Source organism: Adiantum capillus-veneris, chromosome 14, assembly GCF_014529385.1.
Source record: "Adiantum capillus-veneris isolate H3 chromosome 14, ASM1452938v2, whole genome shotgun sequence".
In the NCBI taxonomy this organism is placed as follows: domain Eukaryota; kingdom Viridiplantae; phylum Streptophyta; class Polypodiopsida; order Polypodiales; family Pteridaceae; genus Adiantum; species Adiantum capillus-veneris.
This window is the reverse complement of record NC_140944.1, coordinates 137,131,023-137,203,111: the sequence shown is the minus strand read 5'-3', so window position 1 is coordinate 137,203,111 and position 72,089 is coordinate 137,131,023. Positions and strand designations below refer to the sequence as shown.

The window sequence follows — 72,089 nt, the reverse complement described above, 5'->3', positions numbered from 1 at the left end:
GCCACCACGTGGCATTAGATTTTTAGTTTATTTTCTACATTGCTGCCATGAAACACTCTAAAATAAACTCCACCGTGCAAAGCTACCAAGTGAATAAAATAAAAAAAACACTCTGCACTGCAATTACTCTTCTGTTCGCAGATCATCATGCTGGAGAGTACTTTGGATGCTTGCCAACGTGATGAGCACTCAGATATTTCTCGTGCGATCAACCCATGGTAGAGGTTTGTTCTAGTGCTATTGACACAAAAGGTATCAGATTTCAATCAATGATCAGTTGGCCTAATCTAGAGTTGAATCACCAACACTCATTGCCTTCATAAGCCCGTTCAACACATTTTTCTATTGATGCTATCAAGCTGTTGGCAATGCAGACGTCAGAGGCCGAAGAAATGGAACGAGTAAACATCAAAGTGGACACGAGGGTAGAAAAGCTTAGCAGGATCGATCACACCAAAGATTATGATGGTTATCCTCAAGTGATCAGTTGACCTAATCTAGAGTTGAATCACCAACACTCATTGCCTCCACAAGCCCGTTCAACACTGATGGTGGGAAAAAGAGCAGTGCAATCGGGTGGCCTCTGTACTCGTGCACACCCCACAAACCACGTCTCATGCAAACAAGCAAAGAACAAAACAAAGGGGGCACCACCCTAAATTAAGAGGTTTAGGGACCTCACACATAGTGCACATAGGCAAGTGAGACTTCTGGCATTATGATGGCATCAAAACATATGTCAAAACACATAGGAACGAAGCTTAGGGACCTTATGTAGCATATATATACACAAGACATCAGCTTAACAATACAACGGCATCTGATCATACATAACAAGGATATAGAGAAGCAAGCCAAGGATGGCATAATCCCTTGTCAAAAACAATCAACCCAGCAAGTAGGTATGATCCTACTAGCAACACATCAATACCTTAGAGAATGATGGCGAGGATGGTGGCCATGGAGCATGAGAGAAGACTCCTTATTTAGGTTTTAGGGCTAGTAATGTAGCATACTAGAGGGAGAGAGAGAGAGGGAGAGAGAGTAGAGCTCCATCCATAGCTCCTCGTTGTGAGCAATGTCGTCATAGCTTCATTGCTTGGTGAAGTGGGTGAAGTGTTGTTGTTTTGAGTGAGAGAAGGCCTCCTTATATAGGTTTCTGAGAGGGTTTAGGATTAGGGATAAACATGCTTAAATCCGCCGATTGGGGTTACTTTTTGCTTAGGGTGGTCAACAGATTGAGGTCACCTGATATGTCACCATCAAGATGTTCTCTAGAGTGATGTGAGAGGGGAGGGTAAATGCTGATTTTTCTGATTGTGACACATGGGGATAAGGCCTTGACCAGCATTTAAGAGCAGGTAGGTGGCTGTTGAAACTGGAGGTTTTGCACATGTCAGGGGGGGACCTCGGGGGTCCTCCTGAATATCAAATTCTCAAAAAATCCTCAACCATGGCTTCTTTTGACATGTGTTCTTTGAAAAAATCAGCATGTCTCTTTTCAACTCAAAAGTCTTTATCCCTGTTGACTCACCTTTACCATAAGATTTTCCCCTTTTCTCCTCCTGTAACTGCATTGTTGATGCCCAATCACTGCTTCTAGTAACAGTGAACTGTTACCTACCAAATACTTATGGTGGAGTAAAAAATATTTACCATGGGTAAAAAAAGTTACTGTAGGTAAAAAGTGATTTGTATTTACCATGTAGGTGAAAAATATTTACTGTAGGTAAAAAAATATTTACTGTGGTAAAAAATATTTACTGTCGGTAAAAAAGTGAAAACGGAGTATGCTGTGCTGTGAGTCCACACGAACATCCTCGTGTAAATTTCACTAGAAATTCACACCTAGAATGGGCTATTCTGTAAGATATGGGTTGTAGGCATGCATAAGAGCTCGTTCCCACGTATCTTCTGTCCATGGCACTTTTTACTCTTTGGTGCTTGTGAAGTAGATTTTTCTTCTCTTTCGAGATCCCTTGGACTAGAGTATCCTCATCTCCCCAACAACTGACTGTGCCTTTATTGCATCTTCAGAAGGGGTCCTAAAACCCATGCATCAAACACATTTTTCTACTAATGCTATCAAGCTGTTGGCGATGCAGACGTCAGAGGCCGAAGAAATGGAACGAGTAAACATCAAAGTGGACACGAGGGTAGAAAAGCTTAGCAGGATCGATCACACCAAAGCTTATGATGGTTATCCTCAAGTGATTAAGCCGACGGCTTCAGTGCTAGCTGCTTGCGCTTTTAGTAGAGTGTGTGAGGAGATTAGTGGCAGACAACTCAATGTCAAAATGTCGAGGGAAAGGCATTGGGAAAAATATTGCCACTAGTGCAAGTCATAGTCTAATGAGTCGTTGGCTTCAATTGCATTCCTCGTCCAGCTCTGTTGATAGCCTATCTAAAAACCTGATGAGGCAAGCATTTCAAAACAATCTGCAGACAAATAGAAACATCTCTCATGACCAATTCAATGTAGAATATGGTGTCCGCGTGAGTTGGTTAATGTGTAGCTACAAGGAGATGAAATAGCATTGAAGCAAAAGTCAAGTAGTAAATCATTCATGTGCCTACGCTGCCTACCACGATCAAAAGAATATTCAAAGAGCAAAAGCGGAAGCTCATTCTTTTTTCCACACAAAGAGATTTGATGTTGGAGAAGCTGACGAACACGGATTGCGGAGTAATGGCATTTCTGGAAACGGGCATACCAATATGTCAGCACCTATTAGCCTCTAGGAGCAATTCACTACTGCCCATTCAACAAGTGGGTGGGATAGCAAAAACTCTATAGACAATATGGCCAATATTGCGGCCTATAAAGAGCTTCTCTTGCTAATAACCATGATTCGGTGGCAGATCCTATGAGCAAAGGTCCATGTAAACACGGATCAAGTTCAAATGGCTGCAGATGACATACATCAGTTTGGTATTGTAGCCAACACAAACCCTCATTTTCCCTTGGAGGAAAGCTACTCCAGGGCGGGCAATGAAAATCTATTCACATCTTCTCAAAGGTCTTTTGTGCAACAGGCGGTTGAGGTAGAAACTCCATATAGCAGCTATAGTATGTCGAACAGTTAGAGTGCAAGTATCGCCAATAACGACTTAACATTCCATAGTGCAAGGCATACTGTTGTTAATATATTTTTTGAGTGTGGAACCAATTTCAACATCAAGAGGATTGTACAAAGTTTGTATGTTGTCGAATACCGATCAAAGGACATAGAATATCAAGTTACATCTGCGTGTTTTGTGTATGGCAGGGAGGACATATATTCACAACACTACACATTCCGATTGCACAAGCACGACTCCAACTCGACAACACCACAAGGTTCGTTTTCTGCATCCATTTTCCCATGCGCATGCATTTGCTTGGCACAACACATAAACGCTACGGGGTAGGGCACGACTTCTGTATCTTATAATTTGTTGGAGAGACCACAATGCCAACTCTCCACCATACTTTTGTATGGCACCTCTGTATGACGTACATTGTATACTTTGCACTTTCAATCTGTGATGTTTTATCGCAAGACGATATGTTTAACTCTTTACATTTCTTTTTTGTACTCGACTCAAATATCGGCATGTAGATTGGACAATTGAAAAGCAGCAATACAACATTGCAGGTCAGTAAAGCACCTCATTTATTGTTGCAGCTCATTCATGCTTTATCTATTTGCTTGTTTTAGAATTTTTTGCATTACTTCCTTTGCTTCAATTTATTTGGATCTCGTTTTCAAGACTATACACTTGATATTGATCAATGTCTGCACATTTTAGTTACACACACGCAACTCTTTACATGTGGTTGCTAGCCAATGCATGTGATGTATTACAGTAGTGAATGCATGTAGATTGGACAATTGAAAAGCAGCAATACAACATTGCAGGTCAGTAAAGCACCTCATTTATTGTTGCAGCTCATTCATGCTTTATCTATTTGCTTGTTTTAGAATTTTTTGCATTACTTCCTTTGCTTCAATTTATTTGGATCTCGTTTTCAAGACTATACACTTGATATTGATCAATGTCTGCACATTTTAGTTACACACACGCAACTCTTTACATGTGGTTGCTAGCCAATGCATGTGATGTATTACAGTAGTGAATGCATGTGGTGTATCACAGTAGTGAATTCACGCTCTAAATCATTGATACCATACTAGGTGTTGAAATAATTGATGGCATACTATATATGTCCTCGTTTCTCTAGTACTAGGTGTCAGTATGAAGTTCTCAAGACCTAGAAGATTACATTCCAAGCATCAATAAGCTAGGGAGAAAATTGTAGCCAACTTGGAACTATCTTATCGTCCGTATGCTAGGCCATGGTTTAAAATTATTGCATTGTATAATATTGGAGCATGCAATGTGACATCTTTGCTCACAATCTACAAATATGTCCCTCCTACATGACAGCATACCTCACATATATAGCGATAAACAAGGTTGATAGACAAATGAAATAGACACTCCTGTTGCCCTCACTTATGTATTATTGTTGGGTGCTTTGTCACCGGAGCGAGAACAACGAGACTTAGCAGCATTGCATCTAAAATCCATTACCAGTTCAGGATACCAACCACAAATCAACAGTAACCCCTCTCTATTCATGAGACCGATGAGTGATATTTGGACATAAAAGAGGCAGATATTATAATTATAGAGGAGCTATCCATGTTAACCCAAACGCCTTTTTACCTTATCATAAGAAAAAATGTCAAGTTGTCAATGCAACATGCAATACATTGGTAGATCCCTTGAACAACAAATTTTTTCTCCTGCTCGATGATCTTGCCCAACTACCCCTAGTTTTGTTACCATATACATGTGGTAGTGATGTGTGTGAACACACTAGGACCGCCAGGGCATTTTTTCCCTCTTTAGGAGGTTTTTTCCCCCGAGCATTGTATATACGCCCATCACTCTAGGGCTATCCATCTTTCCATTGCATACTAAGTAACACACTCTCTATTGTGTGCCTTGAGCTTCCTTCGTCTTCTCCAAGCTGTGTGCGTTTCTCTGCAACCCTAATTCCAACAATTGGAATCATAGCAGGTTGCGTTGTCGTGCCGCTCTGCTCCCATGACAAGAAAATGAGCAAAGGAATGCCAATCAAGAGTATTTGAATCCTACATGATTAATCAGCAGTTATAAGGGCTTGCTAACAAGCCAATTTATAAGCTGAAAGTGTCAGATGGAGCTCTAAGGACCAAAAGATGTCTTGGTAATGCTAAACAGTGAGTATGCTTGAAGTGGTCATAGCTAGGATTTTATTAATCCAAGTTGAAGTACTCAAAAATCTCTACATGCCTGTCTTTACGGCTCGTCAATCAGAGCTATGGGTAAGAAGTTATGACAGTTTTAAGTTGAGTTAGTAGCAGATCCATACCGGATTTGGCAACTGCAGCTGAAGGGACAAAACCGGAATGAATGCATCAGGCTGAAGTGCTCACTTTTAGGAGCATGTCGGTCTTTTCAGTTTGTCAATCGGGGTTTCAATTGGCAAGATATGGCCAATTTAAGTATCACCGGGGGCCGGGTTCGAGCAGCCCTGGTCACCCTGATCGATGGAAATTGGAGGAAGATGTTGTGTTCGACAATGCTTGCCTGGCATTTGTGATAAAATTTATGCCTTACATTACTTATGGCTATCAATGAAGAAAAGGATTGGCATTGCCTTAGCCAATCTGTGTACCAACACTGCATGACCGGTAAGTGTGTCCGAATGCTGCCAATGAAGGAAGCTTTGGCCAGGGAGAAATGTCGTGCTTGACAATGCCTTTGCCGATATGTATGCCTAAAGTGGTGCCCGAAGGCCGCCTAGAGGATAAAATGAGAAGCTTGGCATTGCTACGGCCGATATCCGATATGTATGCCTAATGTGGTGCGAGAGTTTGTTGAGACCATGATCTACAATCCCAATGAGGCTGTATGCATGACAGGGGCTATGCCTCCGAGGAAGAAGCCAAGAAGAAAGGCAACAAAACTAATGAATGGTGCCCTTATAAAATAAACCGGCCGCCCAAAGCATGGCCGCCTGTTCAAATAATGGCACCCTAATTATATAGGGTGTGAAGAAAACAAAAGCAAGGCGCACAGCAGAGCCGCAGGCAGTGAGGAGGAAAGAACCACTCGCACAGGCTACAGGGATGCTCGGGAGATGGCGAGCAAGGGACGTGAGTTGCTCAGGCCGGCCTTGAGCTCAATTTCGGGGCTAATTTCACCACAACGGCGCTGCTCGACTTTGCCTTGCCACGTCACAAGGGGGAGGACCCATTAGCGACATCGCTAATGGGTGCCTCGCTTTTTTTAGCAAGGGGAAGCCATGCAACGAAAATAGAGGCTCTATAAAAAAACGTGGGGGGCACTTTGTTTGGGGGATTTTTTTTCTTCCACCTCATCATATGGTGAATATTCCTTAAGAGCTCAATGCTAATCTTCCTTATAGAGTGGAGACCCTTAATCTAATCCTCCTGATAAGCTCGGATTCCTTCACCTTATTATGGTGAGTTCTCCTCTTAAGCTTTCATTAACCTAATCGAAACCTCTTAAGCCATCTTTAATCCGCTCTTAACCTCGTATACCATCCAAACCTTATTCGAATCCTCAGCGCTACTCTCTAATAACCTACTCTCTAAGCGCTCTTAAGCCGAATTAAGCCTATTAACTCGAAGCCATAATCTAAGATCTGATATCAAGCCTAATGTCAATTCATTAGCCAAGCCTAATCTCTCGAGCTAGTTTTTGGCAAGGCATGCAAGCAAGGAAGTTGGAGGTCGAAGCTTGAGCAAACTCTTGTCACGGATTAAAGCAAGCAAGGAATTGAAGCCTGCCGGATCACGGAACTGAGTCGATGTCTAATCTCAATTCATTAGCCAAGCCTAATCTCTGAGCCTAATCTTATACCATTAGACGAGCCTAAACCCATTCAATTCTGGAAGACAAATCAAATGGCTATTGGAAGAGGAAATTCCTAAGCCATAACGGGAAGAAGCAGAAGGCAGTATTAAGCAGGTCATTATCACTTTTCTTGATTAGCACATGGTTTAAGCCAGGTTTCATCTTGTAAGGAGCATTAAGCCTCCATTAACGATTGATTAATGATGACTACTGTGGATTAACTGGAATTAAGAGTATCGTTTGTTTTGAGCTCTGTCTTGTTAATTGTGCATGAGGCATCTCTTTTCCCCGCACCTCTCACAGCCAAGGGCCGGGTGACTTCCCGGCTCACCATTCGCACATTTATCCCCCGACAGCGTCCTCCCAAGCTTAGTCGCCAGCTGCTCCAGCACATGCCTGCTCACTTTCTCCAATTTCAATGAGCTTTGGCAAGCCTTCGCAGGTCGACCATCAAATTTCGAGAAGACTCGTAGAGCTTAGTCTGCTCAGATTTTTTATTCGGACTCATTTCGGCCTCCGTTTTCACTACAGGCAGTACTGCACAGGCAATTTCTCCATTTTGTGCAAAATTTCTGTCAGTGCCGTTTTCTGCATAACAGGTGCCTCATAGTCTTCTACGGTTTGTGCTATATAGCACGTGTTGTTTCCGCTCCGTTTCTCCTATTTTCGGGTAGTTTTCACATCAGTTGCAGCATTTACCATGGCTGACAACAACACAGATGTGTTCAAGATGTCTGCTGTTGAGGACAGGTTGGATGGGGACAACTACCCTATGTGGGCTTATATGATGCAACACGTTCTTGTGTCAAAGGGCGTCTGGAACATTGTGCAGGGCATTGATGTACGTCCTAGTTCTGAGGATGTAGGCGATGTTGAGGATGTTGCAGGTTTTGCTACAAGGATTGCTGCTATTAGAGTTGTTTTGCCTACGGCAGAACAAGCTCGTTGGGATGTAAAGGATGCACAGGCTCATGCATTGATTGCGTTTTCGTGAAGCGCACCATTGTTCCTCACATTCGTTCAGCAAAATCTGCAAAATAGGCTTGGGATATTCTAGCAGGACTTTATGCAAGCCGCAATGACGCTAAAATTGCTTTGCTGTGTAAAGAGCTGGAGTGGAAGATTATGCATGAGGAAGATGATATGGACACTTTTCTTGCTGGTGTCAAGGATATCAATGAGCAACTTATTTATGCAGATGAAGTCATTTCAGAAAGTTTCCTTGTGCAAATTGTTCTTGATGCCTTACTAGATTCTTACCAGACTTTTGCTAGTACTTGGAGACTTATGACCCAAGGAAATCCTGAGGTTGTCAAGTTTGATGCATTATGCACATTGTTGTTGCAAGAGTCACTTTCCAGAAAAAACAGGACTAGGCAGCGTGCAGTTGAACAGGCTTTTATTGCTTCTCAAAGAAAGGGTGATAACAGCAATGCAGCCACTTCTTATGGTTCTGTTGCGAGTGGCAAAAATTCTGTTCCTAATGCTTCTACTGGCAGCAATTCGTCTGGAAATTCTAGTGATAAGGGCAAAAAGAAGATGAGTTGCCATTATTGTAAAGCTAATGATCACTTGATCAAGTCGTGTCCTAAGTTGAAGGCCAAAGAGGCTAAGAAGAAAGAGGGTGGTTCCATTGCAAATGTTGGTTCCACTACAAATGCAGCCATTGTTGAGTCTTATATGAAAGGAGACAGTGATGCTGATGTTGATGCAGAATGGGCTTTTAGCGCAGAGTGCACTTACAATCCTATTGTCCATGATGCATGCTTGTCAGTTGCTGTAGATTCACATGTGTGGTATTTTGACAGTGGTGCTACAAAGCACATTACCTCACATCGTGAATTGTTTACCTCTCTCGAGTCTGCCCCTCATGGGAATTCAGTCACTTATGCCAACAATGCCTCTTATGTGGTTCAGGGAGTTGGAAAGATTGTGCTTACTGCTGCAAATGGCAATTCCTTCACACTTGTTGATGCACTTTATGTACTTGGGATCAAGAAGAATCTCTTGTCTGTATCCGCACTTGCTAGACTTGGACTTGTAGTCAAAATTGTGGATGACATATTACAGTTCATGATCTCAGTTTTGGTGATGAAATTGTTGCATCTGGCCTTTTGTGCCGTGGGCTGTAAAAGCTCACTTTGTATGACAAGTGTGGACAAAATTTTGCAAATGTTGTTGCAGATTCAAGGGCTATTTCAGATGCAAAACTTTGGCATGCACGTTTTGGTCATGTGAATTTTGTCAGTTTGCTGCGTTTGCTGCGTTTGCAGAAATCTGATATGGTTGCTTCTTTGTTGCCTCTTGAAGCACCTATCAAACATGTTTGTGAAGGCTGTATTTTAGGTAAGATGCAGCGTTCTAAGTTTCCAAAGGATGGTTCAGTTTGGGCTACATGCAAGTTGCACCTTGTGCATAGTGATGTTTGTGGGCCCATGCAAACTCCATCCTTGGGCAATTACCTGTACTTTGTGACTTTCATTGATGATTACTCCAGGCATGCATGGGTATTTCCGCTTAAAGCGAAGTCCGAAGTTTTTATGTGCTTCAAACAATTTTTGGCTATGGCTGAAAATGTCTCGAAATGTACTATGGGCACCCTTCGTTCCGATCGAGGAGGGGAGTATATGTCTCATGAATTTAATGCATTTCTGGCTAGTCGTGGGATAAAACACCAATGTACAGTGCCTTATACACCTCAGCAAAATGGTGTTGCTGAGAGGAAAAACAGGTCACTGATGGAAATGGCACGATGTATGGTCAAGCTTTGCCGCATTCTTTTTGGCTTGAGGCCATCATGTGTGACACTTATGTACTTAAAAGGTGTCCTACAAAAGCTTTGCAGTCTATTACTCCATATGAAACATGGCATGATAGAAAGCCTTCTATTGAGCACATGCGTGTTTTTGGCTGTTTGGCATATGCTTTGGTGCCACAAACACAACGCAGAAAATTGGATGATAAGGCTGTCAAATGTATTTTTGTTGGTTATAGTGCTGAAAGCAAAGGTTATAGGTTATATCATCCGCAAACAAAGTGTATTCTGGTTTCAGTGATGTAGTGTTTGTGGAAGATTCTGTTCAGCCCTTGCTGTCATGTACTAGAGATAGTAATGTAAGCTCACAGGACATTTATGACATGTTGCCTCTTTTTAGTGGTGGAAATACAAATGTAAGTTCCAATGAGGAAAATGTACAGCCTATGGGGATTTCTAAAATGTTACAGATCAGCCTATCACTGATGCGGATGTACATGATGTACTTGATGAGGAAAGGGCTAAAAATGAGCAGGCTAGAGGTATGCCAAAATGGCTGGTGCACACTTTGCGTGACAGTAAATTGGATGCACCTTTGTCTAGTCGTACTCTTTCAGGCTCTTGCCATGCATCTTATGCATCAGATTGCTATGCTTTGACTGTGTCTAGCTTACATGATGTTGAGGAACCTCTGCCTGAAGCACATAATTCAAAAAATTGGATGGCTACCATGCAATCAGAATATGATGCACTTATAGAAAATGACACATGGACTTTATGTGATTTGCCTCCTGGCAAGAATGCCATTGGTATGAAGTGGGTTTACAAGTTGAAACGCAAGCCGGATGGTGAGATCGATCACCATAAGGCTTGACTTGTTGTAAAGGGTTATGCACAACAAAAAGGCATAGATTATGAAGAGACCTTTGCTCCCACTTGTCGTATGACTACTGTGCGTTTTCTATGTGCATTGGCAGCTCATTTTGGTTGGGATGTACATCAATCAGACATTGTTACTGCTTTCTTGAATGGTGACATATTTGAGGAAGTTTATGTAACGCAGCCTCGCGGTTTTGTCATAAAAGGACAAGAGGACAAAGTGTGCAGATGTAACAAGGCTTTGTATGGGTTGAAGCAATCTCCTCGGGGCTTGGTATGAGAAAGCTGACACTCATTTGGTTAAACGAGGCTTTCGTAACAGTCCAACAGAAAGCACATTGTATGTAAAGCGTGAGGGTGATGTACTTCTCATTGTGGCTCTTTATGTCGATGATTTGTTGACCACTAGACCAAATGCGAGACATATTGCTGAATTTAAGGCTGATTTGAATGCTACTTTCAAGATGAAAGATTTGGGGCTGTTGCATCATTACTTGGGTATACAGTTTAAGCAGTGTGATGGTGGTATTGCCTTGTGTCAGAAAAGTTACATAGAGACATTGCTATATAAGTTTGGACTTGAGGATTGCAAACCTATTGCCACTCCCATGGAAATAGGTTTGAAGTTCAGTCTACATGATGCTGGCAATCTTGCTGATGTCACTCTTTACCAAACTGTTGTTGTTGCCTCATTTATGTATGCAACACGAGGCCAGATATTCAGTTTGCAGTCTCACAGGTCAACAGATTTATGCATAGCCCAGGGTCTAAGCATTGGTAGGCTGTCAAGAGGATTTTCCGCTACCTTAGTGGCACTTTACATCTTGTCTTGTTTTACCCCAAGGGGGGATCATTGCCGCCAGACTTACATGCTTTTTCGGACTCAGACTAGGTTGGTTGTTTTGACATGCGAGTGTCCACAAGTGGTTTTTGTTTCATGCTTGGCAGTTCATGTATATCATGGTTGAGCAAGAAGCAACCTACTGTGGCCACTTCGAGTTGTGAGGCTGAGTACACGGCAGTCTTCACAGCTACGGTTGAGGGTGTATGGCTCAGATGCCTTATGGCTGATTTGGGTGTTGGACAGGACACTGCCAACACTATCTACACTGACAGTCAGAGTGCATTGGCAATTGCGAGGAACCAAGTTTTTCATGCTTGCACAAAGCACATTGAGGTGCATTACCACTATGTCAGGGAGAGGCTCTCAGCAGGAGAGATCAGCTTGGCTTATGTGCCAACACAGGACAACCTTGCAGATCTTTTCACAAAGGCATTGTCTCGTGAGAAGCTTAAATCTTTCCGCAAAGCTTTGGGCTTACTCCCCTTTGTGGACTGATCATGTCCTCAAGGCATGGCACTTCCCTTTATTCATGTGCCAGCTGTCATTCACCGCATCACTTCAGGGGGGATTTTTTACCATATACATGTGGTAGTGATGTGTGTGAACACACTAGGACCGCCGGGGCATTTTTTCCCTCTTTAGGAGATTTCCCCCCCGAGCATTGTATATACGCCCATCACTCTAGCGCTATCTATCTTTCCATTGCATACTAAGTAACACACTCTCTATTGTGTGCCTTCAGCTTCCGTCGTCTTCTCCAAGCTGTGTGCGTTTCTCTGCAACCCTAGTTCAAACAAGTTTGTAGTCACACACGAGAGCTTTGTAACACATGTCATATCTCAAGCTCAGTTCACTGCCTACATGCAACTTTCTAGAGGATGTCATGCTCTGTAAGAGATGCAACGGACCCTGAATTACTTCAATCCTTGACCATTAATTGTGAAAGAAAACCAGCTGTAAATGAGATCAATTGTACCTTGGGTGCATGACTTATAGATGAAGCACATATGCATGACTACATCAACAACTCTACTCCAATAATTTGTACTCACAGACCAGACGTCCAATACTATAACAACCTGGCCTTGAATAAGTTGTACAATCGACATTACCAAAGTTGAAATGAAGACGAATGGAGGTAACATAAATGTCCTTCAATAGTGGCTTCTAGACCCTAAGTTCAACGAGCTAGATTTGATCGCAATTGGTGTGTGCTACATGATCACTAAAAACACCGACTTGACAATTGGTGTGGAAAACGGTGCAACATGCATCGTCGATGCCATAACACAAAACACAAAAGGTGAGGTTACATGTATCATTGTCCTCATTCATTGTACTAATAATAACTACAAAAGAAGAAAGAAAAAACACAAATAACTACAAAAGAAGAAAGAGAAAACACAAATAACTACAAAAGAAGAAAGGCAAAACACACTCGACATCCACCTTCAAAAATGCAAGCCCTTGCCAAATTAGTCATGCTCTTGTTCCCTTCAGTGCTAGATACTAAATGTCAATCTGCATATGTCATATGTATTCTACCGATGTTATATAGCAAGGCCCACCAAGCAAGCCTAGTTACTTGGTGAGCCTAGGGTCCTTTTTTCAAATAAGGCCACCGTATTGAGCCACTTCGCTTAATCCTCAGCATAGACTCGGAATCTTAATCCAGTGGCCTGCGACCTCGCTCAAAGGAAAAAAAAAGCGATGTGAACTTGCGCTGCGATCTCACTCGAAAAGCAGTAGGTAGATCAGAAGGCCAAGAAGCAGCATAGTATAGGAGGGTGCTAATTGTTGATGGTGTTGGCTTTCGGCAAGAAAAAGCACCAAAGCTAGGGGTTTCTCGAGGGAGCAGTGATGGCCAAAATCAGGGAGGGCTGACAGAGTCGAAGAGGAGCACTTCACAGATCGAGGACGAGAAGAGTTGATGGGAAAAAGTCTACGAGCGGCGTAGGCAGAGGAGTTAATCAGAGAGGACAAGGAGAAGTGCTAACAAGCCTAGAAACGGGTGAGGAGTTATAGGTTGAGGGCGTGAAGAAGATTTGAGAAGTTGGTGTCACCTGGTGTAAGGTCATAAACCAACGTAAAGAGGAGGAGAAGGCAAGCAACCAAGGGAAAATGAACAAGATTTTATAGAGGGTGCCCAAGTAGGTGGTTGGGATCTACAAACAAAACGGAAAATCATTTATTGTTCTAAGGGGAGCTGTAACGTTATAAAGAGGCAACAGGTAGTGCTAGTTGAAGAGCAAGTAAGAACGAGGCAAGAGAAGCTAAACAAAGCATGCAGCTACAAAGAATAGGGAGCCACTAACGAGTAGTGTAGAGAAATTAATGGGGGAGCGTTGGCGTTTGGAGGAAGCAATGCTTCAACAAAGGAGGTTGTTGAGCAGCAAGATTTGCAGCAGGAGCACTAGTGCCTAGAGAAAAGAGCACCAAATGTTTAAGGGGTAGCCATAATAAGAGCAAGAGCAAGCTATAGGGAAAAACAAACGAGCAGTTGGGAGAATTTTAACGAGCAGGACATAGAACATAAAGTTACATTTGCGAGTTTTGTGTATGGCAGGAAGGACATATATTCACAACATTGCGCGTTCCAATTACACAAGCGCGACTCCAACTTAACAACATTGCAAGGTCCGTTATCTGCATCCAATTTCCCATGCGCATGCGTTTGCTTGGCGCAACACATAAACGCTACGAGGCAAGGCACGGCTTCCGTTTCTTATAATGTTTTGGAGAGACCACAATGCTAGCTCTCCATCAAACTTTTGTATGGCACCTCTGTATGACGTGCACTGTATACTTTGCCCTTTCAATCTGTGATGTTTCATTGCAAGATGTTATGTTTAACTATTCACATTGCTTTTTTTAGCTTCACTCAAATATCGGCTTATAGATTGGACCATCAAAAAGCAGTAGTACAACATTGCAGGTTAGTAAAGTACCTCATTTATTGTTGCAGTTCATTCATGCTTTATCTATTTTCTTGTTTTAGAATTTTTTGCATCACTTCCCTTGCTTCGGTTTATTTGGATCTCGTTTTTAGAAGTATACACTCGATGTCGATCAACATCTGCACATGATAGTTACACACATAACTCTTTGCATATGGTTGCTAGACAATGCATCTAATGTATTACAATAGTGAATGCATGTGGTGTATCACATTAGTGAATTCACCTTGTGCATCTTTACTTTAGCTTTAAATAATTGATACCATACTAGGTGTCTAAATAAATGATCACATACTATATATGTCCTCGTTTCTCTCGTACTAGGTGTCAGTATGAAATTCTCAATAAGCTAGGGAGCAAGCTACATCCAACTTGAAACTAGTTTATCCTCCATATGCTAGGTCATGGTTTGAAATTATTGCATTGTATAAAGATTGAAGCATGCAATGTGACATCTTTGCCCACAATCTAGAAATATGTCCTTCCTGCACGACAGTATATGTCACATATATAGTGATAAACGAGATCGACAGACAAATGAAATAGACACTCCTGCTGCCCTTACTTCTGTATTATTGGTGGCGCTTTGCCATCGGAGCGGCAGCAACAAGACTTAGCACCATTGCATCTACAATCCATTACCACTTCAAGATACCAACCACAAATCAACAGTATGCCCTCTCTATTCATGAGACCGATGAGAGATATTTGGACATAAAAGAGGCAGATATTATAATTATAGATGAGCTATCCATGTTAACCCAAACGACTTTTGACCTTATCGTAAGAAAAAATGTCAACATAACAAGCAGTACATTGGCAGATCCCTTCAGCAACAGATGTGTTCTCTTGCTCGGTGATCTTATCCAGCTACCCCCAGTTTGTAGTCACACACGGGAGCTTTGTAACACATGCCATATCACAAGTTCGGTCCACTAGCTACATGCAACTTTGTACAAGATGTCATGCTCTGTAAGACATGCAATGAACCCTGAATTGCTTTAGTTCTTGACCATTATTCGTGAAAGAAAACCAACCTTATATGAGATGAATTGTACCTTGGGTGCATGTATTATAGATAAAGTGCATGTGCATGACTACATCAACAACTCTACTACGATAATTAATCTGTACTCACAAGATGAAACGTCCAACACTATAACAGCCTTGCCTTGAATAAGTTGTACAATCAAACTGGCATTACAAAAATTAAAATGAAGACGAACGCAGATAACATAAATGTCCTTCAGTAGTGGCTGCTAGAATCTAGACCCTAAGTTCAATAAGCTGGATTTGATCGCAATTGGCGTGCGCTGCATGATTATTCTATAGATGTTGTATAGCAAGGCCCACCAAGCAAGACTAGTTTTCTTTTTACATGTAAGAACAAGTTGGCTTGTAGCATGATTATTCTATAGATGTTAGAGGGCTCCCCCATACACCCTTTAAAAAAACAATTTAAAAAAGGGCCTTCTAAAGTTTGAAGGGCCCTGTCAAAATTTCATTATGTGCCCATATACCCTTTGAAAATAGGTTTTCAAGTGGACTGTGCAAGGAATTTCACTTTTGACTTGTTAACCTTCTATACCAAGTTGTAGAAGGACCCCCTAAAACTTTTGTGCTACATTTTAGGTGAAGTACCCTTTACTTTTCGGTAACCCTATGAGGCTCAAATTATTTTTTTGCAGGGCCCTCTAATAGCACCATTAGAGCACCGTTAGAGGGTCTATGGGGAGCCCTCTTATATAGCAAAGCCCACCAAGCAAGACTAGTTTTCTTTTTACATGTAAGAACAAGTTGGCGTCTGGCAGAAGAGGGTGATGCCATCTTCAGTCAAATAATAATTGGAATGCCAACAATTAGAAGCACACAGCTATGATTTCCCTGGCACGGGCCAATTTTCGTGCAGATCCTGTAGCGGGTCTTCGTGCTCTTTATGCACCATCTCGTAAAAATGGTGTTTCTGCCTATTTCTTTTGCGATGCTGCAGAGAAGCCACATAGTTATACCACTCTAGCGGAGCCATGTCGAAAGCAGCTGGAGGTCAAGAAAAGCAAATTCGTTGCTTTGGCGGCTCCTGTTCTCTCGGAACGGGCGGCTTTCTCTTTCCTGAGTGAGGTATTCCTCTCTTACTTACTTATATACACAGGCATGGCACCATTGCACGACTTTTTTGTTTTTGTTTTTGGTAAGCAATTCGACCAAGATGATTGGATTAGCTCACAAAGTCGTCCAGTGTACGCCAGTAGAAGCTAGTAAAATGTTATTAACAGGAACTTAAGCAGATATATAATTGCCAATTCATCATGTGATTTCATCATTTACGGAAGTCATGATGACATGAACCTACAAAAGCAACACATGAAACCCAAGACACACACGCTACTAATTGTAAGCTACATTCTTATGACATTGGATCAGTGCTAAATTTTAAATTTGAAGGTGGAAAAACCTACAAAATTCAGAAAAATTTAGTGTAAAAACCTTGAATTTTAGTCAATTTACCTCGACTATTTCTCAAATGTAGGTTTGCCTCGGTTTTGAAGAAAAGTTTTTTCGAGCATTGCATTCAATGCTCACTAACAACACATGATTATGCCTTGTACAATCATTTGTGCAATAATGGTTATGGAAGGGTACTGACTAATATTTAGAATCTGTCTGGCATGCATGCTGTACGAACAGGCTCACCAAGGTGCCAAACTAAGGTTGTCTATTCTAAGGATGGCTCTTACATGCCCTTATCATCAGCCAAAATGTCATCTTTTGCAACCTTACATTAGATCTTTTTAACTTATTTTAAGCTCCGGAATGCCGAGCCGTTCTGTAGCTTATTTATGTTATATCACATTTATAAAATATCTATGTGCAACCACCTGTCTTTTTCTTCTCCCCTTTAATAGTAAGACGAGGTTCATTTTTGTGGTCCAATGTCTCAAAGTGATGACATGGCGGATAGCAGAAACCCTAATTTCTGCCATAAACCCTAAAATTCCTGCAAACCCTAATTTCTACCAAAAACCCTAATTTCCGGAAATTGCGGAGGCTGAAAATTAATAAATTAGTTTTTTTTTGGAAAATGATGAGCGACGCGAATTTTGCTTTTTTTTATAAAAAAAGAGAAAAGACTCTCTAAGAGATAGAGAGAACTGATGCTTTTTATTTTAAAAGCTTTTGGGGCTTTGCTTTTGGGCATCCCTTGTATCTTTAAATAAGTGGTGAGGGCTTCACTTCTGAGAGCATCTGGACGCAGAGTCTGAGAGTGAAACCCTAACCGCTCTCTTGTACTTTGATGATTGATTAATATAAAAAGAAATACCGAAAGGGGCGCCAGTCTTTGGGGCCAATATCTCTAGGCACGGAACTCCGCCGGGCCAGTGCAAATCTATTGTGATCTGTGAATTGTTTTGAAGTGGTTATTTGGTGCTGTCTCGATTGATTCTTGACTTGGAGTGTCCAAGTCTGTTACAGTGGTATCAGAGCACGGCCGATTTCTCTTCTACGGGAAATCCGATCCCCGAAATTTTTTCTCCGCGGCACCTATGGCTTCAGGCAATGATCAGTCGACTCCCTCTGCATCTGGAGATGCAGGCAGGGATCACAACGAAGATTCCGGCAGAGAGTATGGCCCGCCTTAGCCTACTTAGGCGGAGCGGCGAGAGATGGAGCGTCGCCAGTTGATCGACGATGCAACAAAGATGATGCTCAATTTTGCCAAGGACCCAAAGATGGCAAAATATATGAACCAGACCTCTTTGGAAGAGGTACAGATGGAGTGGCAAAGAACCACAACACCACTCCCGAAACCCGCTCTCAGGAAACCTTCTGCCAAGCCGGATCACTTAGCGAGACTGTTTGTGGCCCAGATTTTTAGATTACTTGGCATGCCTAAGACAATTGTCTCCGACAGAGACCCCATATTTACGAGTTTGTTTTGGAAGGCAATTTGGGAGAACATTGGCACGTGGTTGCAGTTCTCGTCATCGTTCCACCCGTAGACTGACGGGCAATCCGAGATTGCCAATTCAGTGGTTCTAGATTTATTGAAGTCTTATATTTCAGATCAGAAGACTCAATGGGAAAGATATTTACCTTTGGTGGAATTTGCCTACAATAACACGATACACTCGTCGACGGGGAAGGCGCCATTTGAGATTGTTGAAGGTGTTGCGAAGGTTCCACCCTTCCTGAGCACGAAAGATAAGATCTTTGAAGCGGATGAATATACGCGAGATCTAGATACGGCTTTTGCCAAGGTTCGCGAGACTTTGCAGAAGTCTCAAGAACGACAGAAAAAGGCAGCGGATCGCCATCGTCGCGACATGAAATTGAAGGAGGATGATTGGGTGCTCTTACGTTTTGAGAAGGCACACCTACGAAAGAAAAAGGGAAAGGAGAGGCTTTTTCCAAAGCTTAGTATGCGATACTACGGCCCTTTCCAGATTACTGAAAAGATAAATGAAGTCTCCTTCCGATTGAAACTGCCAGATACTTGGAGGATTCATAATGCATTGCATGTGAGTCTCTTGAACCCTGTTAAGGGTGATGTGCCTGATGATGGGGAGCCTGATGAGCAACCCGAAGTGGAAGAAAACGAGGAGATCCTTGTTCCTGAACATATTTTGGCACATAACGATACGAAGAAAGGTAAAGTCCGAAGGCGGTTCTTGGTTTAGTTCAAGAACTTTCCTGCATTTGATGTGAAGTGGATGGAGGAGGAGGACCTAGCAGATACTCCTCAGATTGTGAAACTTTACCTCGATGTTTTGGTTTAGCATAGTCTACTCCAAACGGAACCCAGAAACTCAGCTTGGCCGAAGATCTGGTGCAGTGGGATGCACAAAAGGGGAGTTACTCCGCTCCTTTGTCAACAGATGCCTCGATTTTGATACTAAAGTCACTGATGTCTCTTTGAGCTTCAGGGATACTGAGAGCTGACACTATTCTGCTGGATGACTTTATGAAATGGAATTCCTGATAATGATACTGATTTGTTCTTGACTTCTTGTGAGTGCAGGAACTGATAGACGAAATGACTACAGCATTTTGGTCTGATTGATCTTGAATAGACATGGTTGCAATAGGGGTTAGTCAATCGGACATCGTTGAGGTCCTGATTGGACCTAGATGTGATTGCTAGCTACATTGCCGATAAATCATAGTCCAAGATCTGAATGAATGTTGAATGTCTGGTGATGTCCTGTGATGTCGTGTGATGTGACTGTCGATTTTGTACATGTGCTAGATGTGTGTTCCTAGTACATAGGTACTAACAGTCAGTGTCTGCTAAGACGGTTTATGGCTTTTGTCGGTTTTGCAGGCGTAATCGCGGTCGATTACAATGCTTTCAAGAGGGGGGTATGTCACAAAGTGATGACGTGGCGGACAACAGAAACCCTAATTTTTGCCAGAAACCCTAAAATTCCTGCAAACCCTAATTTCTACCAAAAACCTAATTTCCGGAAATCGCAGAGGCTGAAAATTAATTATTATTATTTTTTTTGGGAAAATGATGAGCGACGCGAATTTTGCTTTTTTTTATAAAAAAAGAGAAAAGACTCTCTAAGAGAGAGAGAGAACTGATGCTTTTTATTTTAAAAGCTTTTGGGGCTCTGCTTTTGGGCATCCCTTGTATCTTTAAATAAGTGGTGAGGGCTTCACTTCTGAGAGCATCTGGACGCAGAGTCTGAGAGTGAAACCCTAACCGCTCTCTTGTACTTTGATGATTGATTAATATAAAAAGAAATACCGAAAGGGGCGCCAGTCTTTGGGGCCAATATCTCTAGGCACGGAACTCCCCCGGGCCAGTGCAAATCTATTGTGATCTGTGAATTGTTTTGAAGTGGTTATTTGGTGCTGTCGCGATTGATTCTTGACTTGGAGTGTCCAAGTCTGTTACATCCAACCTCATCCTCATATATACACTCATTCTACTCAAGACAGGAGCCAATTAGTCATCAAAGAAGCCTTGAATTGCTTCATGTTTTGCAGGAGGAGAAGAGCCCCTCGATCGACATTTATCAAACCCCCAGATGTTGAAGGAGATGTGAGAGAGCACATTGAGATGGCAACAAATGCCAGCAAGAGGGAGAAAGCTAGAGCAATAATGCTAGCCCATAACCTAGTAGCTCAAGAGTGCTATAATGAGACCTAGGCATGATATTCTAGTACATGAGGTGGCTTGTGAGACTGAACAACCTCCGCTTGCTACAATACGACGCCTCTTTGTGTAGCAGGGAGGTGTAGTTGTGGTCCTCAAACTATTTGTAAGCAGTGACTCGAGTCCTTCGCTAAAAGCAAGGGGGTGACTAGAGGAGGAACTTTGTGTGTCTTTATAGCTCACGCAAGAAGCAGCTTGACTTCGGTCCCTTGACTCTATTAACATCGAAGTGTAGCTTGTCTTGAAAAGATGTAGTTTTATTCACCCACTTCATTGGTGCTTTGCTATAAAAAAGAGTTGACCATCATGCAAGAGCATTCCCCTTTAGAAAAGATGCTGCCTTTCTAGAGGCTTCTGAGAAGTTGCCTCTAGAGAAAGCAGTGCCAAACTGTTGTATGAAAGAGAGAGCTCGATGGGCATCTTTGTAGCTCGAAAAAGTATCAAACTACTCCCTTCCTTGAACTCCTTTGTCCTCTTCTTCTTGTTTTCCAAGTTGTCTTACTACATAGCTCGTAATAGGTGATCCTTCTTGCTATAAAGTGCACCAAAAAGTGTGGGTATCACTGTCTGGACTATTAGAGGTAGTAGAGGTTTTCTCCAAACTGCTAGATTGCTTTTTGTGCTTTCTAGACTTTAAATAGCTTTTCTTGTGCTTTCTTCGCTTCGACCGTCTTTTCTCATCCTCGCTCGAGCTGGAACTAGAACTGGAAGAAGACGAAGAAAAATTGGGATCGTCCTCAAAGCGAACACACTTCTTTGATTCTGTCACAAGACGGGCACCACGTGCCGATAGAAAAGAAGAGACTGAACAGACTTTTAACACTTTAATAACAACGGATTTGAAAGAGAGAGAGAGAGAGAGAGAGAGAGAGAGAGAGAGAGAGAGAGAGAGAGAGAGAGAGAGAGAGAGAGAGAGAGAGAGAGAGAGACGACACGCGACACGGAGTGGCGGAATTCCACCCCAAAGAGTGTTGGCTCCAAACCTTGGCGCCCCTTTCGGTATTTCATTATATTGCATCAACACAATACAAGCCGATACTCGAGACTCTACACCTTCTCCAGGAAGCATGCCAGAGAATGAGCCCTAGCCTCATATTTAAAGGCCCTAGGCCCCAAAAGCAGTTTTTTATGAAAAGCCTTTTAACTCAAAAGCTTCTGGTCCAAAAGCAATGCCAAAAAGCTGCCAGCGTAAATCATGGAATTCCGTACAGCAGTCAGCGCAAAACGCGGAAATCCGTACAGCCTGCTATGTCATCATGTCAGCGCAATTTCCGGAATTTGATCGTACAGCTGCCACGTCATCAGTATTGGCGCAAGTCTTTCTCTGTGTGTGTGGGTCCTGCTTTATTTTAATCCTTTATGTCTCTTGGGGCCCCATCGTACGGGGTCCCCATAAGTTGGTAGGACTTCTTTTTCTATTACTTGTTCTTCTTAGGGTTTAGGCCCCTCGGCCGACATTTGCTAGTTGGCTTCCTTCTTCAGGGCTTTGACACGTCAGCAGTTTGTGACAGATTCCATTGTCTCATTGAAAGTAGATTTCCGACCCAAATAGCCGGCATGATCCTTTGACTTTTCAGACGCTTCACATAGTCCTAATCCTTGGAGTATCTAACAAGGTGCCTTGCACAAGTGTCCACTTGAAGCTGTTGCTTGTACTCAAATCTATTGATCCTCTGTTGAAGGCTTGCCATGGTCCTGACGCATTAGAAAAAGGCTTGCCCTCGTCGGAATCTCTGTTGGTTCTCTCCGTTTCCCTGTTAGGATTTGAGTGCTCTTCATCCTCCCGCAAAACTATAGTAGGTTCGATGTGTTCCACTTTGTCGGTTTCCTGCTAGAACCCATAGGGATGACTGTGTAGTTTGTCATGTTGTGTTTGTTCCTTCGGGATAATTATTTTTAGCTCGTGATGTTTGACAAATTGATGTGTGTGGAACATGTTCACATGGTCTTTCTTTTCATAAGGACTTTGAATTGACTGGGTTACATTCTCAATAATGTTCTGGTTTATAGACTGAGGGGTGCTGTTTTCTACATAGGTTACTGATCCTCGTGCCACACACAATTGTTGGGCGTACAAGGTGGGCTTAACTACAAATTACTTCTGTGAGTCTTCTGCAGAATTGACAAAAACTCTGTGAGATACCGTTGAGCAGGTCCAAGGTGCTTATCGCTTCAGTGACGATGGGGAGCCTGGTGGCACTGCTGGCAAGCCGATCTACTCATCTATTGTTGCATCTGGTCTTGATGGAGTCATGGTGGTTGTGACCCGGTGAACTATGCAATTCAAAAGAGGTTATCCCTTGTTTTTTTCTGCAAGTGTCAATTGATTCGCATCAACTTTATTGTTACAGGTATTATGGTGGCATTAAGCTTGGAACTGGAGGCTTAGTAAGAGCTTATGGAGGAGTAGCCCTGGATTGTTTGAAAGAAGCGAAAACTTTAGTTCTGAAACCCAAGGTACTTTCTTGGATGTGGACTGCACAAGTAATATACAGTTGTCATACGTCATCAGGAAATTCTGCGCATTTTGTGCTCCTCAGCTAAGTGAAACATAATGATGTACATGTAATTTCCTTTACTTTATTTGTAGAGCATAATTTTCTGTGTATCAGAAGAATATGGGATGAGTAGGACTTTGTACATGCTGATACCACTGTCTTCATTTGCCCATTGCTTGTAACCAATCTGGCATTACATTTTGATTTAGGTGGAGATGGAAGTTCGCTTGCCATTCCAATTCTTGGGAGCCATTTATCCATTGGTAAGTGTTCATGAGCTTTTCTCTAACACAAGGTTTATGATCGCTATTGCTTATCTTGTTTTATCACACATGACAGCAGCATCTCACTAATATAAGCTCTTGCAATTAGGTAGAGCCAATAAAGCAAGTGGCTTACTGTCAAAGTAGTGGAATTAAAGTGAGAAGAGAGGTGTTATGAAAAAGACTATTCAATGACAAGAATTTAGGAAACGGTAGACTAAACCTTTTTCTAACACTATACGAATATAGTCTAAGAGCAATAATATATGCTCCTAAACCATACCATCTTACGTTATTTTCTCGCCTTTCCGGCTGACGCTGCCACCTCAAGGAGAAACAGCTCGACTTCAGAAGACAAACAGCTGCCTGGGAGGCTGCATTGCCTTCAATGAGTTGACAAGCTATATTCAATTCTTCTTTCACCCTGTATGTATACAAAGGATTTGATGCTTTCCCCTTCTCCAACACTAGGATAAGTGAGGATAATGGCAAGTGCTGGCCAAGATGCAACTGCCCCCAATACGATGATTAGGGTGAGAAATGAAATGAAATGTTATATCAAACGTCTCAAAAGGCCAAATGACCTATGAGACCAAACTGATACAATCTTGGTGGATCTAATACAATGTCTGGGTACAAAATAAAAATGAAGTAAAGTAAAAACTAAAACAATGATGATGATGATGATCATCAATGTCCAAGGATGCTCGGCATCGGGTGTTGTCCGAGAATGTATTGCATTGGTCACTAAAGAGCATCGTCAAAGTCCTCTTCTGTAAATAGTCATACTGGACATCTCCCATGTCGTCCTAGAATAGTCCTGATCCTCTGATGGAGCCTCCGTTGTTGTCGTGGTGGCCCTCGTAGACGTGGGCGTCTGGCTCTCCCAAGCTCAATGGCCCTGTCAGTCAATATACCCGTGACATAGGTGGGCTTTGAAGTCTGCTGTGAAGCTTGCTTATCTGACTGCCGAGTCTTTGCTCTAAAAAGTCAGTGGTCTCACTCTGTGAACGTTTCCCATTGTTTGATCTCCTCCAGAGACTCTCCCTGTGTCTATGCAGCTCGAGCAAAAACAACTCGAGGCATCTCTGATTTTGATATCTCATGACTCTAGCTAGTGGTCCAAAGCCCTCTTATAATAGACAATGAAAGCAGCCTCGTATCTCATGGTATACCGGACAATGACATATGTGATATAACTCTGTCTCCGGCTCTATATGGCGGGATTGGCAAATCCTCGGTTCTATTGGCACTCTTCTAAATGTGCCGCTCTCAATCTCTAATTGATGCGATGATGTACGCATCTGACCAAGAGCACATCGTACCCCATGGGATAAATGAGTGTCGATATAGGCAAGTATGATCACACATTCATTCTCTGTGAGCTGAAGAAGGTATTCTCTATAGAAAGCCATCTTCGTGCCAAGCTCTCATGTCGTTGCGCTGGGCTATTGAACCCAGATGCTTTTGAGTGTGTAACTTTTCATGTAAATTGTGTCACAAAATGATGACATGGCAGTGTTTGCCCGGACAGAAGCTGCAGCAGACATGCCGGATTTCGCGCAGGCTGCTGACGTGACAGTACGGACGTCCGTAAAAAGCGGTGACATGCTGACTGTACGGACGCCCATAAAACGCGCTGGTAGGACTGTACGGAATATGCTGACGTGGCAGAAGCGTATGGAATTCCGCTTTTTACACTGATGCTGTTTTTGGCAGCTTTTGGAGCCAATTGCTTTTTGGAACACTTTGTTTTTGAGTTTAGAAGCTTTTGGGGCTCTGCTTTTTGGCATACCTTGTATCAATAAATAGACCCAAGGGGCCTCACTCTTCAGAGCATCTAGACGTGAAGTCTGAGAGCAGAGGTCTCTCAGGAGTTGTACTTCGCAATGATTAATGATAAAGAAATACCGAGAGGGGTGCCAGTCTTTGGGGCCAATACCTTTGGGCACGGAACTACGTCGGGCCGTGTCGGCTCTCTCTCTCTCTCTCTCTATTAAAGTTCAGTGATTAGGAAGTTTTTGTTAGTTTGTTGCTATTGATTTCTCGCTTGGAGTGTCCAAGCCTGTGACAGTGGTATCAAAGCATCGGGCGTGTGCTTTTCTCAAAGCATACCGGCCCTATCAAAGAGCAGACAGGGAACTTGGGCAAAATTTCGGAAATTGTTATTGAAGAATCTTCGTGTCCCGACCCGCACTTATTAGCCACTCCCACCCTTACTTCATCGCGCATCGGGCGTGCTCCCATCTTCATCGCTTTGTCTTACAGGGCTTAAGCCAAAAAGAATCCCAGATTACACATGGGTTCTTGTGGAGAATCTAACAAGATGACACCTCAACGGAAAGGCAAAGAAGAGTTGAAATTCGGCGCGGGAATTGAAGAAAAGAATGAAGAGTTTTCCATGCGAAACACCTGAAGAATTACCCGATTAATGAGATTCACTCGAGATGGCGTGAGGCCATTGAGTCTCCTCTCAGGACGGGGTCGAAAGCTGAAAGGACAGACGAGTACAGAAAAGCGGAAGCTTTTCTCGCACAAAGAGCTAGAACAAAACTCTTGACCAGAAGATGAAGCAGATACTAGAAAGGACACTGATGTATTGACAATATGGTTGTTTGTGACAAATAACCGGAAATAGGAGCGAGGAACTTGCATCTATATGGATTGGGAAGCATGGAGCTGGACATCCACTCTTTTGCAATGAGGTGAGCCATCTCCTTGCGTGTTTTGCATGTGAAATCGAGGATGAGATGGTGAGATCCAGAGCGACGGAAGCTCAAGAATGGATCCGTCGATTCAAGATAAGAATAATGAATTTGAATGAATGGATGATGACACACGTTGAATGATTCTAGTGCATCAAGATTCCCATACGAATGAGATGATTGGTGTAAGGTGCAGCGGAATGAATGTTGAACTTTGCTCAAGACGAGTGCTCCGAATTGTGCTCAAGGTTCCTTTTACTTATGGAAGGGAGAGCCTTCCGTGCCTTTAGTGAGAGAATGCAATGGATACAAACAAAGTGAATGGACACTGTGAATGAAGGTGCTGAGACTGAGCGGTAGAGAAGAGAACACAACACCGGAGCCCTACTCTCGATGGCGAGAGTGGTCTACCATTGATTGCACAATCTGATACAATGATTCTGATGCAAATCTAATGGCTATGTCGAGGCCGACGGTGGTGACGTCGAGGATGAGGCTATCTGCTACTGGGACTTGATGTGCAACAATGCTGTCTTTTGTGCTTGGAATTTGCTGGATCTACTGCTCTTTTGTCTGCTGAATTGGCTGATGCAAAACGCTGAAATGCTTGTCTTCTATCTGCTGAATTTTGCCTTGCTGAAAACGCTGGTTTGCGGTGCAAAAACGCTGATGCAAGTTGGCAAAAATGCTGAAGTGGCTGGTCTCTTAAGCGCTGATTTGCCCCTCTGAAATCTCCCTACTGCTGTTGACAGAAAACGCTACTGGCTGGCTGAAAACACAGATTGCAGGGGCTGATCCAAAACGCTAGAGTCCTCTTGCTAAAATTCGCCAAGGGCTGAAAAAGCTAGCATGAAGGGGGGGTTGTCTTGCTGAGAGGGGTTCTTGTTCTTGTTGAGGATTGGCCTGTTGAGCACTGCTCTTGCTGCCTCCTCTCCCAGAAAGTGCTAACTCTGGTTTGCTTTTATATTATCTTAGCAAAATTGCCCTACCTAGTTCTCAACAAAAGTCACTTAATAAATAAGTGAAAAATGTCAAAAATAGGGAAAATGGGTTTAATGCATTGGAAAATTCCCCTGATGGATTCTGATGGGAATACTGATAATCATGCTGTGTGCAACCGGAGGATATGCATCTAATCTTGCACGGTCTGCGAACAGACTCACAAAAGTGCCAGATCACTTTCTATTCTAGATTGACTTGACTGAACTGAACCCTGGTCATGTTGTAGCTTGTCCACAGACACATAGGGTTGGATGTGTCACGTGACTTTCCCTCCTTTTCAAAGTGAGATACTGGTACCGAACTGTATGGCGTCGAGGGAGATCGCCAATAACATTCGGAATCCTGGAAAGGACTCTTCGCCAGCCCGCCGTGATGTGTGGGTCGTGCGATACTTGAACTTTATAAAGGTCAGCAACGCTTGCTTCTTTGGGCCGCGCCGAAAGCGACAGTCTTTTGTGGCTCCTTCAATGCTTCAACTTCGTCTAGAGTCATGCTTCTTCCTTCTTCAAGAATCTCCATGGCTGGAAATTCCTGAAACGACTTCCAACACAAAAACATGAACATACCCATTCCATGTAAAGTGAATGGAAAAAATCTGATCTTCCTAAAAGATTGTGCATGCAATGCAGATGAACAAAGTGACGGAGTGCCAAACCGTTCATCAAACACACGCAAACAATGGGGTTGAATCTTGACTTTTTGATCTAATTCAATCAACTGTGGCAAAATACAATGGAAATGCCGATGCTTGGTGCTCAATCTTTCTTGTGCTCTTTCTACGAATGTGTCCTGCCAAGGAAGACACATGAAATGTGACTTCCTTGAATGCAAACAATTCAACTTTTCATGAAAAATCCGCATACATCCGTGCTCATTCATGAGTGAAATGTGCTCAACGTACAATATGTCATGCCTAGGAAAAGGGATCACACAAAAACATTGACTAAAAAACAGGAAACGATCACGAATGAAACACTCAAACAATGCGTGCTGACTAATCATTCAAACACATAGTACTTCCTGTGGGGGTTCTTTGGACCTAGGCTCGAGAGCCAAGATCGGTTCGTCGTGTTTGATCGAATTTGCTTGGGGGTTTGTTGTGGACCTCGACTCGAAAGTCAAGTTCGATTCTTCGTGATTGATCGAATCTGCAACAAGGTTAGCTTCGCTAGAAAGTGCATCAACAAAACTATCATCCTTGTGAACAATCACGTCTTGATCATACAAATCATCATGGGTGTGAGAAATCACATCTTGATTATGCAAATCATCATGCTTGTCATTGGCATCCAAATCATCATGCATATCATTATGACTCAATTCATCATGCTTATCATCATGCAAATCAAAGAGAGACTGAGAGAGTCTCCTTCTCCTGAATCCGTTCAATCTTCGCCTGCACATTAGAAATGAGAGATGGAGAATGAACAACTTGCTCTCCACGAATGACAATGGGAGAGTCACTTTTGGCATTGAAAGTGAACGTATTTTCTGCCCAATCAATGAGAGGGTTATGCTCACGAAACCATCGAATGTCCAAAATTATATCACATCTTGAGAGAGGAGAGACAAAAATTCTCTACGGAAAGCAGCTTGTTGAATTGTAAACAACACATCAAAGCACTCCTTCGTGATGAGAGAATCCATACCGGGAGCAAAGCCAGAGACCTCGAGAGGAGATTTCTGACTAACCTCTAGGCGGGCTCTCTCAACAAGAGAGGGACTAATCACATCATGCATACTGCCTAGGTCAAACAATATGACAAAACACTGCCCCGTCATATGACCATAACATTTAATGAGTGACTCATCAATGGGAGGGTCATGAGAAACTTGGGGCTCACTCGTGTTGTCATTTATTGCATTGATAGAGTAAGTGGTTTCTGTGGATTCTTTAGATTCATTAGAGTCAAGCTTAGGACATGTTCTTTTTATGTGACCCTTAATGTGACAATGAAAACAACGACCTTCCTTAGAATAAGTGCTTTGCTCTTCCGACGTGATGTATCCTCCTAAAATTCCTTGTGCTACCTTTTCATATGGAGTGAGCTTAGGTTTAGCAATTGTGTTAGCCTTACCCTTAGCTTCACTTTGAGAGTTCTTTTCTGAGAGACCAATGGAATATTGGTTAGAAGAGTTACCGTTCTTACCATTCTTACCGTTCTGAGGGTTCTGAGAGGTCTGAGGGTTACTTGTCGAAGTCTTGTTTTCCTTAGGCTTTCCCTTGTTGTGCTTCATCTTCTGTGCGAGAGCAATCGCTACCACCTTGTTGAGATTGATTGGATCGAGCACCTCGACCTCATACTTGATATACTCGTCCAATCCATAAAGGAATGCCTCCTTGCGCTCCGTATCGATTTGCGTAATTGAGTGCCGAGTTGCAAAACACGATTAGAGAAAGACATAACTGACATACCATTTTGCTTGAGACCGACAAAGTGATATGTGGATGCTTCAATGGTCCAACTGCGTCTATGGACGTAGATCCACCTTCTTTAAGAATCTCCGAGGAGGAAAATTCCTGAAACCACTTTCAACACAAAATCATGAACATACCCATTCCATGTAGAGTACCTAGAAAAAGACTGTGCTTCCTAAAGGACTGTGCATGCAATGCAGATGAACAAAGTGACGGAGTGTCAAACCTTTCATCAAATACACGCAAACAGTGAGATCGAATCTTGACTTTTCGGCCTAAACCTATCATTGTGGCTCACAATGAAAATGCCGATGCTTGATGGAAAAACTTTCTTGTGCTCTTTCTGAGATTGTGTCATGTGTCACAAGACGGGCACCATGTGCCAATAGAAAAGAACAGACTGAACAGACTTTTAGCACTTCAATAACAACTGAATTGAAAGAGAGACGACACGCGACACATAGTGGCGGAATTCCATCCCAGAGAGTATTGGCCCCAAACCTTGGCGCCCCTTTCGGTATTTCTTTATATTGTATCAACACAATAGAAGCCGATACTCGAGACTCTGCACCTCCTCTAGGAAACATGCTAGAGAATGAGCCCTAACCTCATATTTAAAGGCCCTCGGCCTAAAAAGAAGTTACAGTGAAAAGCCTTCAAAACTCAAAAGCTTTTGATACAAAAGCAATGCCAAAAAGCTGCCAGCGTGTTTTGTGGAATTCCGTACAGCTGCCACGTCAGCAGTCAGCGCAAAACGCGAAGCGTCCATACAGCTGCCACACCATGAGTTTTTGCGTGAGTTTGTATGGGGGTCCTGCTTTATTTTACTTCCTTTATGTCACTGGGGCCCCATTGGACGGGGTCCCCATAAGTTGGTAGGACTTCTTCTTCTGTTACTTGTTCTTCTTAGGGTTTAGGCCCCTCGGCCAGGATCTGCAAGTTGGCTCCATTCTTCAGGACTTTGACACGTCAGCAGTTTGTGACATCCCCCCTTCTTGAAAGAAAGTAATCGTCCAAAATTACAGCATTTCTGCAAAACAACTCAACTTAGCTCAAAAATTTCTGAGGGTCATTCCAAGGGACAATCAGTTTGCTCTTTTTGTTAAGGAGTTAGCTTCTTCTTTCTGCTCTTTTGATCAAGGAGTTGGCTTCTCCGTACGTCCAGATCAGAACTCTTGATATGCTGGCGTAGTAAAATTAGCCATCACACCCAGACTGCACTGATCTTCCATAGGTGTCTTGATGCACTAAAATTACATACCCAGGCAATCTCATCCAATTAGGAATATTTAGTGATTGGCACATCACAATGCAACACAAATGCTCACATATAGATGTTACAAGCACAAACAGCGCCTTTGAGCACTCCCCCGAGACAAACGGCCAACGGTATGAATCTACTCAACGACTATCTCGTCACTCCCCCCGCAAATAACCTAAAAAGGTCCGGGCCATGAGCTCAGAGGACTGTACAACCAAACGCTGCCCAGACCGCAGTCTGCGTCGCTTGGAGGTTCAAGCATACAACCAAACGCTCCCCAGGCATCGACCTTCGTCGTTCGGAGGTTTTCTAGTATACAATGGAATGTTCCCTAGACATCGGTCTGCGTCGTTTTGAGGTTTTCAAACATACAATGAAACGCTCCCCAGGCATCGGCCTGCGTCGTTCCGAGATTCAAACAATACCAAAACAATATTTCTCACTTCTCCACCCAGGAGTAAAATCACCAATCATTGAAACCAGTATTTAAAACCAGAGTAAAACAATTCAAATCGGCACCAAGACAGGTTTAAAACAGATAGCATCCATTTCAAACAAATTTCAAACAATACTTTCTCAAACAATGTTCAAAAGTATCTAGCTAGAAAACAACTAGAGAGGTCATGCAGGGCTTTGTTTAGACAACCAAACTTTGAGGACAACTGGCTTGCCCTTCTGCATCACGGTGATGGTTCGGTTTCGGACGTGGAGAGTTGCATCATTCTTGTCGTGCCAGGGCATGCCCAAGAGAACGTCGCAATTGCCCAACTTCATAATGTGGAAATCGGCTTTTCCATGATAATCTTGTATAGTAACTGGAAGTGCACTAATGAGCGGTACCACTTTTTGAGTTTGCCCTGTGGCTAACTCAGCTTCAATTTCTCCACCTTGTGCATCATAATCAAAGTGCATCTGCTTCAAGAATTCTGGATGGATGAAGTTCTCCATAGCTCCGGGGTCAAAGAAAATAAGGGCTTTCAAGCCGTTGACTTTTCCATAAGCTCTGCATAATTCATTAAAACTCTCGAGGTGTATACCATAAATATCGGGTACTAGTCTAATAGCAGGTCTAGGCTTCTTGGCCGAAGGTGACCCCGTGGATCTGTCTGACGTGGGAGCAAAAGGTTGCACTGAGGACGTCGAGGCTCGCTTAGGACATGTATTGAACATATGCCCTGTTTGGAAACATTCAAAGCATCGGCCTTCTTGTAACAAGGCGTCTCGTTGTGTGTCAGACGAGGCCGTTGAGGTTGGTTTTCACGGGATTCCCGAGAATTTGTTCGTTGTTGCCGGGAGTTCTGGTTAGTGGCCAGAGGTTCTTCTTTGGTAAACTCCAACTTTCCTTTCATGAGCTTGTAGCCGACCACGGCATGGTCCATAAGCTCTTGCATGGTAGAGACTTTCTTGGAGAGACAATATTCCTGCAATGGTGATGGTAGTCCAATGGTGTAGCGCTCGCACTGGTTCTCCAAGGAAATGAACTTAAAGAAGGACACCGGAAGGTACATGAAACCTTCAGTTATAGTCGTCCATGGTTTCGGTGGCAAGCATTTTCAAGTTGCCCCACTGCCAAAATCCGTACTTCAAAGATCGAAGTCATGTTACTACGTACAAAAACTGCATTGAAAGCTTGCCAGGTCCTTGGAGCATGCGGTTGTGTCGCGATTGAACTCTACCATTGCATAGCATTATCTTTAAGAAATCCCGTTGCTCGAGAAATCTTGGATTCTTCTGTATAGTTCCCCAAAGCATAGATGTTGTCGAATTGCTGCAATGCTTTCTTGCGATCTTTTACCCCGGAAAAAGTGAAAAATTTGATTGTCGTGCCGCCATCTTTGAAATCTTTGGGTTGGTTAGGCGCATATCTTGGGTATGGATAATAAGGGTATCCATATGGGCTCCAAACGTTGTAGCCTGGTGGTGGTGGTGGTGGAGGTGGGGGCAATGGCAGCGGCAAAGGCGGTTGCACTGGATCAGGGTCAAATGGTTGCACCATATTCTTGAAGACTCCCCTGATCGGAACAGACGGTTAAGAAGGTTGCCAGTTGGAAGCTCTCGTACTTTGAGGAGGAGGTATCACCTGGGGCATCAGAGGGGGTAACATGTAGTTCAAAAAATGTTGAAAACTTTGTGGCATTGGAAGATTCTACTGAGGATATCGCGAAAGAATGTTGTGAGCTCGTTGAGTAGAAACTGCAAATATTCTGCTGAATCCATGAATTCTATGTCTTGGGTTCTTTATGGCTTATGCCCTGTAAGACATGACCGGTGAAGACGCGAGCGCGCCCGATGTGCGATGAAGTAAGGGTGGGGGTAACTAATAAGCCCGGGGTCGGAGCACGAACCTAAAATTTCCAACGAACTTTGGAAGCGCCGGTTTGCTCTGTCTGCTCTTTGGTGGGATCGGTATGCTTTCAGAAAAGCACACGCCTAATGCTCTGATACCACTGTCACAAGACGAGCACCACGTGCCAATAGAAAAGAACAAACTGAACAAACTTTTAGCACTTCAATAACAACTGAACTGAAAGAGAGAGACGACACGCAACATGGAGTGGCGGAATTCCACCCCAGAGAGAATTGGCCCCAACCTTGGCGCCCCTTTCAATATTTCTTTATATTGCATCAACACAATACAAGCCGGTACTCTAGACTCTACACCTTCTCTAGGAAGCATGCCAGAGAATGAGCTCTAACCTCATATTAAAAGGCCTTTGGCCTAAAAAGAAGCTACAGTGAAAAGACTTCAAACTCAAAAGCTTCTCGTCCAAAAGCAATGCCAAAAATCTGCCAGTGCGTTTTGTGCAATTCCGTACAATTGCCACGCCACGTCACCAGTCAGTGCAAAGCACGGGGCGTCCGTACAACTGCCACGTCATCAGTTTTTGCGTGAGTTTGTGTGGGGGTCCTGCTTTATTTTACTTCCTTTATGTCACTAGGGCCCCATCAGACGTGGTCCCATAAGTTGGTAGGACTTCTTCTTCTGTTAGTTGTTCTTCTAAGGGTTTAGGCCGCTCAGCCAGGATCTGCAAGTTGGCTCCATTCTTCAAGTCTTTGACACGTCAGCAGTCCTTGACATCATGCCAAGGAAGAGACATGGAATGTGAATTCCTTGAATGCAAAGTTTTCTTCTTGTCAAGAGTGACCCGTATATATTCGTGCTCATCCATGAGTGAAGTATGTGTATCGTACAATATGGCATGCTTGTGGAAAGGGAACACGTAAAGACGGTGACGAAAATACAAGAAACCTTCACGAATGAAACACTCGGAACAATGCGTGCTGACTAATCATGCGAACACACAATACTTCCTGAGTGGATTCTTTGGACTTGGACTTAAGAGCCAAAATCGGTTCTTGGTGATTGATTGTATCTGCAATGAGGTTAGCTTCACTAGAGAAATCATAATCTAAACCATCATCCTTTTGAACAATCACATCTTTATCATGCAAATCATCATCCTCGTGAATAATGACATCTGTATCATGCAAAACATGTGTGTCGCGCTTTGGAGAAGAAAAGACTGAGAGAGTCTCCTTCTCTTGTTTCTGTTCAAGCTTCGCCTGCACATTAGAAATAAGAGGTAAAGAATGAACAACTTCCTCACCACGAATGATGACGGGAGAGTCACTTTTGGCATTTAGGGTGAGAGTATTCTCCGCCCAATCAATGAGAGGGTTATGCTCACGAAACATCTAATGTCCAAAATCATATCACATCCTGAAAGAGGAGAAACTACAAATTTTCTACGGAAGGATGCTTGTTGAACAGTCAATAACACATCAAGGCACTCTCGTGTAATGAGAGAATACCGGGAGCGAAGCTGGACACCTCGAGAGGAGATGTCTTGCGAACCTCCAAGCAGGCTCTTTCTTCAAGAGAGGCACCAATCACATCATGCATACTGCTTGAATCAAACAAGACCACCATGCGTATACCATTCACATGACCATAACATTCCATGAGAGACTCATCAATGAGAGGATCATGAGAAACTTGGGACGCACTAGTGTTCTCATTTATGGCATTAACAGAGGATGTGGGTTTTGTGGGTTCTTTAGGTTCGTTGGATGGATTCTTAGGACACGTGCTCTTTATATGACTGACATTGGTAACAACGACCTTCCTTAGAATAAATGACTTGTTCTTCTGCCGTTATATATCCTCCTATGATTCCTTGTGCAACTTTTTCATCTGGGGTGAGCTTAGGTTTAGCAAGTGTGTTAGCTTTATCCTTAGATTCATTTTGAGAGCTCTTTTCTGAAAGAGTAGAGAAAGATTGGCTAGAAGAGTTACCATTCTTACCATTCTTACCGTTCTTACCGTTTTGTGGGTTCTGAGGAGTTTGAGAGGTACTGTGAGAAGACTTGTTCTCCTTAGGCTTTCCCTTGTTGTGCTTCATCTCTTGTGCGAGAGCAATCACTACTGCCTTGTTGAGATCGACGGGATCGATGACTTCCACATCAAACCTGATATAGTCGTCCAACCCGAAAATAAAAAGCCTCTTTGCGATAGAGAGAAGAATACGACACCAGACTGTTGTCAAACCCTCCTCCAAGGGCCCCTCTCTCGATGGCGAGAGAAGTCTATGCTATTGATTGCACAAATCTGGTACAAAGGTGCTGATGCAAGTTCTTGTTGCTAGGAGATGGTCTAAGTCGGTGACAATGGTGAAGACGACGCTAACGGCTGTTGGCTGAAAACGCTGCTATATCTGGCTGAAAACGCTACTGTGTTGTGGCTGGAACCGCTGCTATATCTGGCTGAATACAGGCTGTTGAAAAACGCTGAGGCTGGCTGATTCAGGCTGCTGAAAAGCGCTGGTGCTGGCTGCGTAAAACGCTGATGCTGCAGTAGGAAACGCTGGGGTAAACAGCAGATCTGCAAACGCTGAATGCTGAAGATCTTGGCACTAGGGCTGATGATACTTGATGAAAAACGCTGGTCTTGCTGAGGTTCTTGCTGAGGAGAAACACTAGAGGGCCTGCTGCAGAGTCTACAAGTACTCTCTTGGTTTCTTTTGCTTCTACTGAGTGACTGCCGGTTTTCTTATATCTTAACTTAGCAAATTTGCCCTACCCAGTTTTCCAACAAAGTCACTTATTAATAATAATTGAAAAATGGATAAAATAGGAAAAATGGGTTCTGTGCACTGTAAAATGCTCATGATGGTTATTGATTGTCATGCTGATGATCATGCTGTGTGCAACCAGAGGATATGCAACTACTGTAAGTGCCTGGACATGCACGACCTGCACACAGGCTCACAAAGGTTCCAGAACACTTCCTAAGCTGACTTGAACCCTAGACCTGAAGTAGCTTGTCCACATGCACATAGGGTTTGATGTGCACGTGACAGCTTCGAAATTGAGGAACCTTCTTAGCACCCTCGCAGACTTCAAATGGCACCTTCCCCATGTGTAAACTCCACCAAGGGCAAATACTTTTCTCATTAAGTCTTAGGATCCAAAATATAAGACTTCAACAAATCCAAAACCATTGCAATTTTCCCATTTGTCTACGGGTGGAACGGGGACGAGAAGTGCAAACACATGCCAATGTTCTCCCAGATTTCCTTTCAAAACAAACTAGTAAACTGGGGATCTGTGTCCGAAACAATGGACTCAGGCATGCCATGAACCGAAAAATCTTGGAAAACCAACAGTCTCGTCAAATGATCAGGCTTGACGGTCTTCTTTACCGGAATGAAGTGGGCCTACTTGCTAAATTTGTCAAAGACTGTCCAAATTCCTGTTGGGGTATAGGCGTCTGTGCCTTGCCCGGCCGCCCAGAGTCTGGGCGCCCACTGACTTGTATACCTTATACATAGCATAAGTGTATAGGGGGCTGCCACTTCACAGTCTCCCCACCCATATCTGTGTGTCGTGTGTCTCCTTCTCTCTCTCACTCTCCGTCTGTGGTGCTCCCCGATCCCCTTCAATTGGTATCAGAGCTATGGTGACCGCGGAGAGCACGACGGCTTTGAGAGCTTCGAGACGATAGCTCGCTCGCTCTCGACAGTGGAGTTCGATCGCGGAGTTTCATGGAGAGCGATTTTAGCTTGAGGAGCATTGTCTTTGGAGCTTAGGAGCTTGGTGTGGTCAAGCTTGGTCAAGGAGGCGGTTGCGGCTTCCTTGGTGAGAGGAGCTTTTGAGCTCAGTGGAGCTCGTTAGAGAAGTGCTCGGCGGAGGAGAGCTTGACATTCGAGTGCTTGGATGCTGTTGTGGCAAAGCTCTTGCGTTGGAGCTTGCATTGAGAGGACATTGCATCACGCAGAGTGGAGCAGGAGCAGGTTCAAGACTGTGTGCAGCTCGTTTTTGCCATTTTTGGGCTCTAAAACGAGCTGCACACAGTCTTGAACCTGCTCCTGCTCCACTCTGCGTGATGCAATGTCCTCTCAATGCAAGCTCCAACGCAAGAGCTCTGCCACAACAGCATCCAAGCACTCGAATGTCAAGCTCTCCTCCGCCGAGCACTTCTCTAACGAGCTCCACTGAGCTCAAAAGCTCCTCTCACCAAGGAAGCCGCAACCGCCTCCTCACCACAGACGGAGAGTGAGAGAGAGAAGGAGACACACGACACACAGATATGGGTGGGGAGACTGTGAAGTGGCAGCCCCTTATACACTTATGCTATGTATAAGGTATACAAGTCAGTGGGCGCTCAGACTTTGGGTGGCCGGGCAAGGCACAGACGCCTATACCCCAACAACCTCCCACTTAAAGGCGACTGTGCCTTTAAGCAAGAGAACCTAGTCTAAAGACTACAAAAGGCGAGAGAAAACCGCTCTCAACCGATGCCCACTGGCTGGCTGTGATCGTGTGCATCCGGCTGTCCTGCTCCCGTGTAAGTCCATACACCACCAGACGTACCGCACACATACTGCAAGTATGTACGCAATACCTGCATATCTCCCTCGTGCACTATGCCATCATCAGTCAACAAACGACTGACAACCCCAACTGCAAATGCTCTTACTGCAGCTGCGATATCCGGTCTCAAGATCAACATCTCATACATGAGACCACCGAATGCCGATGCAATGCTAGCGGGCCTTGCTAGCTCTACGGAGCATGCATCAACATATATATCCCTGGCAATAGGCATCTCTGACTGACAAGGCGTGTCAGCCACATGCATCTCTTGACTGTCCACAAAAGACGCATCAACCTATCGTGCAACCTCAGAGCAAACCAGCTGCTCTAGATGTCTGCTGGAAGACATATCCTGCACAACTATATCCCCGTGCTCACTGTCGAGCATAGAAAGGAATGACTGCATAATCGCTGATATCTCAGCCTCCTTTGCAATCATCCACTGCAAACATGACCACTCAATCTGCTGTGACTCACTAGAGCTCTCATGCTCTAACTCCGTATACATAGACTCTTGCACAACGTCCTCCTGTCGTGACTCACTAGAGCAAGACCGCTCTACCTGTCTATCCTGCATAGAAGTATCTCGCACAACTGACTCTTTGCTTTGCTCAGTCACTAGCAAAGCATGCATGTCTGACTCTGTCACCTCTCTGTGTGACTGCTCAAGTCGTGCCCCAACTGTGTGCACAACGAGCTCACTACTCTGCACTCCATGCAAAGCATCCTGCAACCCATAAGCAAAAGAGACTCGCCTGCTCTCTCGCTCTCTACCTGGCTGCATGATCACAGAGATAGCACCGTCTCTCGCGTGATCCACATGCAATGGGTAACCTGTACCACTCCTGGCACCTCTCGCAATCACTAGCGAACCCAAATGCATCACAAAATCTCGCTCTCGTAGCGAAATCTGACATCCACTATCCCGTAACTGTCTGACTGAGATCAAATCCCGTCTCAGATTTGGCACATAACGCACATAACGCAGGGTAAATCTCATACCACTGGGCAAGGACAAACATACGTCTCCTGCACCCTCAATGTCATACACAGCACCATCAGCCATGTGCACACAACCAAGTCTCCCACTAGAAAACGTGCTAAACCACTCACGATGCGATGTGACATGGAAAGTAGCATTTGAATCTAGTAACCAATGTGAAGACAATGTGCAATCCGATATGCAATCCGTAGACATAAGGTCGTTTGAAGACAAGCTAGATGTAAATGTGACATCGCCGTCACAAGCATACTCAGTAACCACCGTACTGATCTCACTAGCATCTGTCATGCCCAAATCTGCATCACGCATCTGTCGCCTCCGTTGTCTCAAACGCCTGAAACATCGACGCCTAATGTGCCCTCTATGTCCACAATGCCAACATGTCAAGTCTCTATGCCGTCGAGACTTGCGTGTGGGATCAATCTCTCCCATGGACATAGAAGTGGGACTAGACTCCCCTGTAGACATGGATGTCGCGTACATAGCATGTAAACTCTGCCATAAAGCATGAGTTGTAGTCTCCCTCGAGACCTGCCAGTAAACAGACTCAACCAAATGCAAATGAATCGTAGACATGGCTAACTCATCAAGATCCTGCCAATCATCATCACGCATAGACTTGGGCTTCGCCGATAAACCACGCAAGGGTTTATCCTGCCCCAAATCCGCCAATGCAACAAGCATATGCTCCTTCCAAGCAACAAAATCTGCACCATCAAACTGTGTCAGACCATAACGCTGGAAGTCAAATGAAAAATCAGCCATAATGCTCGCAAAAGAGCAACCAACAATGAGTAGCAAATGTCAACCAAATCAGCCATAAACTGGCTCGAATCGCATCAACAAAAGTCTGCAAATATGGCTCAAAACCTGATGCAAAGTTGCACCAATAACCGTGCAAAACCTTGCACAAAATCACAAGTCAATATGACTCAATCGCGCATAAATATCTGACAAAATTTTGGCAGTCTCCTTTGTAACTGGAGCAAAAATCTCAACAGTAAACCTCAAAGAGACAATAATATATGCCACAATGGCCAATCCGGGAATAAACTCGACCGGAATCACCTCACAAAGTCATACATATGAGCATACCCGCTCTTGCCGGAGTACCACTCAACGGCACCTCAAATGACATACATGTGAGTGATGATTGCTGCCAAAATACCTTTCAATCGATGACCAAATGTCTGCCAGATAACTATAGCAACATTTCGCAAAACCTTGCAAGATCTGTCGCTATGCGCAATGCGAAATACGGCACACAAGGGCATACACAAGTGACTCCAAACTCCAACCAAATGATGACTGAAAATCACCTGTCAAAGTGGGAGTAAACTCAACCACTAAAGTGTCAAAGAGAAACCTACGGATACGTAGAAGCTATGGCGAGAACCTGGATAAAATCCAACAGAGTTTCTTCTATAAATTGAGCCAAATCTCAAATAATCTCAGCCACAAACAAATACACAAATCCATATATGGCATACATAAACCGCCAAGACCATGGCAACATAGCTAACTCTCGCATGAGTGGCTCTCTGGACAAATGCATATCCAAAAACCTGTGTACACCTATGAATTTGCTGGTTGCTGCAGAAAATACTCTGTGTGTGTGAGATATACCAAAAACAGTGTTTTTGGGACCCGAAAGTGCACAAATAAACCTGCTGCTATACCTGCTGTAATTCAAAGCATAATTTCAGCAAATAGACATCACCATTGCGTCCGGAGTGCGCCAAAACCCTGACCTATACTCCCGGATCATGTAGATTTGACTCTGTATGACGGAGCTACGCAAAAAACACTTGTATACCTTATACATAGCATAAGTGTATAGGGGGCTGCCACTTCACAGTCTCTCCACCCATATCTGTGTGTCGTGTGTCTCCTTCTCTCTCTCACTCTCCGTCTATGGTGCTCCCCGATCCCCTTCAATTCCATCATGCCCACTTTGTGTCTTTGGAAGATAAAAAGAAATAAAATGCTTTCCCAGGGACGGGAGATATGGGTAAAGGTTGTAGAAGTCTTGGTGCCTTATGCGTGTCAAATTTGACCTTTTGGCATACTAGGCAACTGCCAACAAACTCGTCGACATCCTTTTTGAGCCTCTGCCAGTAAAAGTAACGGTCAACACCCTTCAAGGTGGTATCTATGCTGCGGTAGCCAGAAAAAGGTGGACAATGGCACTCTGTCAGAACCTTTTCCCTCAAAGGCTCTGTAACACACATCGTTTTTTGCATCAAATAGCCGTCCCGTATGGAATAGCCTGCAACTGTCTCTCCACTTTGAAAGATATATGCAGAATCAGAATTTGTGGCATACTGATCTACCATATCCTCAAAGCTTCGATGATGTAGCCGGAATGAAGTGGGCCTACTTGCTAAATTTGTCAAAGACTGTCCAAATTCCATCATGCCCACTTTGAGTCTTTGGAAGATAAAAAGAAATAAAATGCTTTCCCAGGGACGGGAGATATGGGTAAAGGCTGTAGAAGTCCTGGTGCCTTATGCGTGTCAAATTTGACCTTTTGGCATACTAGGCAACTGCCAACAAACTTGTCGACATCCTTTTTGAGCCTCTGCCAGTAAAAGTAACGGTCAACACCCTTCAAGGTGGTATCTATGCTGCGGTAGCCAGAAAAAGGTGGACAATGGCACTCTGTCAAAACCTTTTCCCTCAAAGGTTCTGTAACACACATCGTTTTTTGCATCAAATAGCCGTCCCGTATGGAATAGCCTGCAACTGTCTCTCCACTTTGAAAGATATATGCAGAATCAGAATTTGTGGCATACTGATCTACCATATCCTCAAAGCTTCGATGATGTAGCCGGAATGAAGTGGGCCTACTTGCTAAATTTGTCAAAGACTGTCCAAATTCCATCATGCCCACTTTGAGTCTTTGGAAGATAAAAAGAAATAAAATGCTTTCCCAGGGACGGGAGATATGGGTAAAGGCTGTAGAAGTCCTGGTGCCTTATGCGTGTCAAATTTGACCTTTTGGCATACTAGGCAACTGCCAACAAACTCGTCGACATCCTTTTTGAGCCTCTGCCAGTAAAAGTAACGGTCAACACCCTTCAAGGTGGTATCTATGCTGCGGTAGCCAGAAAAAGGTGGACAATGGCACTCTGTCAGAACCTTTTCCCTCAAAGGCTCTGTAACACACATCGTTTTTTGCATCAAATAGCCGTCCCGTATGGAATAGCCTGCAACTGTCTCTCCACTTTGAAAGATATATGCAGAATCAGAATTTGTGGCATACTGATCTACCATATCCTCAAAGCTTCGATGATGTAGCCGGAATGAAGTGGGCCTACTTGCTAAATTTGTCAAAGACTGTCCAAATTCCATCATGCCCACTTTGAGTCTTTGGAAGATAAAAAGAAATAAAATGCTTTCCCAGGGACGGGAGATATGGGTAAAGGCTGTAGAAGTCCTGGTGCCTTATGCGTGTCAAATTTGACCTTTTGGCATACTAGGCAACTGCCAACAAACTTGTCGACATCCTTTTTGAGCCTCTGCCAGTAAAAGTAACGGTCAACACCCTTCAAGGTGGTATCTATGCTGCGGTAGCCAGAAAAAGGTGGACAATGGCACTCTGTCAAAACCTTTTCCCTCAAAGGTTCTGTAACACACATCGTTTTTTGCATCAAATAGCCGTCCCGTATGGAATAGCCTGCAACTGTCTCTCCACTTTGAAAGATATATGCAGAATCAGAATTTGTGGCATACTGATCTACCATATCCTCAAAGCTTCGATGATGTAGCCGGAATGAAGTGGGCCTACTTGCTAAATTTGTCAAAGACTGTCCAAATTCCATCATGCCCACTTTGAGTCTTTGGAAGATAAAAAGAAATAAAATGCTTTCCCAGGGACGGGAGATATGGGTAAAGGCTGTAGAAGTCCTGGTGCCTTATGCGTGTCAAATTTGACCTTTTGGCATACTAGGCAACTGCCAACAAACTCGTCGACATCCTTTTTGAGCCTCTGCCAGTAAAAGTAACGGTCAACACCCTTCAAGGTGGTATCTATGCTGCGGTAGCCAGAAAAAGGTGGACAATGGCACTCTGTCAAAACCTTTTCCCTCAAAGGCTCTGTAACACACATCGTTTTTTGCATCAAATAGCCGTCCCGTATGGAATAGCCTGCAACTGTCTCTCCACTTTGAAAGATATATGCAGAATCAGAATTTGTGGCATACTGATCTACCATATCCTCAAAGCTTCGATGATGTAGCCGGAATGAAGTGGGCCTACTTGCTAAATTTGTCAAAGACTGTCCAAATTCCATCATGCCCACTTTGAGTCTTTGGAAGATAAAAAGAAATAAAATGCTTTCCCAGGGACGGGAGATATGGGTAAAGGCTGTAGAAGTCCTGGTGCCTTATGCGTGTCAAATTTGACCTTTTGGCATACTAGGCAACTGCCAACAAACTCGTCGACATCCTTTTTGAGCCTCTGCCAGTAAAAGTAACGGTCAACACCCTTCAAGGTGGTATCTATGCTGCGGTAGCCAGAAAAAGGTGGACAATGGCACTCTGTCAAAACCTTTTCCCTCAAAGGCTCTGTAACACACATCGTTTTTTGCATCAAATAGCCGTCCCGTATGGAATAGCCTGCAACTGTCTCTCCACTTTGAAAGATATATGCAGAATCAGAATTTGTGGCATACTGATCTACCATATCCTCAAAGCTTCGATGATGTATCGCGGAAATAGCCATAACCAAGGGTTGTCTAGACAATGCATCTGCCACTAAATTCTTTTGTCCCTGAACATGGACTATCTGGAAATGGAACTGTGACAAGATGTTAGCCCACCTCATCTGCTTTCCCAAAAGTTGCTTTTGCGACAAGTAGCGTAAACTCTGATGGTTTATGAAGACGGTAAAGTCAGCTTTGAGTAGATAGTGTCGCCACTACGTAAGAGCATGGATAACTGTTAGAAGCTCTTTCTCATAAATCTATAAAACCCGTTCAAGACGTGAAAACATCCTGCTCTCGTAAGCTATGACATGGCCTTCTTGCAACAAGACTACTCCCAGACTATGACCACAAGCATCATAGTAAACATGAATGGCTTTTGCAAGTTTGGCAAGGCCAACACTGGTCCTATAGTCAAATTTTCGTTGAGAGTCTGAAAGGCTGCAATCTCTGTTGGTCCCCAAGTAAAAGGAACTCCTTTCTTAGTCGGCATATGCAAAGGAGAAGCTATCTCTGCAAATTTCCGAATGAACCACCGAAAATATGAGCACAAGCCCAAAAAGCTTCGAACAATCTTCAAATCAGGCCAATCAACAATAGTCTCAATTTTGGCCAAGTCCATCTTTACCCCCTCTGCTATGACGATGTGTCTCAAGGATTGTATCTCAGGCAGGAAAAAAATCGCTCTTTTTCGCATTTACAACCAGTTTATGTTTCCGTAATGTCTGGAAAACCTGCAACTGGTGGTGTCTGTGCTCTGCTTCATTCTTAGAGAAGAAGATGATGTCGTCGAAGAAAGTACCCACAAACGATCGGTACTCTCTTAAAATCCTATCCATCATGTGGTTGAATGTAGCTGGAGCATTTGCATGGCCAAATGGCATCACTAAATATTCATACAAACTCAAAAGTCTTCCTGAAAGCTATCTTGTAGACGTCTCCAGGAGCAATTTGGATCTGATAATAACCACTCTTCAGATCAATGCGGCAAGTAGAACCGTGAATTCTATCGAGTATATCATCGATCCTCCGAATGGGGAATCTGTTCTGGTTCATTATTTCTTTATTTTGGGCTCGGTTAGGTCGGTAAGATGGCCGGTTCGGTGGTGTACTATCGAGAATCAAATCAATCGTGTGATCTTTCGAACGAGCAAGGGGTAACTCTCCTAGTAAGCCTTGAGGGAAAACAGTCAGCCTGAGCTTGCATAAATTCTTGTCATTCCTTTTCGAGGTCAGACATATTTGACCTTTGATCATTATTCAGTTCTTTCAAGAAGATTGAATAAATAAAAAGATTGGATTTCATCAAATGGGACGGACTCGCCTTTCAGTTTTACATGAAGTACAATCTCTTTACCCTTCCCATTCTTCAAGGTGGCCTTCCTTGCCCTATAACCGACCACGACACTGTTCTTGGGGAACCAAGGGACTCCTCGAAGGACGTCACACCCTCCCAAAGGCATGATGTAGAAGTCCTCGTGCCCTAAATACCCCTGATGATGCAAATGTAGTTTGCCAATGACAGGTGTAATGGCAACATCCCGTTCGGATGCCTCTAGAACAGCCTCGGCTTGTGGTCCCATTTCCTTGGGCAATAATTCCAAATCGAGCCGCCAATTCGGTTGAAGTTGGCCTTGGCTTCTCCATCAAAGAAGATGAGGGTTTCTTGGTCTCGCACTTTTCCCCATGCTGTGCAAAGTTCGTTTTTTTTTTTTTTTCATTTGATCAAGGTCAGCGGACCCCACAAAATGTGGTACCAGTTCTGCTTTCGTCTTTCCTTTTCTTCCGCGCTCGGCTGCTGCTCTGTAACTCTCTTGCTTATCTTCTGGTGATCCTCTGGTTCATTTTCTTTTCAAGAGTTCTATCTAGCTCTTTCTGCGGGTACAGGTTTCGCTTGTTTACACTCGTCTATCTTTTCAGCTTTCCTACTGACTAGAGAGGAGAATCAACAGCCTCACGCTATCTCGAGTAAATCTCATCAATCGGGTAATTCTTCAGGTATTTCACAAATCTCGGGTACTTGATTAATCTTTTTACACATGTATCAACCTGTAGTTGACGTTTGTATTCTGCTCTAACAAACGTTCTGCCATTTGTCCAAATCTTCATTCTTTTCTTTAGTTCCCGCCCCGAATTTCAACTTTTCTTTGCCTGCCCACCGAAAGGTGTTATCTCTGTCAGATTCTTCGCGAGAACCCATGTGCAATCTGGGGTTATTTATGGCTTATGCCCTGTAAGACAAAGCAATGACGACGGGAGAGCGCCCGATGTGCAATGTGCGAAGGGTGGGAGTGGCTATTAAGTCCGAGGTCGGGACACGAATATTCTTTCACAAAAACCTGCGTGTGCTGCAAAAAGGATCGGATCCTCTGTAGAAGAAGAATCTTTCTGAGCTCTGATACCACTCTAACAGGCTCGGACACTCCAAGCGAGAAATCAATAGCAACACATAAAAAGAAACCTCAAAATCACTAAACTTTAATATATATATATATATATATATATATATATATATATATATATATATATATATATATATATATATATATATATAGATAGAGAGAGAGAGAGAGAGAGAGAGACACGGCCCGATGTAGTTCCGTGCCCAGAGGTATTGGCCCCAAAGTCTAGCACCCCTTTCAGTATTTCTTTATCATTAATCATTGCAAAGCACAACTCCCGACGGACCTCTGCTCTCAGACTTTGCGTCAAATGCTCTCAGAGAGAGGCCCCAAGGACTCTCATAAACAGTACAAGGGATGCCAAAAGTAGAGCCCCAAAAGTAATCAATTCAAAAGCTTCAAGTCCCAAAAGTATCTGGTCCAAAAACTGGCGCCAAAAGCTGGCAGCGCACTCGCAGAATTTCGTACAGCTGCCATGTCATCAGTCAATGCAAAACGCCGAGCATCCATGCAGCTACTGTGTCAGCACTTCTACGCAATCTCGTTTTATTATCTAGTGTCCCTAGGGCCCCATCGGACGGGACCCTATAAGTTGTTCCAACTTATAACTTCAACTCTGGTCACTTTAACTTTTAACTCTCTCTCTCTCTCTCACACACACACACACAATGTTTACAGGGCGTCTTTCTCTCTCTCAGCTATTGATGCAGAGGCTGCTCCGCTCTCTCTCGATCTCTCTCTCTCTCTCCCCCCCCCCCCCCCCCCCCCCCCCCCTGCGGGGCCCCGCTGTCATAGAGATGTGCAACCTCTGCAGAGGAGAGAATCCTCTCTCGTAAGGGCTGGGTCTTACTCATGTAGCTTAGATGAGGCTGCCTCAGCAGAGCTCACGGGAACAGAGGCTCAGCCTCCTTCGTCTCTGCCGCACGGCGTCGCTGCTTGGCCTTAGGCAGGACCGATGAGCCTTTGGGATTGTTTGGGCATCTTGCTAATAAATGAATTTTTTTAAAGAACTCCAGTATGTATCAAACACAAGCTTTCGCTTCATTGCCCATGTAGCTCTAAGCCTTGCCTAGTTTGTTACAGCGATGAGTTTTCCCTCTTCAAGGTAAACTTTATGGAATGTGCTTTCCACAAATTTCAATCAAAGTCGAAAGAAATATTATCAAAAGAATCTAATCAACGTGCAAAAGTATTATAGCAGAAGATGGAAGTTGAGCTTTGCGTCTGACATATTTTTGTTGGACTGTTCTGCCAGATGCATGTTTATCAAGTCGAGAAATTGCAAGAAGAGTATGATTTAGCAGGAAATGGTGGTACACATCTGACACTTTCTGTAGAAACGGACATGGTTTCTGATTTTGAGGGGGCCATAAGAAACGCATGCAGTGGGCAAGTAGATATCAAATTGTCAAAGGAATAGTTGAGAGAAGCAAAGAAAGTCCGCAGATGCGTGACTCTCTCGAAGACAAACAGTGTAACTCAATGCAACTGGATCATAGTGCAATAATTATTTAATGAAGAAGGATCATAAAGACAATAACAGTGGGAGCTGAACAGGGTTCAAAATTGTTACAATTTCAGCCTATCCACGATCTCTCTCTGGAGGTGGCCCCCTTCACAAAATGTATGATCTCACCCTTGGATCCTACTTTTTGCTATTGCCTTGCAATTTCTTTCCTTATATCAATTCCGGGGGATCCACCTATGGTTACCGTATGGTAACGCTTAGTGTAAGGGATGGGGGTTGTACAACGGTAAAAAAGGTGTATTTTACAAAGAAAGGTCCCATGTATAGGGGTTAAGAAGGGGCATTTGATGCACACAGGTGACGTGCCCTTGTCATTACTAGTGAGTCCCCCAGGTTATCAATTTCTTATATCAACACAAATCGAAAAAGCATGCATGCCTGATTCTTTCAATGCGCCAAACACTGAATCTAGTCTTTCTAGTTCTTGTAAAATGTACATCAATGTTGTGTTCTTTGGATGCATGATGTATCTCCCTTTCCCTATCTTCACTGATTGATCATTTATACCTTCGCGCCAGATGAATCGGGTGCAGAACAATTTCTCAAGGTCAAAACTGTTTACACCGTATGACTTTAATGTGTCTAACGATAGTGATTGGCTATCCAAGGTTTTGCACTAGGAGAACATGGATGTGATAATGATTCTTCTTATTTGTGTTATACACATTTGACACTGTAAAGAGTGGGCAGTGACCACGAGTTTTACTCAAGAAATGGGTTCTCTAATGTGTTTCAAAGCTCTACCTTATCAAAGCATCCAATTGGCTATGTATTATGTTAACCACAATTTGTTCAAGGCTCATTTTTAAGTACTTATCTACATTGCAATTCTCATGTAGGCTTGGCAAATGTCTCCACAAATTGTTGTGGAGAGTGAGCATCTTATTCAAAGAAGTCTTGTTGTCCTTGCTTTCTCTTTGATAGAGGGAGGAGGCCCTTATTCTACAGCAGTCATTAGCAGTTTTTTTGCAACAATTTCTTTGTTTTGAGATCAAAACTGCCTTCCATATCCCCCACCCCCAAAAATACACACATTGTTGCATTTTGGTAAATAACTAGTTTCTCAGAGATAATTCTATGTATGTGGTCAACAATCAATGCATGTTTAGAAAACATTTCTTGAATGAGACCATGGTATAATTTGTGCTCAATTTGTCCAACTGCTCCATTAGCACAAGAAGATTTAGAATTTTTCTCATGTAAGAAAATTGAGTCTTTTTCAGTGTTTTTCTTACAGTGCATAACATCATGAGCTTTTGTGAGGGAGGCACCACATACCTAGCTAGGTATGCGGTGCCTCCCTCGCAAAAGCTCATGATGTTGAGGTAAGTCACAATGTGAGAATTATTGTGAGAATCTTTCCAAAGCTTCTTGTGTAGAGAAGAAAAAAGTATTTGGGCTTTTGTAGGCCACCTACACATAAGATCAAGGATGGTTCACTTGCGAGAAAGAGAATTTACCTTCTGTAGGAGACCATGTGGTTGGTGTGTGACTTGCTACTGAGTGAATACCTCATGGCATGCATTAGTAGGCATCTACCACCATTGTGTCATAAACGGGTAGGCATACAATACTTGTGCATGAAACCCCCAATGTTAAAACTATCTAAGGTATTAGTAGAAATGTAGTTCACCTTCTTATAAAAAAGATGAAGGGTCATTATTTTTATGATTGTCTAGCTTGAATGCATGAGAGAGCTCTTTGATGCAATGGCTCTTGTGCATTTATGCAATGCTACGGGAAGCTTTTCAATAGAGCAAGGTTTTATATATTTATGATGAATGCATAAAGGACCTTTTGTTGCAATAGTTGTGGGAAGATTTCCAACTAGAGCCTCTTCTCTGGCTTCTTTGGCTTAGAACTATATTCATCGGGTATGATTATCCTCGGTGAGCGGTGGTAGACATCCATCTTGTAATCTTTAGCACCTCAAGGCTCGGTCTGAGCTTGAGGTTGGTTTGTAAATTTTATGTTGTGCTTAATACAAACCACTCACAAATTGTGAGTGTTGCAATATTTTTTTTAAAAAAAATCCAACTAGAGCAAGTTATTATAGTTTACATCATCATTGTCAATGTAAGTCCCTTCATGCTAAAGCACTTGGTCATCATAAACATTGATGAGGGTATAGCCTTCGTATGTCCCCTAATGGAAAAATGGTGAACGTCCATGAGAGGGTAAAGCTAGTTATAACATTGTGGAGGTCAACCAAAAGGCATTGAGAGGGATTACAATATGGGAGTAGCTTTCCATATTGAAGGCGCCGCAACTAACTCAAATTCAATATTGAACCCCAACATTTCCTAACGTCGAGCAAGATTCTATGAGAGAAAAAAAATTCGAGTAAAATCTATTAGAATGAGTGCTTATCAACTCATTCCATGTTGCAAACTCGCTAGTCTTTTGACATGAGTGATATTTAAGAAGAGGATTGCATGAAGACCAACTTGAGATACTTCATGGCCATTATATCATCATTTTGGTTTCACATGTTACCAATGGTTGTATGGAAACAAGACTTCATGCTCCTTTCATTGCATGTTAGCGTCCTAATATTTCCTTACCTGAAAGTAATATCATACAATCCATAACATCATGAGCTTTTGCTCAAGAGGCGTCGGATAGGCCCCTCCACCGGGCCAATGGTCCCCTGCCTCCAATCATACCTACCTAGGTTTGCGGCACCTCCCTCACAGAAGCTCATGATGTTGAGGTAAGTCACAATGTTGGAAATATTGTGAGAATTTGTCCAAAACTTCTGTCTTGTGCATGGTGCCATGGCCTTAAGGCAAAAAATATTCTCTCTCGTGAGAATTTTTTTTGCCTTCAACTAAGACCTTCATGCCATGGCCTCACGTATGGAGAACAAAAAAAAATCACCTTAAGAGAGGCTACCCTTAAAACAAAAACAAATTTCTCATGCGAGTATTTTTTTCCCTTAAACGAAAGCATGGTGCCATAGCCTCAATCAAGGCAAAACAAATTTCTCTCAAGAGGGCAAATTTTTTTCCCCTAAGTGAGGGTCGCACACCTTGGCCTCTTACATGTAATAACGTTGGGTTCAGACCAGAGCGGTGGAACTCAAGCAACCTTCAGGTTTGCCGCCTCCTAGTCTGAACGACGCTGGAGGAAGAAGAGGAGAGCTTGAGAGAGGCGTGCAGGTATTCCGAGGGGGGGGGGGGGGGGGTCGGAAGAAGTGTGGCGGGCCCGGCGGAAGAGAAACCACAGTTGCGACCAACCAGTGCCAGCCATGTGATTTTGATGCTCCTGTGTGAAGAGGTTTGCCGCCCTCGTCACTATATGGCACGGCTCTGGGTCAGAGGGGATCTAGGGCCCAAATTTGGGGCCCTAGGCGGCTTTAATCTCCGCCGCCGGATCACAAAGTGAACTAGGGGTGGGTGAACTAGGGGTGAATTGAGGGTGAACTAGGGGCGGGTAAGCTAGGGGTGGGTGAATTGGGGGTGAACTAGGGGCGTTTAAACTAGGGTATGATCATGTGCCATGCCAACATGGACAGCGACGCGCGCGCTAGCATGGTGGTAGGGCATGTGTGTGGCAACTAAGACGTCCCAGGTTCGACCCACACCCCGCGATGCGGGTGAACTAAGGGTGAACTAGGAGTGAACTTGGAGTGCCATTTTTGCCCCGAGTTCACCCCTAGTTCACCCCCAGTTCACTGCGTGATCCGACGGCCGAGATTAAAGCTGCCTCACGCCCCTAAATTTGGGCCCTAGATCCCCTCTGACCCAGAGCCGTGCCATATAGTGACGAGGGTTTGCCGCCTTGTCTGAACCCAGCCTAAAAAGAAGAATAGATGTAAAAAGAAGAATAGATGGAGCCCATTGCCCAAAAATGGCCAAGCTCGCTCTCGCAGTCTTCATTGTATGAAAGAGACAAATGGTAGCAGCTTTTGCACTCATGCAAAGACTTTGGAAGTTGCATAAGGTTACATGTCGTCCAATGACACTCCAGTCATGAATACTTCTACACGTTCCAATTCTCTCTCTCTCTCTCTCTCTCTCTCTCTCTCTCTCTCTCTCTCTCTCTCTCTCCCCCCTTTCAAGAAAGAGATCCTTACATTAGTTAATAAAACTGCCCATAGAGCTACAACCACCTCTGCTAAAGAGGGCTACAACAACACGGGGAGACTATCCCAATGAAAAACCAGAATATGTACAATGGGCTAGATCTGGAGATGGGAGGAGGAAAAAACCACAGAGGTGGACGGTAGTGCCATCTAGGTGTCCTCTGGACCATTGTGAAAAAAAGGCCATGGACACCAAAGTCGCAAGAAAGCCTCTTTGCGCTCCCGCATGCGGTCGGAGCTGCCTTGGAGTCTCTCGAACTAGCCCTAAGAGTGTGAATCAGCTCCAACCAAAAATCACGAATAGTCTCTGCCGGGGGGACAAGGTGAGCCTCGAAGATGCGAAAGCAGCGGGCTCGCCAAATGAACCAGAGTATCAGGCTACAGATGAGCTCCTAACACACCTCTCTCTCACTGTGCCACTCCTAGGGGGTAAGCCCTGTGGCAAGCTGAAGTGTAGGTCGAACCCCCTAGATCACTATCATCCTGCTAGTGGAAGCTAACTCAAACTGGAGCGCAGGCCCATAAGTGTGGTCTAAGCTGCAACACTCCAAGTGTACTGCCGGGATGTGAAAAGAGTCGGCATCAGCCGAAGAACCCGAAGCCAAACCTACTGTGCCATGGGGCAGTCCCACAGACAGTGTCGCTGAATCTCCAAAGGATGACCACAGGCTACACAGGCTGCCGAAAAGCCACTGTGCACTAGCCAAATCCCAACTGATATAGCTATGTGTGCAACTAGCCACTGGAACAAAGTGACTCACCTCGGGTGTCTGAAGTCCCACAACCGCGTCCAAAACCTGATAAGAACTCAGTTGTAAGGCCCTCCTCCTACCAATGAAGTGCTGCAACAGAACGAGCCTCTCTCCATGCTGCCAGTATGTGACGCCCATTCGAAAAGTGTACTAAAAGAAAGGGATCCCAGGGTGGTCGGCTGAAGAGAAGGGGTCTCTCCAAAACCACTCTCCAGGGTCCCACTGCACTCGTGCCAGAGGGAAGCTCTCCCAAGCCCAAAGCCTCCAGTGGCTATCTCAAGAGCTGCTAGGTGAGGATTTATGACACAAGTCCTCCCACAGATGTTCACTACTCGTATCCTCTGAAAACAACACTCTGCAACCTGTGGAGCGTCTACTGAGATCCTGTGTAGTCGACCCTCGCTCTGGATCTTGAAGAACATGGAGGGTACGGACTCTGAGCAAGCGCAAACTGCAATGAGGACCTCCAGTCGCGTGAAGGCCCCAATCCATCTAGGAGGTGTTGTCTCTAGAGGAGTGAGTCACTCAGCTGGTAAGGCCTCTGTGATGTCCTGGCACATGCTCTGCACCCCTCTCATGCCATGTAGCTGGATGCTATGTACCTCCTCTAGCAAACGTGAAAATTGAAGCCAATCGCCTAGAGTGCGTGATGGACCCACCATCATGGGACCCCAAGAAACATGAGGCCTACTACCAACCAAGTGGCCTCTGTGAGTGTTGACCATGGGGTTCTAAAAAAACGGGCTGTCTCAAGCGCTCCTCCGTGCACGTGGGTTGGTGCTGCTCCAGGCCAGTCCACAACTGCTCCCAAGAACGAAGCAGGCTCGTAAACAAATTGATCCTCCAACCTCCTACTCAGACCAACTCTGCGCATCTCTGTAAAGATCCAACTGATGGACGGACTCCAAGGGCCTCCTGCATGAGGCACTCGAACTCTCAGCCGCTAAAGCAACAACTCCTTGGACAGGGCTCCTCCCTTGGAAGCACTCCTCTGACAACAAACTTCCCAAGAAGGGCTCCACTCTGCTCTGCTGGGTTCATAATCCCGAACCCCCCCTGAGAACACGGTAGAGTGATGACCCGCCATGCCACTTTGGATAGGGCTGACTGAGTGTCACTCCTTGACCAAAGAAAATTCCTGATCAACCTCTCTAAGTGGCTGATATAGGAGCCACTACAACTCTGCCTGCCAAAGAGAGTCGTGCCGAACTCCAGTGAAGCAACTTCCTCCTCATGGACAAGAGGAGAGGAGTAGTCTGTTGCTTAGGAGACAAGCCCAGGCCAACTTGACAGCCCAAGTAGCAAACTGCAGTCCTTGGGGGAATCCATTTGAATTCCTCATCTGGCGACCACTCAAGCGTGGGAGCACTGCCAACCTAGAAAGTGACTGTCTTCCTCCAGTTGATCAGTGCACCTGACGCCCAACAGAACATCTCAAGAGCCCGCTGACACCTGTGTAAATTTTTCCCTTGGCCCTTCAAGTACAAGGCTGAGTTGTCGGCAAACTCAACATCAAGAAGCTCATTTGCCCTAATAGGGAGTTGAAGACCATGCAGGCCAACCTGCTGAGAAGTCAAGAATCTGCTCATCGCCTCAACATAGAACATGAAAAGGAAGGGGACAAGAGGGCAACCCTGCTTGACCGAACACGTGAGTAAGAAGCACTCCCCTCGGCCCCCTGCCAAGAGCACCTGACTGCGTGCACGCCTGTAGAGAGTTGATACACCTCTGATCCAAGCATATGTGAAACCCATCCTGCATGAAGTGCCCTCCAAGAAGTCGCAGTCAACTTTGTCGTAGGCCTTCTCAAAGTCGAGAAGGAGTATCACCAAATCTTCTCCTCGGAGCCTACAATAGGAACTAAGTAGATGTTTAAGATCAAGAGAAAGCTAGATAGTACAGTTGATAGGTATAAGGCAAGACTTGTGGCTAAAGGCGATGCATAGCAACAAGTCATGGATTATGAGGAAACCATTGCGCCTACTTCTTGTGCATTCATTGTGAGAACTGTTGTTTCTACAACAGCTTATTTTGGTTGGAAGGTTCATAACTAGACATAAAAACTGCTTTTCTAAACGGTACTTGCAAGAATAAGTTTATGAAAGTAAGCCAAGTGGTTTTGTGGTTTAATTCATGCGTACTTGATTAGAAAAGGCTTCAAGAACATTCCAACTTTTTTTTTATATAAAACATTCCAACTAAAAGCACGCTTTGTGTACAACATTTGGATGGATTTATGACAATCGTGACCTTGTATGTAGATGATTTGTTGGTCACAAGAGATGGGCTACGAGTTGCGTGAGACTTTTGAGATATATGACTTCGGTCTGCTACACTAATATATGGGTATAGAGTTTATACGGACTGAAGAAGGTGTAGGGAAAGGACTCTTAGTGTCCTTTCCCATGAATAATGGCAACCAATTGGCGACCGGCGGGAGCCGGGAGCCAGTGCTGGGAGCCATTATTCATGGGAAAGGACACCTTGGATTACATTTGAGTATGTATAATGCAAGCGATCTTTTTCACAAGTCTAAGTACGATGTAGCGGTTTGTTGCTTCATATGGCTTGCAAGTAACACACGACTTTTTTTTTGGGGAAAATTACCAAAATACCCCTCTAATTTGAGGAAGTTCCCAAAATACCCCTCAAATTTCAAAACTTTCCAAAATACCCCCAATATTTTGTCTTAAATTCTCAAAATGCCCTTCAAATTTTCTAAAATTCCCAAAATACCCCTGGTTGTGAGAGTAAATTTCTCAAAAAATAAATTTTTTTGTAGGACTTCACAAGAAGAGTGATTGTCTATCGTACAAGATGCTAAAACTACAATTTGAGTTGGTTATGTAGGCTTTGGAGATGAATTGCTTCATTATTTTTAGACATAATTGCCTTTTTTGCGATGGTAATTGGTGACAAATTACATGCTGAGCATTCAAAAACAGATCTCAATTGTCAAAAATGAATGAAGATTAGAAAATCTTGATACAAGGGTATTTTGGGAATTTCCTCAAATTAGAGGGGTATTTTGGTAATTTTCTCTTTTTTTCTCTCTCACGTCAATCGATTCATGCACGGCCCAAGTACAAAGCGTTCGCAAGCAGTGAAACAAATATTTTGGTATTTGAAAGGCACTACAAGCTTTGCCTTGTTCCTTCCCAAGGGGGGTGATCGAGATAATGTCTGAAAAAAAACATTGAAGCTTGTTGGATACAGTGATTAAGACTAGTCATGTGATTATGATATAAATCATTGTACTAGTGGGAATCATTTTTTCTTCGAGGTGCATGTATAGCTTGGTTGAGCGAAAAGCAACCCACTATGGCAACATCTACCTATGAAGCTAAGTATAAGGCAACTTTTACAACGATAGTAGATTGTGTATGGTCAAGGAGGTTATTGGAGGATCTTTACTTGTATAAAGAGACATCAACTACCATTCTCAATGATAGTCAAAGTGCTATGGCTATTGCAAGGTTTGCAAGGGAAGACTATAGTGCATGACATGATAGTCGAGTAGAAAAGATAAGCAAGAAATTGAAAAGATGAGAGTCAAAGTGTTTAGTTGTGTTTAGAAGATTTAAGAGCATTTTATATTGATCTTAGTAGTTATTAGTGATATTTAATAATTTTTTAAATCTATCTTAAAATTATTTTTTTAAAAATTACATTGCCCTCTTCTCTCTCTCTCTCTCTCTCTCTCTCTCTCTCTCTCTTGTTGGAATTAGGGTTGCAGAGAAACACACACAGCTTGGAGAAGACGAAGGAAGCTCAAGGCACACAATAGAGAGTGTATTACTTAGTGTGCAATGGAAAGATAGATAGCCCTAGAGTGATGGACGTATATACAATGCACGGGGGGAAAAACCTCCTAAAGAGGGAAAAAATGCCCCAACGGTCCTAGTGTGTTCACACACATCACTACCACATGTATATGGTAACAAATCCCCCCTAGAGTGATGCGGTGAACGAGAGCTGGCACATGAGTAAAGGGAAGTGCCATGCCTTGAGGACAGGATCAGTCCACAAAGGGGAGTAAGCCCAAAGCTTTGCGGAAAGCTTCAAGCTTCTCACGAGACAATGCCTTTGTGAAAAGATCTGCAAGGTTGTCCTGTGTTGGCACATAATCCAAGCTGATCTCTCTTGCTGAGAGCCTCTCCCTGACATAGTGGTAATGCACCTCAATGTGCTTTGTGCGAGCAATGAAAACTGGGTTCCTCGCAGCTACCAATGCGCTCTGACTGTCAGTGTAGATAGTGTTGGCAGTGTCCTGTCCAACACCCAAATCAGCCAGGCGTCTGAGCCATACACACTCAACCGTAGCTGTGAAGTCTGCCCTGTACTCAGCCTCACAACTCGAAGTGGCCACAGTAGGTTGCTTCTTGCTCAACCATGATATACATGAACTGCCAAGCATGAAACAAAAACCACTTGTGGACACTCGTGTGTCAAAACAACAAGCCCAATCTGAGTCCGAAAAAGCATGTAAGTCTGGCGGCAATGATCCCCCCTTGGGATAAAACAAGCCAAGATGTAAAGTGCCACTAAGGTAGCGGAAAATCCTCTTGACAGCTTGCCAATGCTTAGACCCTGGGCTATGCATAAATCTGCTGACCTGTGAGACTGCAAACTGAATATCTGGCCTCGTGTTGCATAAATAAATGAGGCAGCCAACAGCAGTTTGGAAAGAGTGACATCAACAGGATCACCAGCATCATGTAGAGTCAACTTCAAACCTGTTTCCATTGGAGTGGCAATAGGTTTGCAATCCTCAAGTCCAAACTTACATAGCAATGTCTCTATGTAACTTTTCTGCCACAAGGCAATACCACCATCACACTGTTTAAACTGTATACCCAAATAATGATGCAACAGCCCCAAATATTTCATCTTGAAAGTGGTATTCAAATCAGCCTTAAATTCAGCAATATGTCTCTCATTTGGTCCAGTGATCAGCAAATCATCAACATAAAGAACCACAATGAGAAGTACATCATCCTCACGCTTTACATACAATGTGCTTTCTGTTGGACTGTTACGAAAGCCTTGTTTGACCAAATGAGTGTCAGCTTTCTCATACCAAGCACGAGGAGATTGCTTCAACCCATACAAAGCCTTGTTACATTTGCACACTTTGTCCTCTTGTCCTTTTATGACAAAACCGTGAGGCTGCGTTACATAAACTTCCTCAAATATGTCACCATTCAAGAAAGCAGTAACAATGTCTGATTGATGTACATCCCAACCAAAATGAGCTGCCAATGCACATAGAAAAAGCACAGTAGTCATACGACAAGTGGGAGCAAAAGTCTCTTCATAATCTATGCCTTTTAGCTGTGCATAACCCTTTGCAACAAGTCGAGCCTTATGGCGATCGATCTCACCATCTGGCTTGCGTTTCAACTTGTAAACCCAGTTCGTACCAATGGCCTTTTTGCCAGGAGGCAAATCACATAAAGTCCATGTGTCATTTTCTATAAGTGCATCATATTCTGATTGCATGGCAGCCATCCAATTTTCTGAATTTTGTGCTTCATCAAAAGTGAGAGGCTCCTCAACATCATGTAAGCTAGACACAGCCAAAGCATAACAATCTGATGCATAAGATGCATGGCGAGAGCCTGAGCGAGTACGACTAGACAAAGGTGTATCCAATTTACTGTCACGTAAAGTGTGCACCAGCCATTTTGGCATACCTCTAGCCTGCTCATTTTCAGCCCTTTCCTCATCAAGTACATCATGTACATCTGCATCAGTAATAGGCTGATCTAGAACATTTTCAGAAACCCCCATAGGCTGTACATTTGCCTCATTGGAACTTACATTCGTATTTCCACCACTGAAAAGAGGCAACAAAGTGTCATAAATGTCTTGTGAGCTTACATTATTGTCTCTAGTACATGAGAGCAAGGGCTGAACAGAATCTTCCACAAACACTACATCTCGAGAAACCAGAATACGTTTTGTTTGCGGATGATACAACCTGTAACCTTTGCTTTCAGCACTATAACCAACAAAAATACATTTGACAGCCTTATCATCCAATTTTCTGCGCTGCACTTGTGGCACCAAAGCATATGCCAAACAACCAAAAACACGCATGTGCTCAATAGAAGGTTTTCTATCATGCCATGCTTCATATGGAGTAATAGAATGCAAAGCTTTCGTAGGACACCTGTTAAGTACATAAGTGGCACACATAATGGCCTCAAGCCAAAAAAAATGCGGCAAAGCTTGACTTTTGACCATACATCGTGCCATTTCCATCAGTGACCTATTTTTCCTCTCAGCAACACCATTTTGCTAAGGTGTATAAGGCACTGTACATTGGTGTTTTATCCCACGACTATCCAGAAATGCAATAAATTCATGAGACATATACTCCCCCCCTCGATCGGAATGGAGGGTGCCCATAGTACATTTCGAGACATTTTCAGCCATAGCCAGAAATTGTTTGAAGCACATAAAAACTTCGGACACAATTGTCTAGCAAGTGCGGATACAGACAAGAGATTCTTCTTGATCCCAGGTACATAAAGTGCATCAACAAGTGTGAAGGAACCGCCATTAGCAGCAATGAGCACAATCTTTCCAACTTCTTGAACTGGATAAGAGGCGTTGTTGGCACAAGTGACTGAATTCCCATGAGGGACTGACTCGAGGGAGGTAAACAATTCACGATGTGAGGTAATGTGCTTTGTAGCACCACTGTCAAAATACCACACATATGAATCTGCAGCAACTGACAAGCATGCATCATGGACAGCAGGATTGTAAGTGCACTCTGCGCTAAAATCCCATTCTGCATCAACATCAGCATTATAGTCTCCTTTCACAGAAGACTCAACAATGGGTGCATTTGTAGTGGAACCAGCATTTGCAGTGGAACCACCCTCTTTCTTCTTAGCCTCTTTGGCCTTCAACTTAGGACACGACTTGATCAAGTGATCATTGGCTTTACAATAATGGCAACGCATCTTCTTTTTGCCCTTATCACCAGAATTGCCAGACGAAGTGCTGCCAGCAGAAGCATTATGAACAAAATTTTTGCCACTCGCAGCAGAACCATAAGAAGTGGCTGCATTGCTGTTACCACCCTTTCTTTGAGAAGCAATAAAAGCCTGTTCAACTGCACGCTGTCTAGTCCTATTTTTTCTGGACAGTGACTCTTGCAACAACAATGTGCATAATGTATCAAACTTGACAACTTCTGGATTTCCTTGGGTCATAAGTCTCCAAGTACTAGCAAAAGTCTGGTAAGAATCTCGTAAGGCATCAAGAATAGTCTGCACAAGGGAGCTGTCTGAAATAACTTCACCTGTAGAAATAAGTTGCTCATTGATATCCTTGACACTAGCAAGGAAAGTGTCCATATCATCTTCCTCATGCATAATCTTCGACTCCAGCTCTTTACGCAGCAAAGCAGTTTTAGCCTCATTGTGGCTTGCATAAAGACCTGCTAAAATATCCCAAGCCTGTTTTGCAGATTGTGCTGAATGGATGTGAGGAACAATGGTGCGCTTCACAGACAACGCAATCAATGCATGAGCCTGCGCATCCTTAACATCCCAACGAGCTTGTTCTGCCATAGGCAAAACAACTCTAACAGCTGCAATCCTTGCAGCAAGACCTGCAACATCCTCAACATCGCCTACATCCTCAGAACCAGGACGTACATCAATGCCCTGCACGATGTTCCAGACACCCTTTGACACAAGAACATGTTGCATCATATAAGCCCACATATGGTAGTTATCCCCATCCAACCTGTCCTCAGCAGCAAACATCTTGAACACATCTGTGTTGTTGTTGTCAGCCATGGTAAATGCTGCACCTGATGTGAAAACTGCCCGAAAATAGGAGAAACGGAGCGGGAACAACCTGTGTTATATAGCACAAACCGTAGAAGACTATAAGGCACCTGTAATGCAGGAAAAGACACTGATATAAATTTTGCACAAAATGACGAAATAGCCTGTGTAGTACTGCCTGTAGTGGAAACGGAGGCCGAAATGAGCCGAAATCAAAATTATGAGCAGACTGAGCTCTTCAAGCTTGCCCAAAAGTTTTGTCGACTTGCGAATGCTCGCCAAAGCTCACTGAAATCGGAGAAAGTGAGCAGGCGTGTGCTGGAGCAGCTGGCGACTAAGCCCAGGAGGACGTGACCTGCTCAGATACCAATCGTTGGAATTAGGGTTGCAGAGAAACACACACAGCTTGGAGAAGACGAAGGAAGCTCAAGGCACACAATAGAGAGTGTCTTACTTAGTGTGCAATGGAAAGATAGATAGCCCTAGAGTAATGGGCGTATATACAATGCACGAGGGAAAAAACCTCCTAAAGAGGGAAAAAATGCCCCGGCGGTCCTAGTGTGTTCACACACATCACTACCACATGTATATGGTAACATCTCTCTCTCTCTCTCTCTCTCTCTCTCTCTCTCTCTCTCTCTCTCTCTCTCTCTCTCTCTTTTCCATGCGTGAACCGCCCCTCATCCCCCCCCCCCCCTCCCTCTCTCTCTCTCTCTCTCTCTCTCTCTCTCTCTCTCTCTCTCTCTCTCTCTCTCTCTCTCTCTCTCTCTCTCTCTCTCTCTCTCTCTCTCTCTCTCTCTCTCTCTCTCTCTCTCTCTCTCTCTCGCGGCGGTCTCTCGCGGCGGCAGGGCGATAGGGAGCGGCGACAAGGGGGCACAGGGGGCGTCGCAAGGGGCAGGGGGGGAGCGCACTGCAAGGGGGGGGGCGTAGGGGATGCAGCGAGACGGGGGGGAGGGCAGGGGTCGGCAACAACAGGGGGACGCAGGGCGACAAGGGAGGTGGGCGATAGGAGGACGACGACAACCGGGGGGGGGAGATGGGGGGCGCGCACAGCAAGGGGTGACGGGAAAGGGGCGGGTTGCAGGGGGGAAGGGGGGCGACGGGGTGATTGTGGGGGGGGGGGGGGGGGGGGGGGGGGGGGGGAGGGGGGGGGACACAGGGGACATGGGGCGCAGCGAGATCCACATGGACTACCACGTGGTGCACTGCTGTTCATGTGACGTGCCACATAGGCACCACATGGCAATTGATGTGGTGCATGCATGGTAGTTGACGTGGTGAATGTGTGGCACACCACATGGACAACACTGCATCACGTAGACTGCAAGTCGCATGCAGTCCACGTGGATTGCCATGCAACACACTGTTGTCTGCCTAGCATGCCATGTAGGCACCACGTCAACATGGCGCCTACATGGTAGTCCATGTGGACTGCTGGAATTGGAGCTGATCTCTTGAGACAGCTAATTCCAGTGTTATAAGATTTCAGCTACTAGTGTGAGAAGATTTCAGATAGTGGACTGGTCAGAAATCAAAAACTAGACTGGGATTTGGATACTGGAATAAGAATCAGACTTATGTACTGGAAATAATGTTCAGATTTAGATTCAGAATACTGGACAACAAGTAAGTGTAACTGGAATATATGCCATGATTGGGATTACATATAAAAGGTTACAGTGAATATGATTTACAAAGAGAGTACAGCCGACAACAACTGCTAATGATTCTCAAGTACAAGTGTAGCCAAAGTGCTAACTCCCATGATAACAATTGCCAACCCGGTTACAATGTAATGGGCCCTATTTATACAGTTCGGGTTTGCTGTAGTAATTACCATAGTAACTACTAAGCAATTCGCTGCCCATCTCCTAAGAGAACGTTCCCACCTCGTGAAACTATCCAACTGTCTACATCCTTCCCTTCTTTCTTGAATTTTGGCAAAATTCCAAAGTTTCTGAAAAATTCCCCTGTCTGATTATGATGTGAGACTGAAAAATCCATCGTCTGGTTCTGATGTTGGGGATCGGGCTTGACCACTGACAGAGTGGCCATTCAAAGATTACGAGAGGCAACTGAAAAGGCCAAGGTAGAGCTCTCATCAGGCCAAGTTAGAGCTCTCATCTCTACCTTCCAGCTGAGGAAGAAAGGTTGCCACTGAATTCTGAGATGGAACTACCCAGTATCCTTCCATTGGACCGTCTTCCGTTTGCCCTTTGACCTGGAGGGTGCCTGAGAAGTCCCAGTACCAGCATTATCCTTCTGAATCAGTCGGTAAATGGCCTCCTTCTCAAGCTGATCCCGCCTTTCTGTGGTCATCTCTACTTCATAAGGCGTGAGGGAGTGATAGGTTTTGGTGTCAGGATCATAGAGTGTACGCCTGCCCTTGGTAATCCTGGTTCTGGCCAGCTTATGACAATGCGAAGCAGTATGGATCCATCCTTCTGGAAGAGGCTGATTAGTTTTGACTCGAGATTCGAAAAGGATCTCAGCCATCTCCCTATACTGTGGTGCTAGGCCCGCCTTAGCTGCAATATCCTTCTCAGGCAATTTAGAAGATTCGACAGTAAGTTACTGCATCTGATTAGTAATCTTGGTCAAGCCTCTGATCTGAATCTTCCATTGACCCATACACATCCGGATCCTATGCATCTCCTCTTTCAGTGCCTGAATATCATTGAGTTGGAGAGCATCATTGAACAACGTCTGCCAAGTCTTCCATTCCATAGTCGATCATTCATACCAATCCTGAAGCTCATCAATAATCTTGAAGTATGTAAGGCCATCAACTGGTTCTGGATGTTGAGGATACAGTGCTGGAAAGAATCTTGGCAGCTCCGTCTCTCTTGCTGGAAAATCATACAAGAGAACTGGAGAATCAGGCACAAATTCTAAAATATTGAGATCAGCCTAGTTCTCTTGCTGCATCATCTTTCTGGTGATTCTTCTAGTTGGAACAATTTTCGGAGAGCAGTTGCCTGTGCTCCGACTGACATTCTAGTATGAGGTCCTTTGCTAGTGGCTGTCTAATCCTCAAGAATGGCTCTGACTCTCTGATCCAAAACTCCTTTGGCAATTTGCATCTGCACCACAAACCCCCTTTAATTGTTCCCTAACATCCTTCATACATCTGTAAGTTGGTTTGTTTCCCAGCAGAAGTTCTAATCCCAGGGCAAGAGAGTGACAATCTGCAGTAGACTGTCTTTGCAAGTGTGGGTTTTACTGTAGTAATTACATAGTAACTTCCATTCTTTCTTGAATTTTGCCAAAATTTCTGAGAAATTTCCCTGTCTGATTCTGATGTGAGACTGAAAAATCCATCGTCTGGTTTTGATGTTGGGGATCTGGCTTGACCACTGACAGAGTGTTCATTCCAAGAAGACTGTATGAGGACTGAACATTTGTCCTTAACTATAGCTGGATCAAAATCAATAGGCTCATATATTGTTATTGGAGCCATGTAAGGTAAAGTTGCATAATCAGTTTTTCGTAGCAGAAGATGCCCTTTCAGTGGATGGGTCTGCATTTGCTGCAACTTATCCTGTTTTACCAGGTGCAGAATTTGTTCAGTATTTGGAGTAGAAACTCCACCTGGCAAAGATGAAGAAACTGGGCCTTTGCCTTTGTCCACTTGGCCCTTGCCTTTATCCACCGACTGCTCTGCTACCTTCTCAGAAGTTGCTGCCTTGGCCTGATCTTTTCCAGAACGAGTAGCAACTGCACTTTGTCCTACTGACTGGCTAGGCATAGTCTTCTGAGCAGGTTGCTTCTCTGTTTGGTTCACCATAGCTTTCTCGGTATTCACAGTCTTGACTTGGCTTTCTATGTGCCTCAAAAATGCACTGCTCTTCGTCAGTGTAGTCTTTGGCTTCTTTGAACTGCCAGCCTGTTCTTCAGTGGCTTTCCTTTTCAGGTCTGTTGAAGTACTCTAATTGTCCGTTGCTTCGTCGTCTGAGGATAGCTCAATGTTCTTGGGCTCAGAAACCGGCTTCTCACTCCAAGATTTTTTTACCTGCTCATGAGTATCTGCAGCAGTTGCCCAATACAAAAATTGCCAAACATATCAAGCATTAAAAACATTCTGGGATTTTAGCTTGGCAGTTTGCTGGAGCACATTGTGTGACAGGATTTGACAAAGGTTAATAGGAACCTTTGGATCCAATATCTTGGCCAATAGCATAGCAAAAAGTTTCTCGGATACATACGTTGGATTGTTCTTAAGGCTTACTGCTTCAGCCACAAACCTGTAAGCGGTGGAAGCTTCTAGTCCTGTACTGGAACACCTTGACCACTTGCCTTGCGCTTACGTTTAGCCGCTTCATCCTCCTTCAGGGCTATACTTATCTGCTGTGGAGTTGCCACAGATGGTTTGGGCTCATTGGGCATCCGGAATGCAAAAGCTATGGTCTTTGATGTAACCGACACCTTTCTACCATTCACCATGGCACTGCCATCTTCAGCGTCAAAAGAATCAAGAACTTGCTTGATGATGTCTGCGTCAAAAGAAATTCTTGTAGCTTGCAACACAACTCGGAGATCCCATAGTTGCAGCAAAGTCATTGCTTGGTCAGTGAATACATAACGCTGGATTTTACTGTACGGTATGATGGGAAGGCTTGCCTTTGTAGTAGCAACTATGGCTTGGGTTTCCTCAAGAGACTCATGCATCTTGTCTGAGCGTTTTCTTCTACCCATACACTGTGAAGACGATGAAACAGGCGAAGGAGAAGAAACTTACTTGATGTGTCAAAGCCGTACCCTGGTGTCGCTGGCAAGGCTAGCTGACAGTCAATTGTCTCTTCAGAGGTCGAGGTATGTGGCTATAGCGAAGAAACCTCGGAGCTTGGCGATGGCGAATGATTAACAGGAGGAAAGTGTCGCGCAGGGGATTTGTGAGGAAAAATGCCAACTCTCCTGACTGTTATACGTGTTCGCGCCATAAAAGCTCCACCACTCGCCGCTCCTAGACTTGTGTGCATCGCTGCTGTCGTGGCAAACATTCATTGGACAAGACTGTGACCCATCCTTAAAATGATTACTATTGGCGTGCCATCTGACCATTGGGCGCTTAAAAATTGAAAAGTGTGTTCCCACTAATACTAGACTGGTTTCTAGTCTGGCTCGATCATATTGGTACTAATTGTAAGATCAGTCTGATATGGTTCTAATGGTACTGGTTTTGAAATTGGAACTGGTTGCACATGAAAAAGCCCAAAAATATATGATTCTGGTATCTCTTGCTCAGCAGTTCCCAGTTTCTTAGTACCTTGTTCTTGCCCATTCTCTCTAGCCTCTGAATAATAAAGCTTGATCTTTGCACCATTATATACTCCTAGCAACAATAATCCAGATAAATCTTTTAGTCTGACTGTACCATTGGAGAAGACCCAGTGTACCTCAAATGGTCCTTCCTAGGCAATCTTCAGGTTTGGCTTCTTTGGACCCAGTCTAGACTGATATAGAAGCACCAAATCTCCTTTCTGAAATTCTCGAACCTTAATTCGGCGATCATGCCAGTGCTTCCTTCGTTGTTGAACCATTTCTTGTTCCAACATAGCCCGTTGCCTGAGTTCATCTAATTGCATCAATTCATCTAGGCGCTTTTTCAGATTGTGGTTGAAGTCTAAGTTATACTTCACATCCATTCTCAGACTTGGGATCACAAACTCCATAGGAACCACAGCTTCAGTGCCATACACCATTCTGAATGGTGTCATTCCAGTAGTGACCTTATAAGCTGTCCTATACGCCCATAGAGCAGTCTGGAGTTTCAAATCCCACTGGTCTAGTTTCTTTTGCACCACCTTAGTGAGAATAGTCTTTATTGTCTTGTTGCTACTTTCAGCCTGTCCATTGCATTTGGGATAGTAAGGAGTAGATTTCCGATGCTTGACTGAAAGCATATCCAATAGGATTTCCATAGTGTCATTGATAAAATGTGTTCCTTGATCGGACACAATCTCTACTGGACATCCATATCGGCAGACAATATTCTCAAATAGAAACCTTGCAGATGACTTGGCTGTGTTGTCAGGAAGAGATTTAGCTTCAACCCACTTAGTTACATAACAAGTATCCATTACTATGTACTTGTTCTTTCTGGGGGTAACCTTCTTAAAAGGTCCCATAAAATCTAGTCCCTATTTCATGAACACTCCCAGTGGTTGTACTGGCGTCAAAGGAGTCATATCTGCAGCTGTTGGTTGACCCATTCTTTGGCATATGTCACACGTTTTACAAAAGCTTCTGACATCAGCAATCAGTGTTTGCCACCACAGACCAGCTTGCAGAATCTTCTTGTAGGTTACTTCGTTGGAAAAGTGTCCACCAGATTCACCATTATGTGCTTCTGAAATTCTTCTTCCTTCCATAGGGACACAACGTTGAAGTATACCATCCACACCGATAGAGTAATCCTCCGATGATAGTAAATTTCAGGCTTTTTATGATCAGAGCTTTCTTTTGGTTCTGCTTCCAGCCCTCTGGAAAGGCACCTTGGGAAAGAAATTGATAAACATCGTACAATTCAGGATCAACTGATTCTCCTGCTTCTAACTGAAATAAGTTAGCGTCCACCACTGGTTCATCTCTCAAGGGTGATTCTGAATAACCTTCCGTAATTCTTGAGAGAAAATCAGCTCCACAATGATTCTTTCCAGGCTTATGAAAAATTCTTAATTCAAACTCCATTAGGAACATCATCCATCTTATCAGCCTGCCTTGAATAATGACTTTATTAATTAGAAACAGAAGAGCCTGATGGTCCACATAAAAATGGAACAACTTTCCCAACAGGTAATGCCTGAACTTTGTAGCGCTGAAAAACATTCCAAGGGCTTCTCTCTCAGTAGTTGTATAGCCTTGTTCAGCCTGACTGAATCTGTGTGACTAGCAAAATAAACCGGATAATCAGTCCTTCCGTCTGGCTGAGCTAATATTGCCCCCATTTCCAATCCCGAAGCATCTACATGTACGTGGAAATAATATCCCAGTTTGGCTGCCTAAGGGCTGGTTTGCTGATAATGGCGTTTTTCAGATTCTGGAAGCTCTCCTCACATTCAGCAGTCCAGTTGAACTTACTGGTCTTCTTTGTAAGCTCATATAGTGGTACTGCTTGATAAGCAAACTTATGTACAAATCTTCTATAGAAATTCACATAACCCAAGAAAGAACTCAATTCTGAAGCATTTCTGGGTGCTTTAGCTTGCTGAACACACTGAATTTTGTCGTTGGCCATCTCTATTCCATTTTGGGAAACCACATGTCCCAGTAGCTGTCCCTTCCAGACTAGGAAAACAGATTTGAATGGATACAAACAAATCCGCTTCTCCTGACAGCGTTTGAAAACCATCTCTGGGAATAGCAGGTGTTGTTCCTCATCTGAATAGATAGTAAAGTCATCCATAAAAATGGCAAGGAACCGATGAAGGAATTCATTAAACATCTCCATCATACACCACTGAAAGGTAGTTGGTGCATTGCACAGGCCAAAAGGCATCACCAGATACATGAAAGCTCCCCACTCGGTGATAAAAGTGGTCTTGGCTCTAGCTTCAAGAGCAATCTGTAATAACTGGTTATAGCCACTGTAACCATCCATGAATCTATACATTTCATATCATGCGATCTCATCAAGGAACATGTCAGTAAAAGGCAAGGGAAATGGATCTTTGATAGTTTGGGCGTTGAGTTTCCTATAGTCGACACAAACTCTCAATTTCCCATTCTTCTTGGGAACGACGACTATGGGAAGTAGCCAATCGCTACTAGCCACCTCTGTGATGAACCCAGCCTTGAGAAGATTATCAATCTCCTCTTTGACCTTCTTTGTATAGTTGGGGTTCATCCGGTATCTTTGCAGTCGTACTGGCCTAGCATCTGGCTTCAACGGTATTCGGTGCTGACATACTTCAGGATCCACTCCCTTCAGGTCTGTATGTTCCCACGCAAACACGTCTTTATAATTTTGGAACATCTTACTTGCCTTTTCCTTCATTGCCGGGTTGAGATGCTTGTTGACCTTGATCATCCTAGGACTATCCTCTGATCCTAGGTTCCATTCCTCCACTTCTTGGTCGTCTAGAAGCAACCAATTAGGCCCGCCTCCTTTTCGTTTAGTTGACTCTTCAACATAATCCTAGGATGGTCCATTCATTTCTGAATCAGCATTCTGATCCATTGGGTACTCTTCAGAATGTACTGGTTCCTCTACCATACCAGTATCAGCTGATTCTACCACCCTTCCTGTTAGCTGAACTGTTCTTTCCCCTGTGTTGATTTCAATAAACTGATCGGGGAATTGTCTTTTCTGCTTGTCAGCCTGCTCTTTATTCAGCAAGACTGCATTCAAGTCAATCTCTGCCAAAGGGAATATGTTCATGGCCACTAACATTCGCTCGATCTTCTTGGATCTGTACTTCTGACATAACTCCTTCGGCCTCAGTTCTTTTCTCCAGCTTCTAGTATTGTTTTTTTGGATTTGAATTCTGCCACCACTGGCCCCTTCTATGGTTAATGTTTGGTTTGCATAGTCATGAACAACATGTGCTGTTCTCAACCATGGGCGCCCTAGCAGCATCCCATATGTCCCTTGTACATCCAGAACTAAGAAACTGGTTTTAAATTTTTCCCTTCCAACTCTTATCTGCATATTTTCAATCATACCCGTCGCTTGTACCACTCTGTGATCTGCCATTCGCACTTTGAATGGTGCTGGCTTCATATTAGTGATACCCATTCTCTACTGGAGATGAACTCCCATTATGTTGACTCCTGCTCCTCTATCCAAAATAAACTTGAGAGAGGTTCCCACTGCTTCCTAACCTTGTAGTTCACTTGAATAAGTGGAACTTCATCATCTCGGACGGCCGTCAGGTCCACTGTTCTGGCCTCCACCTCAGCTTTCCTGCGCTGTCTGATAAAGTTGGCCACTTCACGCAAGGTTCTTCTGATATCCTCCAGCTCTACAGTCAACTTCTGAATTCTATCACAAATTTTCACATGAATTTCTTCTCTTTCTTGGTCAGATTGATTGTCAGAGCTCGAAGAACTGGTATCTTCACATTGCCATTCCTCTTTTTCAGTGCTTCCCATCCTTCCATCAATTCTCAGTTCATCAGTCATTCCTTATACCGCAACCAGCATGGTCTCAGGTATGGCCGGTACTGACTGATCCTTATCAGTCGATTGGGTTAGTATCCTCTGAATGACTCTAGCTTCAGAACTTTCTGGCTGCTCTGGCAGCTTCTTGGCTAAATCCTTCGTGATTTTACGCTAGTTCCCTCTGCTCTTGCCATTCATCTACCACCTTCTCTTTCCCTTTGGCCTTCCAAAATTCTCTTTGTTGAGCCCACTTGCTCCTGGTAGGATTGACTGGTGTTTTTGAAATATCTGGAATTTCTTCAATAACTACTTCCTTGCTTCTAGTAACTACCCGTACTGGGACTGGCTCTGGTGCCTTAGCCTCAGTAGTAGTAGTTGCAGGTGCATCTGGGCATTGGGTTGCGAAATGGCCATACTTCCCACAAGTGTAGCAATTCATGCTCCTATTCTCGAAGTTTCCACGTCCTCTGCCTCGGCCCATACCCGTTTGGAATCGGCCACGTCCCTGACCAGTACCACTGGTACCTGGTCTCTCCTCTTGGGCTACTTTGATGGGTTCTACCTTCACTCGTGCAGTGTAGGCGACCACTGACAGATCTTTGCCCTTCTTAAAGTGGTGAATCCTGATGCCACAATTGTTCTATAGATGACCAAAAGCCTTACAGTAGGTACATTGTGGACATTCATTGGAGATATGGTCCTTGGATTTGCATTTCAAACACCAAGTATCCATCTTCCAAACTGGTTGTCTTGTGTGGCTAATTTCGGCAATCTGTCTAGCCATTTCTTCAATTTTCTTGGTCCAAGATCCCTTCTTTGACTTCTCCTTGGATCGTTCATTAGAGCTGCTTTCGGAGCTACTGGACACCTCACTGGAATAAGAACTTTCAATAGCAGAGCTACTGCTACTGGTCCTTCGCTTCTTGTTGCTCTTTTCCTTCTTGGCCTATTGTTCCAGCTTCAATGCCCTTTGGACCAGATCATTGAATTTCTTGGTAGGAGCTGGTACCTCTTGCTCCCTAAGCTTTTTGCTTCTGAAACCATTCAAAAACCATGCTCTCAACCTCTTCTCAGATGGCGGTTCCTGTAACTGCGTGGTTAGCTCCTTGATCTTTTCCACATAACTTCGGACTGATAGATTTCGCTGTTTGATCTTATCTAGTTCACAGAGGATATCTTCATCCCCTCTGTTGTGGGAATATTCCAACCTGAAGGCTTTAAGCAATTTGTTGCATGATCTGAGCTGGCATGTAGGTAATGGTAATACCATTTCCTCGCTGCCTCCTTCAAGGTTTGCGGGAAATATTCCCCCCAATCATCTTCATCAATATTTTTCAGTTCGTACTCATAGGTGATGGAAGAAGAATAATAGACTTCACCTTATCTGGATCAGCCTCAATGCCATTTTCTGACACCATATGGCCCAATAACTTCACCCTTGGCTGTGCTAGATGACATTTCTTTGGATTTAGTTGTCCTCCACATTCATCATATCGAGCCAATACCATCTGCAGCTTCTCATGGTGATCAGCCCTACTGCTATAGACACAGAAGTCATCCATAAAAGCTTTAACACAACTACCAATGAATGGTTCTAACACCCAATTTCCTCTCTCTTGATAGAAGGAAGGTCCATTTGACAACCCAAATGGCAATACTGTGTAGCAATAGCAGCCCCATGGCGTAATAAATGTTGTCTTTGTGCGGTCTTTAAGAGCAATCTTCAATTGAAAATAGCCTGAAAAACCATCACACACACTGTACCTCTCATAACCTGCCACTGAATCCAAGATCTGATCGATGAATGGAAGAGGATATGGGTTCTTCTTAGTGGCTGCGTTTAAGGGTTTAAAATCTACACAAATTCTCCACTTCCCATCCTTCTTTGGACTGACAACTACCGGACTCACCCATTCTGTGGTCTCCACTGGAACTATGAACCCTGCCTTCAATAACTTGTCCACCTCTACCCGCAAGGCTTCCATTTGCTCTTGACCCATCCTTCTTAGCCTTTGCCGTACTGGCTTAGCACCTTCTTTCAGCTCTATATGCATCTCTTCACCCTTGAACCCTCTGATCTCTTCATATGAAGTAACGAACAAATCAGGAAAACTAGCCAGCATATGCAAAAATATATCCTTCTCCAGAGCTGAGAGGTCTCCACTAATCATTTGCGTCATTAATTCCTGCTTCTTTGACAACTCAACCTTGCTTTGCATCATCCCTTCAATCACTTCATAAGGCCCTTCACTTTCATCTTCAACCTCATTTGCAAATGCAACTAAGCCAATCTCCCGGATTTCTTTGTCCATCAAAAGAAATGCAACATCAGCATCCTCATCACTGCTGGTAGTGCTATCACTGTCCTCATCTGTCACCGTGGAAGAGTCTTCATCACTAGACTCATCCTCATAAAGCTCCTCTAATCGTTTCCTTGTGTCCATATTATAAAGCTTCTTGGTACCTGTCTTTCCATAGAGGCTAATCGTACCATGTCGCCAATCTTGAACAACTCCCACTGCACGTAACCACGGTCTGCCCAGTATAATAGGATATGCTCCCAACCCTGCTGGCATCACATGAAAATCAACCACTGCCTTTGCATCATATGCCTCCACTTCTAAGCTCTTTACAACACCCAAGCATTTTACTTTTTGATGGTTTGCCAATCTGATCCGAAACCCTGACACCCCAGCCACTGTGAGACCCATCTTCTCAACGCATGAGTGTGTTATGACGCATATTTGGGCTCCGCCATTCACATAACCTTGTCCCAAATTTTTCCTTTTATGCCACACATCTACTATTGGACAAATGTGTGGTAGCTCATCCATTGCCAACACCTTTACTGAACCTCTCTCTGGCTCTTTCTCCATTGGGTTAACCATCCTCTTCCACTGTCTCTTTAGCTTAGGCACCATCTCTATAAGCTGCCCAAAAGTAACCTCTGCCTTCCTGCTCGTCAGATCCTCCTTCAAGTCATAGCTTAATTGCCCATCCCCTAGTGGAAAATCTGAAACATGAAACTTTCGACGAGCTCTCCTTTTCCTCTTGGCCTTGACATCCTCGCCTTCATGGCTCTTTCCCTTCTTCTTGCTAGGACCTGGGGCACTTCTTCCTTCCTTATCCTCTGTGGTCCTCTTCCCAATAGGCATCACTAATGTA

The 72,089-nt window shown here is 43.9% G+C and overlaps 1 protein-coding gene across 2 annotated transcripts; it reads left to right on the top strand.

Annotated features, from left to right (window-relative positions):
• Nucleotides 1-16,127: 16,127 nt before the first annotated feature.
• Nucleotides 16,128-47,953, top strand: LOC147443213 (uncharacterized). Of its 2 annotated transcripts, none has more exons than XM_086529122.1 (6): nucleotides 16,128-16,468; nucleotides 22,547-22,588; nucleotides 22,664-22,779; nucleotides 22,862-22,967; nucleotides 23,218-23,271; nucleotides 47,691-47,953. In XM_086529122.1, the coding sequence occupies exons 1-6, from the start codon at nucleotides 16,226-16,228 to the stop codon at nucleotides 47,790-47,792; spliced, it is 663 nt and encodes a 220-aa protein (XP_086385248.1). In that variant the 5' UTR covers nucleotides 16,128-16,225; the 3' UTR covers nucleotides 47,793-47,953. The 2 variants fall into 2 exon arrangements, with proteins under 2 accessions (XP_086385248.1, XP_086385247.1); XM_086529121.1 differs by lacking the exon at nucleotides 47,691-47,953 and adding an exon at nucleotides 46,900-47,592 and having other exon boundaries at nucleotides 16,139-16,468.
• Nucleotides 47,954-72,089: the final 24,136 nt, after the last annotated feature.

Excerpts from the sequence above, each read along its gene's own strand:
- LOC147443213 (XM_086529121.1), top strand. The coding sequence starts at position 16,226 with ATGATTTCCCTGGCACGGGCCAATTTTCGTGCAGATCCTGTAGCGGGT. Across the intron at positions 22,780-22,861 it reads GTCATGGTGGTTGTGACCCG|GTATTATGGTGGCATTAAGC; the intron begins GTGAACTATGCA and ends TTATTGTTACAG. Across the intron at positions 23,272-46,899 it reads TGGGAGCCATTTATCCATTG|ATGCATGTTTATCAAGTCGA; the intron begins GTAAGTGTTCAT and ends CTGTTCTGCCAG.